The sequence below is a fragment of the Culex pipiens genome, chromosome 2, assembly GCF_016801865.2.
Source record: "Culex pipiens pallens isolate TS chromosome 2, TS_CPP_V2, whole genome shotgun sequence".
In the NCBI taxonomy this organism is placed as follows: Eukaryota; Metazoa; Arthropoda; class Insecta; order Diptera; family Culicidae; genus Culex; species Culex pipiens.
This window is the reverse complement of record NC_068938.1, coordinates 192,333,224-192,405,312: the sequence shown is the minus strand read 5'-3', so window position 1 is coordinate 192,405,312 and position 72,089 is coordinate 192,333,224. Positions and strand designations below refer to the sequence as shown.

Below are 72,089 nucleotides of genomic sequence, written 5' to 3'. Positions count from 1 at the left end.
CGAAACCTTTTGCTAAGATTTGATACTGAAGGTAAACATATTTCAACTGATGAAATTTATTTTCTTGTGAATCACTACCTAATTGCATGTGCTGAGGGACTGCATGAGGAAACCATCACAAGCTGGATTGTGTTAGCTTATCCGCAGCACTACTGGGTTAGAGAGATACTTCTGCTAAACTTGGAGCGATACTTTAAAGAATTGTTAGTAAAAAAGTCGGAATGGAGATTACACCTATCAAAGGTAGAAAATAAATCAATTCTGATTTTGTTGAGTAGCAAACTCGACCAGAAGAAACCAGAAAACTCTCTAACAGTTGAAAAAGTGGACCGAATGTTACGATTGTTATATCTCAGTAACATCAAACCTGAAGCATTGCAAAAGCTAGATCTTCCTGAGTGGTTTTATGTACTAGAGGAGATTTTCTGGACAGAGAAGCTTAAAGAAATCGCTCGTTGGCCGCAAAATAGCCAGAAGTTTAAAGAAGCCTCGTACTATACAGTATCCTTGCTGAACAACTATAGCTTCGAAATGATTGAAAAGCTTTTCGACAAACTTGAACGTCATCATGTAACTGATATCAACATTGTCAATACATTATGGAATGTCTACAATGGAAGGTGCATTCTTACTGAAGAAGACATTGGTACTCTCGATGAAGTCGGGTTTCCTGAATGGTTGAAAAAAATGAAAAATCAAGCTATTGACTATCAAGAACGAGGTATCGCTATTTTAGTGCAACTTATTCTCGAAAACAAACATGCTTCTGAGAATATTTTGAAGAAAATGCCAGAAATTAAAAAGGACATCCAAAAAATTAACAGAGAAAGAGGAATAATAAACAATCTTTTGAAAAAAGACTCAACAAATCTACTGACCAATGTCAAAGGAAAATTTTTCAAAGGATATATGTCACAAACTGTAAAATTTGCTAACAAAAGCACACTCGATAAACTTAGGGATATTGACGATGCCGTTCATGAAAACTTCAACTTTCGATTGAGAAATTCACAGAAACTCACCGTGTTAACACTGCTTAGCAATGACACGAACACGCTTGCCCAAGTGTCCACCGGCGAGGGCAAGTCGTTGATTGTGGTAGCTGTAGCCATCATCAAGGCATCGCAGGGTCAGAAGGTGGACATTATCACCAGCTCGTCGGTGCTGGCCAAGAGAGACGCCGAGCAGAGTAAATCCATCTACGCTAAATTTGGTATCAACGTGTCCCACAACTGCAGCGAAGACATCGAGAAGCGAAAGGAAGCCTACTCGGGGAATCAGGTTGTGTACGGAGATCTTTCCAGCTTTCAGCGGGACTATCTGCTGCACAAGTTTTACCAGAAGAACGTACTGGGTGACCGAGATTTCGTGAACGTCATCGTTGACGAAGTGGACAGTATGCTGCTGGACAGGGGTAATAACATGCTGTATTTGTCGCACGACTTGCCCGCCATGGACAAACTGGAGTCCGTGTACGTGTTCATTTGGCAGTGGGTAAACAACAGTTCAAATGGATTTGACTCCACTTTAATTAGAGATGCAGTTTTGTGGCAAATTTATGGAGTACTAAAGTGCACAGACATCGGTAAGATAGATGCGACGTTGAGCGAGGAAAAGCGAAACTTCATCTGGAACAAGCTTGTCGAGGCCAAGATAATTGACGGTGATGGCAAGTTGATGACAGAAAACATCAAGAATGACGTCCTCGGTGAGTTGCTGGGATCCGAATACTCTGTTTACCTTGATCGTTTGGAGTACCTACTGACGGAGTATATCAACAGAGAGAAGTGCATCCACGTGCCCAATTACTTGCGATCATTTGTGGATTTGCACCTGGAGTCGTGGATCGAAGCTGCCAAGATGGCTCTCGTCATGGAAGCTGGCCACGACTATGTGGTCGATGTTGATCGAAGCGGAAGCAGTGCCGATAGAACGCCCAACATAACGATCCTGGACAGAGACACGGGCACAGATTTGGTGAATAGTCAGTGGGAAGCGGCGCTGCACCAGTTTGTACAGCTGAAGCACGGTTGCAAGACGTACCTGCAGAGCTTGAAGGCAGTGTTCATCTCGAATGTAACGTTCTTCAAGCTGTACGACAAGTTGTACGGTTTATCTGGCACATTGGGATCACACAGGGAGCGGGATTTGTTGGAAGAGATTTACTGTGTAAATTTTGTAAATATTCCCACGGCAAAGTGTAAACTGTTTTACGAGGATGTTCCCATCGTTTGCAAAAGTGCTGCTGAGTGGACCGATGCCATCATCGAATCCACTATCCACATGACCCAGCGAAGGCAGCGTTCTGTTCTGATAATTTGTGAAACATTGAATGACGTGACTGCGCTTTATAAAGCTTTCGAAGGAAAAACGTTGACCCACATCCGCACTTACACTCGCGAGTACGAAGAGTTCGACATAGGAGAACTACCGCCGGGTCAGATAATCATCGCCACTAACCTAGCAGGTCGAGGAACGGACATAAAAATAACTCCCGAATTGAAAAAAGCCGGTGGAGTGCATGTTTGCTTGACCTATCTGCCGAGCAACATCCGCGTTGAGCAGCAAGCATTCGGACGGGCAGCCAGATGTGGTGACCGTGGATCTGGCCAGCTGATTGTGCTGGATCTGACAGAGTCCGCGAACGTAATGCAGCTCAAACGGGAGCGAGATTCGCGTGAACTCTGCCGCATCTCGCTGATCAAGGCGTACTATGAAACTCGTATTGCGAAGGAAGAAACCTGTTTCAAGATGTTTACCGAGCAATATGACGAGCTGAGAAAGCTGCTTTCAACAAGTGCTGTCACTAAAGGCGATGAAAAGCTGATAGAAATTTTGTTGAGTTGCTGCTTGGACAGATGGGTGTATTGGTTGGATAAAAATGGGAAGAACTTGGTGGACAATTCTGAACAGCGCTCACGCATACTGGAAAGATCGCTGATTGATTTTTTGGTGGAGCTAAAATCTTTGAATGCTGCAAGCAACGAATCCCTGCTGGAATGGGTCGATACTAGTATTCCCCGTATGATTAGACTTGGTCAGTACCTTGCAGTGAATAAGCAAAGAGAGCTGGCCCATAAGCTGTTTGACAAGGCAATCGCAATGGAGCCACAATTTTCGGAGGGTGCTTACTACTACAAAGCGTACGCACTGTCTACAGAAATTAACATGACTGCCATCAATGAGCCAGAGATACAAACCTTTTCACAGCTGCTTCGTAAAGCAGCCCACCTTTTCGATGAACGTTGTGTGCATCTGATGACGAATGTGATAGTGGTCGAAAGGATAAAAACCAACTTTAAGAACAACATTCTTCCAATTACTGCTTACAAGGAACAAAAGCAAACGATCTGCAAGTTCTACGGATCACTCACACAATCCATCGATGCCATTCTAGGTCATCCGGTCACTGGAACATCTTTCACGGACGACAGCAACATCAAAAAGGGGTTGTCATTGGAAATATTTTACGCTTTACTTGAACACAAATTTATTCAGCACCCGACAATTAAGGAAAACATTACTGAGGACGAATTGAAAGGGCTTTGCTATGGTTATGGTACATCGGCGGAAAAACTTTTAAACTTTCTTGAAAACTGTCGAAAAAACCAGGAAAAATCGATAGAGATTGAACAGTTTTCACGATTGCTAAAAGAAGAGATGAAGCTACCAAGCAGAGAAGATTTTTGGAAATTTCTCCTAGAGCAGGGCGTCTTGAGAGACGACGAACAGTACATCGTATTGGATAGAAATGTGTTATCATTTGAAGACATGAAATTCTTTGATAAGAAAGTAACACAACACGCGCTGAAGGTAACGAAAGTGACCCCCGACGCAGGAGAGCTTTTGCTGTATCCCGATCAGCTGCTGAATGAAAATGTGTACTCCAAGACGCCACTGAAGACAGCTCTTGGGCCGGTGAAATATGCGATATTCAAAGAAATTGGAGCAATTACGTTTCAAAGAAAAGCACGATTAAATCTAGATGGAACCGATTTGGAGTCTCGAAATATTAATCGCTATGATTCGGTCTGTTTAGAAGACTTTTCCAAGCTTAACATAAATACGAACGATGCGAAACGAATTCTGGTTCTGTTGGTACAGCTTCAAGTTTTGAGCAGACGAGAATTGAACAAAGAAGTCTACGATCTGCGTTGTGATTACTCCAAGATTAAATCAATCCAGCTGGGACCGTACAAGATTTACGAGGAAGACGTTAAAGATTTGTTAAACCAGTGCTTTTGCTACAGGATTGCGTTCCAAAGGGTGTTGAGCTGTGTCAGAGAAAATAAATTCTTTGATATAACGTTGATGTCTAAGCCACATCGAAGATTTGTAGCAGACCTGCTTGCAAGTGGAATCATCGAACCGGCTAAGGTTTCCGCGAATATGAGCGAACATTCTGTTGGCAATGCGTTACATTTTCTGGACGAAAACAGCATTGTAAATGTTGTTCAACGATTGGATAGCTTAAAAGGAACCATGTGCAAACTCAAGTTGGATCAATTTTCAACACATGACCAGTGCGCAAGCATCGAAGAATGGAGTCAATTTTCACTAAATGGAGTCGATTTGCTACTGCAAAAGGACAACATCACCCACGTCAAGATTGCTTTTACATTTCTGTGGGGTGCAACTCAAATAGCGTCTGTGCTTTTATTTAATCCATATCTACGCAAACCTGTACGTATGGCTCAAGATATAAGCAAGTTCACGGCCAGTTGGAAAAACATCTGCAGTGCATTCCGTATGGCTTGCAGCTTGTACGGCAATGATTACTATAAACTGAAATATAACAATTTTTTGAAACGAGTTGCATTTATGGCAGCCCATTACATTGGAGTGGGGCAAGACAGGTTTATGAGATTTGCTACTCATGTTTCTGAACCCGACAAACGAGACACTCAGCACATGAGACGATTAGTTACACCGTTGATCCGTGGATTCGACGTCGTTTCCGACAATTCTAGTGTTATCTTTTTAATTGAGGATCGCCTCCAATTGATATGCGCAAAGTTAAGTGATGAAATACGAACGATAGTAGAAAATGAGGAAACTTTTAAGGATTTTGGAGAATGTTTAGGCAATACTGCACAATTAATGGGTGTCGAAAAAGCTCGACAAAATTTTGATACTATTACGGAAAGTCATTTTAAAAGACAACAATATTTTACAAATTTTGGAAAGATTTTTGAGAAAATTTCGGAAAATATTTTGCATGTCATTTCCAAGTCAACGCAGCGACTCAATATACACAAGTCAGTTGTGTCAATTTTGTCAGACGAAGTAAACGAAGTGACCAAAACATCGATTTCAAGCCACGGTCCAAAACTGATGATGAATGTTGGCCAAATTTTACGAGACTTGTCTGATAAGCTAAAGTTACAGTTTGCCCATGAAGAACCAGTTGAGAATCCACCAGAAATCAACTCTATTGAGGTATTCGCGACAGACGCTTCTAATCGTGTGAAGGAGATTTTGCGTGAAAGGTTGGAAACTATTTTTCAGCAAGTCATCCACAAACCAGTGCTAGAGAAAGGCTCATTTCTGCTGATGAATTACGCTGAACGATGCATTGAACTCAAACTGGGCACCGAAGAAGAAGCCAATGCGAGTGAAGATTTCACCAAAAAGGTGCAAATTGAGAAGCTTAAAAAAGAGGCCGAAAAAAAGCGCCAGGCGCAGGCAATGACTCCGGTCGAGAATCTTCTCGATCAGCAGTTCAACGAGGCATTGGCCAAATGGAAACAGAGTTCTACCGAGCTGGAGCGACTGGCAGTTTGCATTCGCAGAGGAAAACCGATCGACGTTCAATATCTGGAACTTTGTTTGGACGCTGCGCGGTTCGTTCTTTTGCGACGAGCAGTGGTCATTTCCAGTATCTGCGTAAATCTTGCGAATGGCACTGAAGCAAGAAAGACATATTCCTCTCCGCTTAACTTCAAAGGAATCACAAATGACCTCCATCTGATAGACAACAAATTCCGCGTTGGCCAAACTGACAAGACCCCCGGAAAGCCAACCCCCGACAGCAACTGCCTGTACGATTGCCTTCTTGGGAGCATTTTTGAGCTGCGATCGATCCCTTCGAAGCAGTTCGCACTGGAGATCAGCCAACATTTGGTGAAAATGTCCGAAAATAAAACCAACACCAATCCGTGTTTGAAAACCATCCTGGACCTCAGCAAACCGTCGACCATCAGGGAACTTTGCTTTGCACAATTTTGTCAAACCTGCTTCGAGTGTCCTTCCAGGGGAGTCATCGCTTACGGTGACCTGCTGGAGCGTGCTAAAAATAGGAAAAACTATGCCTCAGACTGGCACGGCCGTGGTGGTGCTCATCGCGTTGAAGTTGTTTCATGTTACGGTTCGCAACAGTTTGTGAATGCTGGACTCAGGAGGAACGCTTCGACGGATACGATCTACGGGAAGGCCATGTCCGATTTGAGGGAGGCGTTTTTGGCGGTTTATAATTGAAACTTGAAACTAAGAGATCAAGGGATTCCATCTAGAAATTTGGCAAAAGTAATGTGAGAAATATAAAATAATGATTGGAGGTTGGCCTGGTACTGTCAAAAGTAAATTCAAGCATAAAAATGCATTTACCTAAAAGTTTTAAAAATAAAAAAAAATAAACAAATTGAGTATATCCTAATGAAAATTACACAAAATGATCTACTAACACGAAAAAAAAATTTACATAACTAAAACATAGCTTGTACTTTGTTTAATCTTACATTATCAATCATATAACATAGGAGATAATTTTTAAATGTTATTAATCCAAAAGTTGCAACGTCAATTAAAAAAAAAAACAATATACAAAAACATCGGTTTATGTGATGCATTTCCCACACCGGCATTTTTTTAATTTTATATCTCTATTCTGTAGTTTATATTCAATCATAACAATTAATAAATAATAATTCAGATTCATTACATGCTATTATATATCACTGCCCTTTAAAAATAGTTTAGCACTTTTAAAAAAAAATAAGCAGAGAAAGCGCTTATCCAGGTAAAGAAAAAAGATTGTCTGATTTAATTCAAAACAATAACTTAAACACTTTACAAAAAAAGAACTAATATAATAAAAAATTATATACAATATAAAAAGTTAATAATGTTATGTTCAAAGTGCATAGTTTCAAGTGAAAAATGCAAAGAGAAAAGTAAAATTTTAAGAGCCATTTTGTGTCATTGGTTCACCCATACAAATCTCCATGCAATTTTGGCAGCTGTTTATACATAAATGGTAGGTACCTTAACATTCGAAAATCTATAATTTTTCAAGCAATTTTTTGATTGCTTTGGTGCCTTCGGCAAAGTTGTAGGTATTGATGAGGACTATTCAGAAAAAAAGGTACACGGAAAAAATTGGTGATCTTTTCACAAAAATTTTAAAAGTTCCCAAAATCCGTAATTTTAAATTTTTAATTTTTTATATGTTTTTGGGGACAAAACACAAAGGACAAGACTAACATTTCAAAAGGACGTAATATTGAATGTTTGACCCTTTTCAATCGTTAGTCTTGGTTAAAAAAAATCAAAATATTGTTTTTGAAAAGTTCGGAAAATTTCACGAAGGTTTCATAGTTTAACCATTTTTTTAACTTTTCAAACATAAATATTTTTAGGAATGGACAATCAAGGACACTATTTTAAAAAGTAAAAAAAACAGGAATATATCGAAAAAAATAAAACTTTGAATGGCTTTATTTTGAAAACAAAAAAAATTTAAAATACTTTTCGATTGCAAATTCGATTTTACATTAAAAAGTGGTCAAAAAATGTATGTCAATCCATCCAGCAAGGCAATCTGGCCAAATCAAAAATCCGAACATGGTTTTAGCATGTACCAAAGTGGTACATATGTGTACCTTTAAGGATTTTTGATGTACTTCAAAGGTTCGATAAGTAGCCTTGCCCTGCTGGAAAGATAGCTGTTTTTTAGAAATCGTCACCAAATCAACTTCTTTATTACAGAAAAGTGATGTACCATCGATGTACCTAACGAATCTGTGTTCAGATTTTACCTAAACTTCTTATAAGTAGTACTTCCCTTTATACTTAACTTTTGAAGTACTTTATATATTGATTTTGACAACGGGATCGTGTTCCTTGGAAAATTTTAAGTAAGTTTGAGTATAAAAAGTCCATACTTAAGTTGATTTAGGCCAACTGTGGAACAATTTATCGATTTTTTGAGTATAAAGTACCATGCGCCTCCTTTAAAATGAAATTACACTGAATAATAATAAAACCAACATGTATTACAATAAAAACTAAAAGAGAAAATGTATTTTCTAATGCTTTTGCAAGTACTTGAACAACAATCAATATGCGCATACATACAAATACGTATTTACAAAACAATAAATTTAAAACTTGCAAAAGTTGAAAGAAATATTAAAAATAATCAACAAAACTTAAAAAAAAGATGCCCGCTGTCATCACAGACAATTGTACCAATAGAAAAGTGTGTTTCTGTTGTCTGTGAACAATGTACAACACATGTACCAACTTGTACTTGCATGGAAATAATTATTTTCTAATAAAACAATTCGAATATTTGAGAAATTTGATGAAAATTCAAAATAAATCCAATAAAATCAAATAGCAGCTGCCCGTTGACATCACAGACAATTGTACCAATAGAAAAGTGTGTTTCTGTTGTCTGTGAACAATGTACATCGCATGTACCAACTTGTACTTGCATTGAAATATTTTTTTCTAATAAAACAATTCGAAGATTTGTGAATATTCGATTTTTTTTATTAGAAAATAATTATTTCCATGCAAGTACAAGTTGGTACATGCGATGTACATTGTTCACAGACAACAGAAACACACTTTTCTATTGGTACAATTGTCTGTGATGTCAACGGGCAGCTGCTATTTGAGTTTATTGGATTTATTTTGAATTTTCTTCAAATTTCTCAAATATTCGAATTGTTTTATTAGAAAAAAAAAATATTTCAATGCAAGTACAAGTTGGTACATGCGATATACATTGTTTACAGACAACAGAAACACACTTTTCTATTGGTACAATTGTCTGTGATGTCAACGGGCAGCTGCTATTTGAGTTTATTTCATTTATTTTGAATTTTCATCAAATTTCTCAAATATTTCAATTGTTTTATTAGAAAATAATTATTTCCATGCAAATACAAGTTGGTACATATGTTGTACATTGTTCACAGACAACAGAATCACACTTTTCTATTGGTACAATTGTCTGTGATGTCAACGGGCAGCTGCTATTTGAGTTTATTGGATTTATTTTGAATTTTCATCAAATTTCTCAAATATTCGAATTGTTTTATTAGAAAAAAAAATATTTCAATGCAAGTACTAGTTGGTACATGCGATATACATTGTTCACAGACAACAGAAACACACTTTTCTATTGGTACAATTATCTGTGATGTCAACGGGCAGCTGCAATTTGAGTTTTTTTGATTTATTTTGAATTTTCATGAAATTTCTCAAATATTTCAATTGTTTTATTAGAAAATAATTATTTCCCTGCAAGTACAAGTTGGTACATGTGTTGTACATTGTTCACAGACAACAGAAACACACTTTTCTATTGGTACAATTGTCTGTGATAACAACGGGCAGCTGCTATTTGAGTTTATTTGATTTATTTTGAATTTTCATGAAATTTCTCAAATATTTCAATTGTTTTATTAGAAAATAATTATTTCCATGCAAGTACAAGTTGGTACATGTGTTGTACATTGTTCACAGACAACAGAAACACACTTTTCTATTGATACAATTGTCTGTGATGTCAACGGGCAGCTGCTATTTGAGTTTATTTGATTTATTTTGAATTTTCATCAAATGTCTCAAATATTCGAATTGTTTTATTAGAAAATAATTATTTCCATGCAAGTGCAAGTTGGTACATGTGTTGTACATTGTTCACAGACAACAGAAACACACTTTTCTATTGATACAATTGTCTGTGATGTCAACGGGCAGCTGCCATTTGAGTTTTTTTGATTTATTTTGAATTTTCATGAAATTTCTCAAATATTACAATTGTTTTATTAGAAAATAATTATTTCCATGCAAGTACAAGTTGGTACATGTGTTGTACATTGTTCACAGACAACAGAAACACACTTTTCTTTTGGTACAATTGTCTGTGATGACAGCGGGCAACTTTTATTTTAGTTTTGTTGATTATTTTTAATATTTCTTTCAACTTTTGCAAGTTTTAAATTTATTGTTTTATAAATACGTATTTGTATGTATGCGCATATTGATTGTTGTTCAAGTACTTGCAAAAGCATTAGAAAATACATTTTCTCTTTTAGTTTTTATTGTAATTCATGTTGGTTTTATTATTATTCAGTGTAATTTCATTTTAAAGGAGGCGCATGGTACTTTATACTCAAAAAATCGATAAATTGTTCCACAGTTGGCCTAAATCAACTTAAGTATGGACTTTTTATACTCAAACTTACTTAAAATTTTCCAAGGAACACGATCCCGTTGTTAAAATCAATATATAAAGTACTTCAAAAGTTAAGTATAAAGGGAAGTACTACTTATAAGAAGTTTAGGTAAAATCTGAACACAGATTCGTTAGATACATCGATGGTACATCACTTTTCTGTAATAAAGAAGTTGATTTGGTGACGTTTTCTAAAAAACAGCTATCTTTCCAGCAGGGCAAGGCTACTTATCGAACCTTTGAAGTACATCAAAAATCCTTAAAGGTACACATATGTACCACTTTGGTACATGCTAAAACCATGTTCGGATTTTTGATTTGGCCAGATTGCCCTGCTGGATGGATTGACATAAAAAATGTTAAGCACAATATTCCAATTTTTGTGAATTAAAAAACATTATAACTCGTCGGCAAAATTTTGGTCCATACTTCTGAATGGCTTAAAATATTCGGGGTTTTGTCCCCTAAAACATATAACAAATATTAAAAATACGGATTTTAAGAAAATTATATTTTGTGGAAAAAGTTAATCAAAAAATCATTAAAAAAATCCATGTACCTATTTTTTCTGAAAAGTCTCCATCAATATCTACAACTTTGCTGAAGACACCAAATCAATTAAAAAATTCTTTGAAAAGTTATAGATTTTTAAATATTTACGTATTTTTGTATGAACAGCTGCCAAAATTGTATGGAAATTTGTGTGGGTGAACCAATGACACAAAATGGCTTCTTTGGTGATAGGGAAGGCCCCCACAAAGTTTGAGCCAAACCAAAAAATTTAGGTAAAATCCATTTCTGGGATTGGCGGAGAATTGCTCAACGAATTAATGTATGTTTTGAAAGTATTACGAGAACAAAAAAATAATTAATTTGGGTGTTGCCAAAATCGGGAAAAGTTGAAGACATTGTTGCAAAAATCGGATGTTGCCATAAATGGGACAGCACTGTAGTTTGAATCATTAAAACAATTTCTAAGATCTTCCATTTCCAAATATTTCCTCATGTGTTTTATTAGTTGTATTCAATAAGCTTGTTCTTGCAATTCAATCAGAATTTTTTATCGAGGCATTTGAAGCATCACAACACTTTACTTCAAACCCAACCCTATTCAAAGGTAGGTGACCCGGAAGTCAACGCGTCTAATCACCTAAACCGATTGTTAATCAAGCTTAAAATCCTTCCCAATTTAATTAACTCTAATTGAAAGCTTGTTCAACATGTGTAGCTGAATGCATTATGGGAAAATCCGAATGTTAAAAATTAATCAGATTCCGCAATTTTCGACAAAACTGCGCCACTCCGTTGGTAGTTGGAGTCCAACTTGTGGTGTCACACTGAGGGCTGAGCCGATTGCAATTGAGATCGGTTGTTTTGGGTGGTGGAAACAATTTGCGCTTTTCGTGGGGGTTCAATCGAACGCAGGGAAAAACGCGTGTTCAACGAATTGTTACGATAATTATTTTTCGCATAATTTAACAGTTCGGATCCTGAAATCGAATTAAAGCTCGATAATTAGTTAGTGCGTTTAATTAGTGATTTGGTGGAGAAAGCACTGAAATGGGTGATTATGTGAGTTTATGCGACGAGAGCTAATAAAAGTATCAAAACAAATAATATTTGTTCCTGAAATTGCCTCAATTTCTCAAATTAAAATCTTTCACTTTTCCCAACGATTTCTGTTGATGGCCAATTGCCCGAGTAAGCCAAATATTTTAATTAATGTCGACCCAAATTACAAAACCCTCACTTTCTGATTGCCACCCACCACCAATTGGGTTGGAGCGGTGGAGGTGCTGTGGTAAGTTGATTGAAATTTTCAGCCTCCCCAACCCCCTTCAACAAATTGTTGTATCATGCTGAGGTGCGTCACTTTTTGTGTACTTTGGCGAAATTAATTATGACAGAACAGTTAAACAGTGCGGGTCCAATAATAATCACTCTCCCAGTTTGATGAGTTTTGATTGTTTGAACTCGTCTACTTTATGTGTACATTTTTATGGCAATAAAATTAGGTTTTTTATTTGTTTATATTATCTCAAGAAAATAAAATTTTGAAAAATATTTGAAGAAAAAACTATAAGTAATTTTTTTACTAATTGAAGACAAACATTGCATAAAAAATCATTTTAAGTATTAAACAAAATACAAAAACGTGAAAGAAAAATTAATCTAGAAGTATCACATGAAGTATGAAAGTTTCTTGAATTTCAATTCAGGGAATTCATCAGCAGAAATTCACTTTCCAATAAAATCAGCTGAAAATTAAATTTCCACCGCTATCGGCAATCAAAATGGCACATCACCCTACTGAGTCTCCACCTCGAGTCTCCCATCCAATCCATTGACATCGGTGTTAATTTTTACTCCAGTCAGTACACGTGTTCACACAAAAAAAAACTGTAGTAAACGATGCAATCAATGCGATAAACCTCAATCAACGATTTTCCACACCACCCACACACAATGTGCCAATATTTGGGTGGAATCTGAGGAAAAAGCAAATTGCATTTCCTGCCCCTTGGTCCACGAAGACCACTTTTTGTTAAGATAATAAGGCTGGTCTTCCCCCAAACCCCCCTCCCCCCCCTCCCCCTTTAGAGTTGGCCCGAAAAATCAGGGGGCAAAAAACATATTTTTTCAAATAACTTCAAAATTTCAATGGAAATTGAAACGACAATCAGCTGAAATCAATTAATGCATTCCCCAGCGATTAGCATCATTTTTAACATATTTGGGTTGATTTAAAAATCTTTTGAATTTTTGAAAATTTTCGATGTTTATTATCGCAATTTTTTTTCGCATAAATTTTTGTTTTTGTCAAACCTTACATTTTTTGAAAACTAATGTTTGGAAAACAACTGAACTAGTGTAAAATGCATTTTAAAAAACTTTTTCAATGCAAATGTTGAAACTATGACTTGTTCTTTCAATATTTATATTTTTTTTAATTTTTGACCCTCTTCCCCCTCGACCCCAGCCAGAGAAGAGGGACAAAAACTTTGAAAAATATTTGCATCGGCCTAAATACTAAAATACTAAAAATAGTCGTTGCTCGAAGTGTCGGAAAATTGATCCCTTTCCAAATAATGATAAAGTGAAGGTATATTTTCCGAAAATAATGATCGCATTAAAATTTCGAAATCATAAACCGATCCGGAAATAATGATTGATAATTATTGATCGCCTTAATCGTAATATTCCGGGGCAATCGCTTGTTTTAATAAAAACGAGTTTTCACACGTTTTTGGTTGGCTGACCGTTCTGTGCATTGTCCCAAAGTTTAGTTGAATTCAGTTGCCGGAGTCTCGAGTTACTATCAAACATGTACAGCAGTAGCCGACCATGCACGTGTGACAAATCGTCCTCTGACTCCCTTGGGCAAGTTGTCGTACTTGCAGCGTGTGCCAAGATAGCTCAATCAAATTGTATCCGTCAACTCACACAGCAGTTGTGACCCGACCCCTCTTCGATTTGCATGAAACTTTGTTCTACGGGGTAATTTTTGTCCGAGCTCCATTTTTCGATATCTCGTGGCGGAGGGGCGATACGACCCCTTCCATTTTTGAACATGGGAAAAAGACGTGTTTTTGCAGCCATTTGCAGCCTGAAATGGTGATGGTTTGGACATTTGGTGTCAAAGGGAAAGTATTTAAAATTGGACACCCGATTTGATGATGTACCGTCATCAGGGGTGACATTGGATCAGGGGGGTAAGATTGGGTCATACAAATTTCAGCATTTTTTTATAACCCAATCTCACCCCCCGGGCCCAATGTCACTCCTGATGACGGTACTCAGAATTCCGAAAAAAAAACATATTTTTCATCGAAGAAAAAAATACAAAAATGTTTTCATAAATTCAACCATTTTTCGTTACTTGTCCGTAATCATTTTGAAGAAAATTTGATGTACTTTTCGAATCTTAAAAAACTCAGAAGGGTAATTTTTATTTATATAAATAATCTGCATTTTAAAATTTCGTTTTTTTTTTGTTACTTCGGGTAATTTTTAGAATGAAATTTTCGTGAAAGCTAGTTTTTTTTTAGAAAGAAATGTTTTCCTGACAATACAGTTTTTCTGCAATCCAATATTTTATAACGCTTAATGTTTGAAAAAATGGCTTGACCATAGCATTAAAAGTCAAAAAATTATAAAACATATTCCTGGTGATTATTGCATTCGATCGTTATATTTCGATCGTAATTTCTAGACTCACGATCGAGATTTCTCGATCGTAATTTCGTCGCTTGTGTGCTATCTTGTGACACGTCCTATCTTTTCACAGCAGACGTGTCACAAGATAGCACCCAAGCGACGATTTGTCGATGATAAGTCTTAATTTGTCGATAGTAGATTGAGTTCATTCAATCGTAATTTCTGGATCTACCATCGACAAATTACGACCGACGATCGAGAAAATCTCGATAAGGGTTCAAAGCTTGTTTTCAAAATTGTAATATTTTTAAGTTTCGAAAAATTTAATTTTTTTTATATTTTAAAAAATTCAAAAAAAATAAAAATGAATTGAAAATTATAAATTTTTAAAATCAATCCAAAAACTTTTTAAAATTTTAAAAAAGTATCAATGAAGCAGTTCTCTCAGATTTTGGTCATTCGATTTTTTGTATTTTTTAATCCGACTGAAACTTTTATGGTGCCTTCGGTATGCCAAAAGAAGCCATTTTGCATCATTAGTTTGTCCATATAACTTTCCATACAAATTTGGCAGCAACAATGCATAAAAATTCAAAAATCTGTATCTTTTGAAGGAATTTTTTGATCGATTTGGTGTCTTCGACAAAGTTGTAGGTATGGATATAAACTACACTGAAAAAAATGATACACGGTAAAAAAAAATGGTGATTTTTTATTTAACTTTTTGTCACAAAAACTTGGTTTGCAAAAAAACACTTTTTTTATTTTGTTTTTCATTTTTTGTTATGTTTTAAAGGACATAAAATGCCAACTTTTCAGAAATTTCCAGGTTGTGCAAAAAATCTTTGACCGAGTTATGAATTTTTGAATCAATACTGATTATTAAAAAAAATCGAAATATTGGTCGCATAAATTTTTCAACTTCATTTTTCGATGTTAAATCAAATTTGCAATCAAAAAGTACTGTAGTGAAATTTTCATAAAGTAACTTTTTTGAAAATAGTCGCACTTTTTCATTTTTTTTTTAATTAATGCACATGTTTGCCCACTTTTGAAAAAAATATTTTTGAAAAGCTGAGAAAATTCTCTATATTTTGCTTTTTTGAACTTTGTTGATACGACCCTTAGTTGCTGAGATATTGCCATGCAAGTGTTTAAAAACAGGAAAATTAATGTTTTCTAAGTCTCACTCAAACAACCCACCATTTTCTAATGTCGATATCTCAGCAACTAATGGTCCGATTTACAAAGTTAAAATATGAAACATTCGCGAAATTTTCCGATCTTTTTGAAAAAAATATTTCATTTTTTTTTAACCAACACTAATATTTTAAAAGGGCGTAATATTGAATATTTGGCCCTTTTGAAATGTTAGTTTTGATTCAAATTTTTTGAAAATAAAGGAGAAAAAAGAGTTCCCAAAATCGTGAACAAGCGTTCATGAAAATGGGAACCACGAACAAAGTGTTCAAATGCCATAGTACGTTTTTCAAAATCGTACCATGGGATTTTGAACACTTGTTTCGTGGTTCCCATTTTCATGAACGCTTGTTCACGATTTTGGGAACTCTTTTTTCTCCGTGTAATCAAACCCTTTGATCACCCCTGGATATTACTCGTGCATAAACCACGAGGCCTTCAAATTTGAAATTTTCATGTTTCTTGTAAATTGCATGCAATGCATACTAAATGTGTGCCAGTAGAGATATTTTCGGCAAATATCGAAAACAAGAAAAATTTGTAAGCTATCAGTAAATACGCACACAGGTAATAAACCTTGCGCGGAACGCTTAACCCTGCCGTACCGCTGCACACTAAACTGGCCGGCCGGGCAGGTTTGTTTGGATGGGTATATTCGATCATTACGGAACGCCTAAAGCTACACGTTGTTTTGACTGTGTGAAGTTCGTACGCTAAACAATACGTCATTTATGACCGATCCCTTTTGTGCTAATCGGATTTTTACACTTTATTGACCGAGACGTGCTCAGTACAGACGGAACTGGAGAAACAGGCAGGTAGAATTGCGCAAAATAAGGTTCAATATTTATTTCTAATATTCGATATAGTTTTCCATTAGACGTTAAACCGAACACTTCGCGGCGGTGGCTTGAAGTTGATGTTGATCTGGAAGCCGGAATGGAGTTGAAGCTACTTTAGGTTAGTAATTTTTCCAGTTGAATCGCGAACTTTGCGATTACTTGTTTTATCGCACTTTCATGTCCTGTTATATCTTCTGATAAGATTAAGATTGCCTTCTTCGACGTTGAGTGAAGTGTACTGATTCAGTTATAGTTCAGTTTAAATATAAATTAGTGGCAATTTAATGCTAACGCGTTCATTTTGTTCCAGATTCGAAGATCCTGCCCGAATGAAGATCACTATGGCGAGGATCAACATCATAAAAGATTTTGAGCGTATCTGGGATACGAACAGAACACCACCGTGGTTTAAAGAGTTTCCGGATGTAGTTGCAGACATTTACCAAACAGCAAGGGAAGATGTGATCATTGAAGCAGATCAAACGGAGTCGGAGTTCAACCAACAGATGTTCTATCACTATTATCATTTGGCATCGGTTGACTGTTTGAGAGATGATTTGCACCAAACCAAAAACATCCTGAACAGTTGCCTAGAGCGTTACGACAAGATACCCCAAGCTGACCGCAACTACTCTTTGGACGAATTGAGTATCTTTGTTAAGGAAAAGTTAGCTGAAATAGATGAAGATGTTTCTAAGCACGAGTCGAGGCTGCATGGTTCAAGTTTCAAGGATTATGTTGAAATTTGTCTCACCCTCGGTAACATAGAGAATAATAACGAGTTGCTGCAACAATTGAAAAAATGCTCGAACGAAGACCGGAAGCAGCTTGAACAGCTTCTTTGGTGTAAGCAACTGGTTCGTCTCATCATCACCCTGGAGGAAGAAGCTCTAAACCAGACATTTCATCGGATTTCGATTCCTGCAGAAAACGAGACTTGTCTGGCCAGAGCATACCATCTTGCTAGGCACGGTAATTCAAGTGAAAATCACTCGAAGAGTGTCGGAACAAACCAAACCTCTACCCAAGAGTGTGTGTTTTACGGTGGTGTAAAGGAACGCGTGAGGGAGAAAATTTACGGTGAAGTTGTTTCGAGGAAGCACGGTTTGGAACAGGTAAAATTTATAATCCAACGTGACGCTGGCAAGGAACTCAGTAATACCGATACGGTATTTGTTGAGGATGAATTCAGAGGGCTTTGCCTGGAGCAGTGCTTGGAAGAAATGCAGCATTCGATGAAATCATATCTAACGAGCTATCAGGAAATGGATATAGTGAAGATGTTTAACTTCGTCGAAATTGTTAGCACATGCAATGCTATTCCGCAATTTTTCAAACAATTTCATTATTTTAAAGAGCTTTTAAAGTTTAAGCTAAGTGAGGAAGAGGAAAGCAAACTCGTAGAGCATTTCAAATGCACATTTGTTAGCCAAATAATCAACCATTGCAATGCAGTTCAGAACGAGCTAGGTTTTATTTCGAACTTGACGAGTTATCTGAGTAAAACTCGAAAAGTCAAAGCTGTTGTTAACAAACTGGGTGTAAACGAACAAACACTCAATGTTGATTATGAAAAACTTATGACTCTCAAGGACTCAGAAAATAACGAAGAACTTTTGGAACTGCAGAGCACAGTTAAAAGTATGATGCAACAAGAAACCCAACTAATTATGAAAGACAAACTACGCGAAACCATACTCGGTTTTGCGGAGCCTGTACAAGTCCAGCGAGCTACGGTCGACGATCGAACTGTGGTCAAAGTGCTGGGCAAGCATTTAGTTCTAGGTGAAATTTTAGAGTCTGTAGAGAACGAACTTGCAATCGACATGGACATAACTGAAGTGCAGTTCATCGGTAGTAAAGTGTTTCACATTGACGCCGATCTGGTGAGCGATACTTGGCATGGGAAAAATGTGGCCGTAAGATCAAAGCTCATCCAAGTGCATGGAACTGTTGTGTGGGACGTTTCAGGGAAGAGCTGCAATCGCAAGTATGAACCTGCCCGTTCTGCAACCGTTGAAGGTGCGGACGGATGTGCTGGTGAGGACGGCTATCCTGGTGAAAGTGGTGGCAATGTGTTTATTACGGCGGAGAAAATGATAAATTGTGAAGAATTTACTGTAATTTCTAATGGAGGAGACGGTAGTGATGGTCAGGACGGTGGACACGGGAAAAAAGGTCGAGACGGTGTCGGTATCATGCGAGAAAACATAGAGCAGGAGTTTAATTCACCTGTGAGATTTTTAGCTTTTCATACTACGAGAATGGAGCAAGTTCAAAGAATGATTAGGTCTATTGATCGTAACTTTGTTCATTCCTCCCAACGCTTCATCCAAGATAGTGATACGTTTATTGTAGCAACTGGCCAAGATAGCAAAGGAGTTATATTTTCATACTGCTCACCAAAACTGTTCCAGAACAATAGCCATTGCTATCTTGTTCACAAGGGATCGTTGGGAAAACCTGGGGGTCAAGGGGGTGACTATGGCCGGGGAGGAGAAGGGGGTTTCCCTGGGCAGATCAGTGTAAAAAGTGTAATTGGGGAAATTTTTCAAGTTAACAAATCAACTGTTCGAGGCCAAGATGGCCGTTCGGGAGCAGCTGGGTTGTATGGCGACACTGGTGACAACGGTTGGGATATTGGCTATCTCGATTACCAGACATGGCGTGCGGCGTATTACTACGGAGAAGACTACAAAAGTAAGCTCACTGTCGAGTATCACGACGATTCCAGGAAGGAAAGTGTTTGGTGTTGGCACAAAAACAAATACGCTAGCATAAAAGTGGTCAAATCTGAAAACTCAAGCGTAGAAAAGCACAAAAAACGTCACTTTGGAAAACGTGATCGCAAGCATTCAGCGGTGGCGGTAAAGAAAAAAATGATCATTGAAAGCTCGTTCATTGCCAGCACTGACCAGCACTTTGGTTCCATTGACGAGAACGCCCTTCTAAGTGCCTACACTCGCATTGAACGTATCCGACAACGGGCTTTACAAGGAGTATCTGAAAAGACAGAGCAGCGGAAGAAAGCTAACAAAAGATACAGGATTAATCATATAATTGCTTGTCCAGATATTGAGCATGACATTGACGAGCCTCCTGCTAAAATTTCTAATACAGTCAAGCAGAAAGCAATGAGCTCGAAAGTGTTTGAAAGTATTCTGATTCGGAAAGAATCACTGATAAATTGGAAACAACTAAGATTTTGTCGCATCGAAAATCAAGATTTGCAACGCCTATTTCTTTTACTACACTCAACCGAAAAGGAAAAAACGAAACTATCAGCAAACGATTTTAAGATCATTGAACAAATTTTGGTTGACAAACAAAGGCTGGCCACGTTTGAGGAAATAACAGATAAAATTCATATTAATTATTCTAACACTAACAAATCAGTATTGTCAGCACAATATGCGTCGATATGCCTAGAAGAAGATCCACAACAGTGTGGCATAAACTGTCATAATTACTTGGGCAAATTGGATGATTATTTCTTCAATTTTGATTGCGATGGCCAACAAGAGAAACTCTCGTCGTACTGTAACTTATACAGGAAAAACCTTCCATCATCAGTTGTTGAAGCTTTTTTGTATGAAGCAGTAAGTGCGGACTCTTCCATTCAAGAACATCTTGATCAGTACAAGTTAGTTTCAGAGTTACGGGAATTTGATTCAGCTCGTAACTTGAACCAATTTATGAAGGAATTAATTCCGTCAAAGTTTTCAAATATAATAAATCTATGGTACCTGAACGATGAGAATTCTTCTCTTGCACAAAAACTGATCCACGAAATTGATTATGATTACCGTTTAGGTTCTCTCCGCAAACATTACATGAAGGAACTGAACAAGGAAATCAATTTTAATCAATGTCTACAAAATGATCACTTTTTTGAAACTTATCAAACCTTCATTGTTGAAAAAGGTCCCTTAACCCGGAGCTACAGAGAGCTCTTGGCTTACGCGTTTGGAGTGAATATACAAGTTCATATTAGGGTGCCTAGCGGAAAGTTTTTACTGCGGGACAGTCATAACTCTGAATCGTCCGATATTGTATATTTGCTACTTGAGAACGAATCTTTTGTGAAACTAAGATTAAACGAAAATCTGATGAATTTGGAAAATGATTATCGGATTCTAGCGCGAAGGTATTCTCTGATAACTGACCGCTTGATGTCATTCAAGGACAAACAATCGTTTGATGAGTATGTATCAAATGGTCTGTATTTATACTGTGACTTTGTCTCCATGAATGATGTACGTTATTTATGCAACACCGAACTTTTGAACGAGTTAGTCCAGCACTTTTCATTTGGGGAAAGACATGTCATAGAGGCTATGTTCACTCGAAGTGATGTTTCAAGCTTTGTTTATAGTAAGCTATTACGTAACCTCTGTTTGAGGTTTGCTGCCGAGGGGAAACATATTTCTACAGATGAAGTTCAATTTCTGGTAAACCGTTATCTGGTTGCCAGTAGCGTAGGAAGGCATGAAGAAGAGATTGTTAGCTGGATTGTTTTGGCATTTCCTCAGGCCAGCTGGGTCAGTGAGATCCTTCTTCTAGACTTGGAGCGATACTATAAAGAAAGGCTTGCGAGGAAATCTGAATGGAGGATTCTTCTGAAGAAAGTAGAAAACAAAGCACTTATGATATTGTTCAGTGCTAAACTTCAGTTAAGCCTGGCAGGAACCGTTGAGCCGATTGACAAAATGGAAAGAATATTAAAAATGATGAGTATGGCCAAACACCAAACGACTACGTTGCTAAAGCTGAATCTTTCCGAGTGGTATTATGTACTGGAGGAGCATTACTGGGTTGAAAAGCTGAAGCCTTTAACAAGTTGGAACGATAATCAAACATTGCAGGAAGCATCATATTATGCGGTGGTCCTGCTGAATAATTATAGCCTCGAAATAATGGAGAAATTCTTCAATACAATAAAAGGTAAAAATGTCTCGGAAAATCATATTATCGACGTACTCTGCAGTGTCTACAATGGAAGATGGAACTTGACAGAAGAAAATATTGCAAATCTGGAAAAGATTAAACTGGAACAGTGGGTCAATCATATGGATTCTAACATGTCAAAACAGCAAGAACGAGATATTAATGTTGTGGTTCAGTTTATAAAAGACAATAAATGGGCCTCTTTTAGTATATTGTCCAAATTACAACCGATAACAAAGCAAGTTCAGTTCATCAAAGAAGAAATCGATAAAAGGAATCGAGTTTTTAGGAATTTAGTACCGTATTTATACAACAGATTACGAGAAAGATTTCCTGGAGCTGAAAACTCGAACAGTACATGTTTCTCTGATAAACGTGTGGAGCAACAACTTTTAGATATTGACGATGCAATTTATGAAGAGTTCAAGTTCCGATTGAGAGACACGCAAAAGTTTGTGGTGCTGACCTTGTTGGAAAATAACAAAAACACCCTTGCCCAAGTGTCCACCGGCGAGGGCAAGTCGTTGATTGTGGTAGCTGTAGCCATCATCAAGGCATCGCAGGGCCAGAAGGTGGACATCATCACCAGCTCGTCGGTGCTGGCCAGGAGAGACGCCGAGCTGAGCAAATCCATCTACGCTAAATTTGGTATCAACGTGTCCCACAACTGCAGCGAAGACATCGAGAAGCGGAAGGAAGCCTACTCGGGGAATCAGGTTGTGTACGGAGATCTTTCCAGCTTTCAGCGGGACTATCTGCTGCACAAGTTTTACCAGAACAACGTGATTGGCGATCGGAACTTTGAGAATGTCATCGTTGACGAAGTGGACAGTATGCTGCTGGACAGGGGTAATAACATGCTGTATTTGTCACATGACTTGCCCGACATGGACAAACTGGAGTCCGTGTACGTGTTCATCTGGGAATGGGTCAACAACATTTCAAAAGTATATGACACTGCTGCCATTAGAGATGCAGTTTTGTGGCAACTATATGGAGTACTAAAGTGCACAGACATCGGCAAGATAGATGCGACGTTGAGCGAGGAAAAGCGAAACTTCATCTGGAACAAGCTGGTCGAGGCCAAGATAATTGACGGTGATGGCAAGTTGATGACAGAAAACATCAAGAATGACGTCCTCGGTGAGTTGCTGGGATCCGAATACTCTGTTTACCTTGATCGTTTGGAGTACCTACTGACGGAGTATATCAACAGAGAGAAGTGCATCCACGTGCCCAATTACTTGCGATCATTTGTGGATTTGCACCTGGAGTCGTGGATCGAAGCTGCCAAGATGGCTCTCGTCATGGAAGCTGGCCACGACTATGTGGTCGATGTTGATCGGAGCGGAAGCAGTGCCGATAGAACGCCCAACATAACGATCCTGGACAGAGACACGGGCACAGATTTGGTGAATAGTCAGTGGGAAGCGGCGCTGCACCAGTTTGTACAGCTGAAACACGGTTGCAAGACGTACCTGCAGAGCTTGAAGGCAGTGTTCATCTCGAATGTAACGTTCTTCAAGCTGTACGACAAGTTGTACGGTTTATCTGGCACATTGGGATCACAGAGGGAACGGGATTTGCTGGAGGAGATTTATGCGGTAGACTTTGTGAACGTTCCAACGGCAAAGTGCAAACTGTTTTACGAATATGTTCCCATCGTTTGCAAAAGTGCTGCTGATTGGATCGATACTATCAATGAGTCGGCTAAAAGGCTGACTGAGACTGATGGTAGGTCCGTTTTGATAATATGTGAAACGTTGAATGAAGTTGCCGAGCTGTACAAAGAGTTCGGTGGAAAAAATGCAACCAACGTTCGAACCTACACTCGAGAATACGAAGAGTTTGACACCGGAGAGTTATCTCCAGGTCAGATCATCATTGCCACAAATCTGGCAGGTCGAGGAACGGACATCAAATTAACTCAAACGCTGAAAGGTGCGGGTGGGGTACACGTTTGCTTGACCTATCTGCCGAGCAACATCCGCGTTGAGCAGCAAGCTTTCGGACGGGCTGCCAGATGTGGTGACCGTGGATCTGGCCAGCTGATTGTACTGGACCAGAAGGAGATTTTGAATATTATGCTGCTCAAACGACTACGTGACACACGTGAGCTTGCTCGAATATCGCTGATCAAGAAACATTACGAAACCCGAGTGGTACTAGAAGAAAACTGTTTTAGGCAGTTCACTCACCAGTTCGATGAGCTGAGAAACTTGCTTGCTAGTAAAATCACTAATGGGAAAGAAGAGTTGAGCGATATTTTGCTGGGCAGCTGCTTGGATAGATGGGTGTTTTGGTTGGATAATAACGGGAAGAACTTGGTTTCCAACGCAAAACATCATTCACGAAAGACGCTCGATATTTCATTGGCGAACTTTTTGAGTCACTTGAAGTCGTTGAAAGTCACAAACTTTGAGTCCCTGCTGGATTGGGTTGACATCAGCACTCCTCGGATGATAAAACTTGGTCGGTACTTTATCGAGAATAAGCAAGCAGCGTTAGCACACACTCTTTTTGAAAAAGTTATTGCTGCAGAACCCCAATTTTGTGAAGCTGCTCTCTACTACAAGGCATACGCATTATCTACGAAAATCACCTGGAATGTAGTCAATTCGCCAGAAGTAAAAACATTCTCGCATAACCTGCGTTCTGCGGCAGATATGTTCGAGGAACGCGTTCAAAATCTGATGATCAATGTTTCTCGGGTCGACAAGATAAAAACAAACTTTAAGCACAACATACTGCCAATAACAGCCTATAAAGAGCAAAAACAGATCATCTGTAAGTTCTACGGGGCACTGACGCAATCCGTTAACGACATTCTAGGACACCCGGTATCTGCAACTTCCTTCGAGGTTGGAGACACCATTGACAAATCGAGGTCGATTGAAATATTTAACGCATTGCATGCGAAGAAAATTGTCCAAAATCCCATTATTAAAGATAACATCAGTGAGAAAGAGTTACGTGACATAAGTTACAACTATGGAACGTCTGCTGCAAAGCTACTAAACTTTTTAGAAAAGTGCCGCACAACTCAGGGAAGATCTGTACAACTAGAGAAATTTGTACGGTTGTTGAAGCAGCAAGTAATATTACCAAGTCGAGAAGGATTCTGGCGGCATCTGGTGGAACAGGAGATTTTGAGTAAAAAGGAGGAGGAAAAGTATATCCTTGTGGACAAAACAAAGTTGTCAGTTAAAGATATAGAATACTTCGATTCCATGTTGTCGCTACCGGGACTTGAAGCGAAAGTGACGATCAAAGAAGGAGAGTTGTTACTTTATCCAGATCAACTGCTTGATGGAGATGCTTATAATAAAGATTCCTTTAAAAAAGCTATTGACCCCGCGAAATATGCGGCTTTCAAGGAACTGGGAGCAATTTCATTTCAAAGAAAGACAAAATTTAATCTTGACCAGCTGAAAACTAAGCAAGTAAATTTTAACCATTATGATTCAATTTCATTGGAAGACTTCGCAATGGTTAATATAAGTCAGAACGATGCCAACGGAATATTGGATTTACTTGTGAGGGGCAAAGTGCTGCAAAAGCAAGATGGCAACAAAGAGTTGTACAAATTGCATACTGATGGCAGTAGAATAAATGGCATTCAACTAGGCGAATACAAGATCTACGAGGATGCCGTGAGAGGTTTGCTTAATTTGTGCTTTTGCTATAGAATAGCATATCAAAGCATTACGCGTTGTGCGAATAATGGGAGAGCTCAAGATTTCCCGTTGATATCAAAACCGCATCGAAGAATTCTGGCGGATTTGCTTCATGCACGGATCCTTGAGCCAGCCGTTTCCAAATTCATTGTAGACATTGTAGATCTACGTAAGGCTTTGTCTGGAATGAGGCTGGAGGAAGATAGCTTAGTTAAAGTTGCTCAACGGTTGAAAAGCTTGAAAGGTTCAATGGACAGTCTTCGAATGGTTCCATTTTCTGAGTATGACCGGTATACAAACGTCGAAGAGTGGAACCTATTTTCTCTCAATGGCAACGAATTGCTGTTGAAGTTGAGAGGCGCGAGTTTCATGAAAATAGTTGGAACATTTTTATGGGGAGCCCTACTAATCAGAGCTGCGCTGGTACAAAACATTAAAATGCGTAGAACAGAGCTGTCTCGACAGGATTTGAGCAAATATTCAACTGGTTGGCAGTACATTTGCAGCGCAATACGAATGGCCTTCGATGTTTACGGTACGGATTACTACAAACTTCAATATAACAAGTTTATCAAACGAGTAGCCCTCATTGAAGCGACAAATTTTGGGTTTTTCGGAGATAGGTTGAATAAATTTGCTTTTGAAGTGACTCAACCTGCCACCTCCAAACCCGACATAAAATATGTAAGAAAGTTGGCTGTTCCGCTGATCCGTGGATTTGATCTTGTCTCGAGAACTGCAAACGTACAGCTTTTAATTGACGATCGCCTTAAGCTTATGTGCACAGAACGAAGTGATTGTTTGCTTTCATCAATCGATAAGAATGCAGCCTTTTCCGCATTTGAAGAATGCTTGAAGAAATTGTTCCGTTTTATGGATGTTGATGAAGCTAGAAAAAAGCTAATTAAGCTGACTGAAATGCATTTGCAGAGACAACAATATTTTAAAAATGTAGAAGCCATTCTAGTTAAGGTTGCGGATACTGTTCTGCAGGCACTTTCAAGAGCCACTAAAAGACCAAACGTACACATCACGGTTTCCACAATTTTGTCCGTTGACATCAACGATGCGTGGGTAACCGCACTTAAAGACAACGAACGCAACCTTGCGATGATTGTTACCAATATTGTACAAGAATTGACAGGTAAGCTTAATTTACTGATTGCTGAAAACTCGGTTGAAGATCAAACAGCAATCACCGGTTTTGAAGGCTTCGTCGAGGAGGCCATTATGAAGCTTAAGGCACAGCTACATGAAAAGCTAGATGTTCTTCTGAAACAGACCATCCACAGGCCGGTTCAAGAAAGAGGTCGCTTCCTGTTGCTAAATTACGCCGAAGGACAAATTGAACTTCAAACAGACTCGAACGATGGTCCCAATCCGGGAGAAGATATTGCCAAAAAAATCCGCATTGGTCAGCTCAAGAAAGAGTCCGACAAAAGGCGCCAAGCGCTGGCAATGACTCCGGTCGAGAATCTTCTCGATCAGCAGTTCAACGAGGCATTGGCCAAATGGGAACGAACTGCTACCGAGCTGGAGCGACTGGCAGTTTGCATTCGCAAAGGAGAACCAGTTGACGGTCAGTATCTGGACATTTGTTTGGAGGCCGTGCGGTTCGTACTCCTGCGACGAGCAGTGGTCGTTTCCAATATCTGCGTAAATCTAATAACAGACGGTAAAACTCGGAACAAAATTTCATCACCAAGGAATTCTAACGGAATCGCAATGGACCTGCAGCTGATGGACAACAAATTCCTAGTAGGAAAAACGCAAAAACCGTCAGGAAAGTTAATTCGCAACAGTAACTGCCTGTACGACTGCCTTCTTACAAGCATCTTCGAGCTGCGATCGATTTCCTCGAAACAATTCGCGCTAGAGATCAGCCAACATTTGGTAAAAGTGTTGGAAAATCAGTCAAACCCAGAGCCCACTTTGAGACAATTCTTGGATTTTAACAAACCGTCAACCTTTAAGGAGCTGTGTTTCGCACAATTTTTGAGTGCTTGTCTCGAAAGTCCTGCCAGGGGAGTTGTTGCATTCGGTGACCTGATGGAGCGAGCTAAAAACGGCCCACTAGACTGGCACGGAACTGGATGCGGTCACGTTCACGCGGTTACGATCCACTATTCGAAACGTTTTGTAGAAGCAGGATTCACGAAGAACGCCACAACTGACACAATATTTGGGAGGGTTATGTCCGATTTGAGGGAGGCGTTCTTCAAAGTTTATCAATAAAAATGGAGAAAAATTAATGATTTTTTTAATGGGATCAACTAAAACAATATAACCATGCATTATGATAAAGCCTACATTTATTAGATCTAAAAATATCATGTCTTCATAATCTTATTTTTTTAACCCTAGGTTTATTTTATCGAACAATAAAAATTTTAATTCTGGTAAAGAAAAACAACGAAAATATAATGTTAACGAATAAATTGAATAAAACGTGTTTTTTACTACAACCGTCCAAACTGGTGTTTTGCGCAGTGATCCCATGCACCGCGTGTCAAACGCGTTCTCTGTTTTCTGTACTCGATCAAACACCAGCACCGTGTATGCACGCGTACAAGCAAACCTATACTCAACCGTGAACCGTCCAAATCTGGGCTACCTCATGGAATCGATGATTAACCCATAACTACACACAAAAAAATATTTCCTAATGTTACATCATTTATGATGTAACACTTTTGCACGTCATTAAACATTTAAATTTAAATTCAATTTGATGTAAATTTGCAACAAATTATACGTAAAAACATGATTTTACGTGTGATTCAACCGTTTACATCGAATCTCAAGTTTACATCAACTGAGTTTACATGTGATTCATATTTTCCGTGTCGAGTAAATTCACATATTTTTTTCTGTGTAGGCTAAATTCCAAATTTAAGAGCGAGTTTTTCACCAATGTGTAACAGGTCGTATCGAGGTGCTCCGATTTGGATGAAACTTTCAGCGTTTGTCATGGGATGAACTCTTGCCAAATATGAGCCCTCTACGACAAAGGGAAGTGGGGTAAAACGGGTTTTGAAGTTTGAGGTCGAAAAAACATAAAAAAATCTTAAAATTGCTCCCATTTGCGTAAAACTTCATCAATTCCAACTCTCTTATATGCATTCGAAAGGTCTTTTGAAGCACTTCAAAATGTGCTATAGACATCCAGGATTGGTTTGTCTTTTTCTCATAGCTTTGCAAATTACTGTTAAAAATTGATTTTTTTTAAAACCTTAATATCTTTTTGCAACAGTCTCCAACACCCAAACTCTCGTAGGTCAAAAGATAGGTAATTACATGGACTATAAGCCTACGGAAATAACTTTTTGGCCAATCGCAGTTTTTCTCATAGTTTTTAAATTTTTCTAGATCAAACATTTTAAAACGTTAGTTTTTGCCCTGTAGGCCGCCATAGCGGCAATTTTTGGTCTCAATTTAGTCATATTCGGAATCCTCGGATAATTTCACGTAAGTTAGAAGTATTGGAGTTGTAATTTTGATTGGAAAAAATGCCATTTAGAATAAATTAAAATATTTTTTAACATTTTGTCGGATTAGGGGTAAAACAGATATTCGCCTACTTGATACAGCATTTGACGTATTGATCACAGGGTAAATAAGATCTATTTCTTTTTTAAAAAATGTTTTATTCAATTATTTTTTAAATCAAATTTGCAACTCCAATACTTCTAACTTACGTGAAATTGTCCGAGGATTCCGAATATGACAAAATTGATACCAAAAGTGCCGTCTTCTTGGCCTACAGGGCAAAAACCAACGTCGTAAAATGTTTGTTCTAGAAAAATTTAAAAACTATGAGAAAAACTGCGATTGGCCAAAAAGTTAATGCCATAGGCTTATAGTCCATGAAATTAACTATCTTTTGACCTATAGGAGTATGGGTGTTGGAGGCTGTTGCAAAAAGATATTAGGGTTTTTAAAAAAATCAATTTTTAACAGTAATTTGCAAAAGCTATGAGAAAAAGTCAAACAAATCCTCGATGTCTATGGCACATTTTGAAGTGCTTCAAAAGACCTTTCGAATGCAACTAAGAGAATTAGAATTGATCAAGTTTTACGCAAATGGGAGCAATTTCAAGATTTTTTATGTTTTTTCGACCTCAAACTTCAAAGCCCGTTTTACCCCACTTCCCTTTGTCGTAGAGGGCTCATATTTGGCATGAGTTCGTCTCATGTATAAACAAACAAACGCTGAAAGTTTCATCCAAATCGGAGCACCTCGATACGACCTCTAGAACAAACCGAGCAATATTTACAAATACTGCCTCTTAAGCTCATTCTGACCACGGCAACCCCTCTAACTAAGTCCTTGAAGTTTGAATGGGAAAAATTCGTAAAATATATGGAGAAAAGCAACTGGTTCAGTATTTTACCTCCGGAAGGTGCAATAACTTTTCAATTCGTACCAATTCTCGGAACTAAGATCGTCAATCAATTTGGAATAACTTTCCTGAAGACACCATAGTTTAAGGATTTATTTTTTAAAAACTTATTTGATAATAATAAACAAGTTCCATAATCCACCTTAAGAGGCAGTTTTTGTAGATTTTGCTCGGTTTGTTCTAGAGGTCCAAAAATTTCCGTCTTGTTGGCCTACAGGACAAAAGTTAACGGTGTAAAAAGTTTGTTATACAGAAAAAGATTTTAAGGTTTTAACAAAATCCATGTTTAACAGTAATTTGCAAAAGTTATGAGAAAAAGTCAAACCAATTTTGGCACGTTTTGTGCTGTTTTGAAATTTTGAGATGTTTCATGATTTTTGGACCTCAAACTTCAATGCCCGTTTTACCCCACTTCCCATTGTTGTAGAGGGCTCATATTTGGCATGAGTTCATCGCATGCAAACGCTGAAATTTTCATCCAAATCGGAGCACCTCGACACGACCAGTTACACATTGGCGAAAAACTTGCTCTTAAGGTGTCTGAGCAATTTTCTGAGATTCGATTTTTATTTTATTTTTTAATCCAGCTAAAACTGTCAAATTTCTAGACAGCTGTCCATACAAAAATGATATATGGGTCATTCCATCTGAAGCGGAACAGCATTTGAAAATTACCCTCTCCGATCCTGCTCAAATTTGGCAGTGCTGTTGATACTATCAAAACATTTAAGAATCCCGAATTTCATCCAAATCGGACCACCCCCTCCATTTTTGTACCTCCCCAAAACATCGACTTTTTGGCGATTTTTGAGCGAAACCCCTATCTTCAAACGACGATAACTCAGGAACCACAAATCTTAGAGGGTCGGTCTTAGACTCAATTTTGAAGGAAATTGGACGTAGAATCCATTTCCGTGATCAAAATTTTGATTAATTTATTTTTTCTACCTGTATTGCGCAATTGAAAACTTTAAACGGCCGTATCTCAAAACACCCCATCTTATTTTTTTGATTTGACCTCACCATCGTATTCCCCGTCCAATTTTACATAAGAATCACTTATCGACAGAAATGAATATGTTTCGTTCCAGAGATATCGAATTTTAAAGTTTTGAGTAGTTGAGATTACCTACATCAGCTTCATTCGCCGCATCTGCTAGAAGCACACAGGCGGGCTGATTAAAAACTGCTACCTGGTGTTCTGAGAGATGATTAATTTTATTTTTATAATTTTACGCAAATATTTTTTCAAATAGTTAATACCTTGATCAATCTTTTTTGAGTAAGGAATATTTATTGGGTTATTTTGAATGCACCGTTTTTTACGTGTTGCTAACCGTTTTAGAGTACTCCCGAGGCCATGACTAGGGCCTTTGTCATGGGCGGTAGCAAAATAGTGCTATTTCGTCAGCTGTGTGCTATCTTGTGACATAGGCCATTTTGGTCGAAACTGAGTTAATGAAGACGTTTTGCTATACTTAACAAACACTACAAGATGCTTTAACCCGATTTTGGGAACTCGCTTCCGTTTCCCGGATATCGTAATGCACACTTGTGACATAGACCAATTTATCATCAAAATGATCGTGCACACTTGTGACACGTCATATATGTTGTTGGAAAATGTGGAAAATTTCTCTTGTTTTTCACAAATTTATGTTGATACACATTTTCTAAAGGCAATGCATTGTTTTGTTTTTGAAAATATACTGATTAAGTCGGTTAAACTATTGATTTAAGCTTATTTTAGTTTGTATGGGAATACTGTGCACACTTGTGACACGTAGTACAATTTTACTTTCAAAACACACTTGTGACACGTGCTTTTCAGATTTTTGTTTACATAATGTATTGTATCTTTTAACTGGTTTAACCAAACTTGGAGCGATTGTTTAGCGATAGTATACGAACCGATTGCTACAAAAAGTTTGACTCTATCATTCATAATTTTGAAAATATTTATCGTCAAACTTTTAAATCGATTTTCTCGAATAGTACTAAATGGTCGTTGTCACAAGATAGCACACAACTGACGATTTAGCAAAAAACCCAAAATCTGATTTATGGATTAAAAGTTTGATCATATTAAATCGATTTTTATATTGTGAGCCAGCTCCATTTGATTAAAAGATGATTTTGGTCACGGTACATTTAATTAACAAAATATTTATACGTGTGGACAGCAGCCGTATTGTGTTCCAAGAATCCAAGAATGATAGAAGAAAAAAAAAACATTGTTGTTCTGATGGTGTCGAAGTCATCGCAACTTTATTTGCGGAATTAGCCGCTACGCAGCAGATCAAACTTTGTAATTTTCTAACATTTTTCATTTTTATACTTTCCAGAAATCCTTTTCCTACTCCTTGTGATCGTCCTTCACTAGAATACAACGTATCAACAAATTTTATTAATTTTAATTCATATTTTTTTACTCAATAATGTATCGTGCACTTATTGTTCAGTGTTACTTACAAGATCAATTGCATTTTCCTGCACGCTCCGTCGTAATCCAATTCTGCCCTTTACTGTGTGTCGTTATTGCTCTGTCGTGTGAGTTAGCACAGAAATTCACTTAATTTTTTTTGAGCAGATAAACATTTGCGATTAAACTCCTGTTTCCTACAGTTATACAGTTAATTTTTGCTCAAAGTGATATAGATTATTTATGATGAATTATTATTTCAATAAATGATCAGGTAGCAGTTATTGATCAGCCCGCCTGTGTGCTTCCAGCAGATGCGGCGAATGAAGCTGATGTAGGTAATCTCAAAAAATCAAAACATTAAAATTCGATATCTCTGGAACGAAACATATTCATTTCTGTCGATAAGTGATTCTTATGTAAAATTGGACGGGGAATACGATGGTGAGGTCAAATCAAAAAAATAAAATGGGGTGTTTTGAGATACGGCCGTTTAAAGTTTTCAATTGCGCAATGCAGGTAGAAAAAATAAATTAATCAAAATTTTGATCACGGAAATGGATTCTACGTCCAATTTCCTTCAAAATTGAGTCTAAGACCTACCTTCTAAGATTTGTGGTTCCTGAGCTATCGCCGTTTGAAAATAGGGGTTTTGCTCAAAAATCGCCAAAAAGTCGATGTTTTGGGGAGTTACAAAAATGGAGGGGGTGGTCCGATTTGGATGAAATTCGGGATTCTTGCATGTTTCGATAGTATCAACAGCCCTGCCAAATTTGAGCAGGATCGGAGAGGGTAATTTTCAAATTTGCACTTTTTCGTGCACAGTTGAGATGGAATGACCCATATGAAGAATTAAAAAAAACTGTATCTTTTGAAGGAATTTTTTGATCGATTTGGTCTCTTCGGCAAAGTTGTAGGTATGGATAAGGACTACACTTAAAATAAATGATACACGATTTTGGTGATTTTTAATTTGTAATTTGTTGTTTTGTTGGGTACGATAACTTGTTAGTTAAACTATGTATCAAGTCAAGGAGGGAATTTTACTGTTTGTCACCAAAACTTGATTTGCAAAGAAAAAACACTATTTTTTTTATTTTCTGATATGTTTTAGGGGACATCAAATGCCATTTTTTCAGAAATTTCCAGAATGAGCAAAACATCTTTGACCGAGTTATGAATTTTTGAATCAATACTGATTTTTCCAAAAATTGAAAAAAACATTTTTCAACTTCATTTTTAGATGTAAAATCAAATTTACAATCAAAAAATATTCCAGTTAAATTTAGATAAAGTGCACCGTTTTGCCTTCCTCACTGCGGTAAGGCTATAATCCTGCTGTAAAAATGAACTTTTTATTAAAAGCTCAAAGACCCACCTTCATGTATACATAACGACTCAGAATCGAAAACTGAACAAATGTCTGTGTGTGTGTATGTGTGTGTATGTGTAAACGGTGTCCGGATCCATCATCCGACCCATCGTTCGTTAGGTAATCGAGAGACCTTTCCAACGAGTCCACAACATTGAAGATTTGGCAACCCTGTCTCGAGTTATGGCCACTTAAGTTATAGCTGTGTACTTATTTTTCTGGATCTAAAAAAATAGCTGGCAAACCACTTATATTAAAAATGAGGAAGGCATCAACCACATAGGTGGATTAAGTTAGTTTTTAAGTTAAATACATTTTGAGGTAATTTTTTTGAAAATGGTCGCGGTTATTCATTTTTTTAAATGTGGCCCATGTTTGCCCACATTAAAAAAAATATATATTTGAAAACTGAGAAAATTCTCTACATTTTGCTTATTTGAACTTTGTCGATACGACCCTTAGTTGCTGAGATATTGCCATGCAAAGATTAAAAAACAGGAAAATTGATGTTTTCTAAGTCTCACCCAAACAACCCACCATTTTTTAATGTCGATATCTCAGCAACTAATGGTCAGATTTTCAATGTAAAATATGAATCATTTGTGAAATTTTCCGATCCGATTTATTTTTTTTTAAATCAAGACTAACATTTCAAAAGGGCCAAACATTCAATATTACGATCGAATGCGACCAAAACGGTCAAAATCCGTTCAGTCAGTCTGTAGATAATCCAGTGTCAATTTTTCGATTAACATCCCTACACACACATACATTTTCTCAGAACATGATTCTGAGTCGATAAGTATACGTGAAGGTGGGTCCAAAACGTCTAATTAAGAAGACAAGCAAAACAATGTAAATGGGCCAAAGTCGAAGTGTAAACAAACAGTCTGTCCTGCTTACGTCAGTGGATGTGTTTATATTAGAAACGAGCAGGACATACTCTTTTTTTACACTTCGACTTTGGCCCATTTTCATTGTTTTGCTTGAAGTTAATTTTTCGAGTGATTTTATAGGCTTTTTGGAAGGCAAAAATTATTTAAATTTATGATAGCCAACACTTCAATGCAAAAAACCAGGAGTTACGTCATGACTTTCAAAATGTTTAGCTTTATAACCCAAGATGTGTACTTCCTGTCCGATATTCTGTAATCTTTTGAAATGCAACCCACACAAGATAACGTCAAATTTGTTTGCTAGCCTTCGACACATTTCCACCCGACAATTAGAGGCAGGATGGAGCTGCAGCCAGCATGCAACCCAATGCAAAGCCTCCTTTGTGATGCAAAACTTTTGCTTCCCCCGCTTCAGAGTTTGAATTTCGTAAGAAACTTGCCTGATGATTTGGGCAAGTTTCCACGTGGGCAACCCTTATTTTCCACAAAACTTCCTGCCGAGCGTAACGACGAGAAGGGCAAATAAAATTTGATGCGGAAATTGAATCGTTTCAGGGGGTGGGACAAATAGTTTGCTAGCCCGGATAAAAAGATCTACCTGAAAAACGCAAGAAACTTGCTTCCTTCTTCCTAACGTTGGAGAAAGTTTGGGTTTGTTCACACAAATATGGGCACGCCTCGAAAGTGTTACTGAAACGACGAACTCAAGCAACTAACTGCAGCTCAGGGGATGGTAATTGGGTGAACAATTGGACACGTGTGCGAAATGGAGAAACTTTTGTTTGTTTTTTGGGTTGTTTGACCGTAGTTTAGTGCGGGCACGTGGGATTGTTGAATCTTCTTTTAAGGACATTTCTCTGGATTCAAGAATTAAAAAGATCTTTTTTAAAATGCTCAAAAAATATTTATTGCTTCATCAGGTGGAAAATTTTAAGCCAAAGTTCCGCCACGCGCACATTTGCCAGAAGAAACTTTCGCAAATTTACCAGCATTTCAGCCTTTAAAAATAAGCTTCATACGCTTCCGGACATACGCGCGCGCAGCGAAACTTAAACGAAATTCTTCCAAATTTTAGTCAACACTGATAACGGTCGGATTTGGACTCATTCTAAGCACTCGACTTCCGGAGACGACCTTCCCGATGATCCACGCGTCATGCTCCGACACTGTCCGGTACTCTGCGCAGAACTTTTCCGCATTCTCCGCCGGCAAACTGACCAGCAGCCCTCCGGAAGTCTCGACCGCCTTGCCGGCCATCAACTTCGGCGTTCGACCGAGGATTTCCGCGATTTTGACCACGTTCCGAATGATGGGCAGCGTGTCGAGCTCGAAGTCAACGTCGGCCTTCTGGAACTTGAGCAGATTCTCGGCGTGCCCAAACAGACCGAACCCGGTCACGTCGGTGGCCGCGTGGGCGCCAAATTTGTGCATCAGCTCCGCGCCGGACCGATTCAGCCGGGACATGGACTCGACGGCGATGGCGTACGATCGCTCGACTTCCGCCGGAGTCAAATGGGCCGCGAGTTTGGTCCAGTTTTCTGCCTCCTCGGTCATCCAGATGAAGGCGTTCGTGGCCAGCTGGGTCCCCAGCGGTTTCGTAAGGACCAGGGCGTCTCCCGGCTGGGCGGTGTACGGCATGATGAGCTCGGATTTGTGACAAACGGCCGTCGCAATGCCCCCAATTATGCACCACGGATTCAACGCGATGCTGCCGATCTTGGCCGGACACTTAGCCTCGGCCGCCGCTTCCTGAAACCCTCGAATGATCATCGGGACCACAATGTCCCGCTCCGCCTCCGAAAACTCCGTCGGGGCCGAACACACCAGCTTGATCTCGTCGATTGCCAGCGCGCCCACGGCGTAAACATCGCTCACGACATTGGCCAGTGCGGTTCGTACTCCTGCGACGAGCAGTGGTCGTTTCCAATATCTGCGTAAATCTAATGACAGACGGTAAAACTCGGAACAAAATTTCATCACCAAGGAATTCTAACGGAATCGCAATGGACCTGCATCTGATGGACAACAAATTCCTAGTCGGAAAAACGCAAAAACCGTCAGGAAAGTTAATTCGCAACAGTAACTGCCTGTACGACTGCCTTCTTACAAGCATCTTCGAGCTGCGATCGATTTCCTCGAAACAATTCGCGCTAGAGATCAGCCAACATTTGGTAAAAGTTTTGGAAAATCAGTCAAACCCAGAGCCCACTTTGAGACAATTCTTGGATTTTAACAAACCGTCAACCTTTAAGGAGCTGTGTTTCGCACAATTTTTGAGTGCTTGTCTCGAAAGTCCTGCCAGGGGAGTCGTTGCATTCGGTGACCTGATGGAGCGAGCTAAAATCGGCCCACTAGACTGGCACGGAACTGGATGCGGTCACGTCCAAGCGGTTACGATCCACAATTCGAAACGTTTTGTAGAAGCTGGATTCACGAAGAACGCCACAACTGACACAGTATTTGGGAGGGTTATGTCCGATTTGAGGGAGGCGTTTTTCAAAGTTTTTCAATGAAAATGGAGAAAAATTAATGATTTTTTTAATGGGATCAACTAAAACAATATAACCATGCATTATGATAAAGCCTACATTTATTAGATCTAAAAATATCATGTCTTCATAATCTTATTTTTTTAACCCTAGGTTTATTTTATCGAACAATAAAAATTTTAATTCTGGTAAAGAAAAACAACGAAAATATAATGTTAACGAATAAATTGAATAAAACGTGTTTTTTACTACAACCGTCCAAACTGGTGTTTTGCGCAGTGATCCCATGCACCGCGTGTCAAACGCGTTCTCTGTTTTCTGTACTCGATCAAACACCAGCACCGTGTATGCACGCGTACAAGCAAACCTATACTCAACCGTGAACCGTCCAAATCTGGGCTACCTCATGGAATCGATGATTAACCCATAACTACACACAAAAAAATATTTCCTAATGTTACATCATTTATGATGTAACACTTTTGCACGTCATTAAACATTTAAATTTAAATTCAATTTGATGTAAATTTGCAACAAATTATACGTAAAAACATGATTTTACGTGTGATTCAACCGTTTACATCGAATCTCAAGTTTACATCAACTGAGTTTACATGTGATTCATTTTTTCCGTGTCGAGTAAATTCACATATTTTTTTCTGTGTAGGCTAAATTCCAAATTTAAGAGCGAGTTTTTCACCAATGTGTAACAGGTCGTATCGAGGTGCTCCGATTTGGATGAAACTTTCAGCGTTTGTTTGTCTATACATGGGATGAACTCTTGCCAAATATGAGCCCTCTACGACAAAGGGAAGTGGGGTAAAACGGGTTTTGAAGTTTGAGGTCGAAAAAACATAAAAAATCTTAAAATTGCTCCCATTTGCGTAAAACTTCATCAATTCCAACTCTCTTATATGCATTCGAAAGGTCTTTTGAAGCACTTTAAAATGTGCTATAGACATCCAGGATTGGTTTGTCTTTTTCTCATAGCTTTGCAAATTACTGTTAAAAATTGATTTTTTTTAAAACCTTAATATCTTTTTGCAACAGCCTCCAACACCCAAACTCTCGTAGGTCAAAAGATAGGTAATTACATGGACTATAAGCCTACGGAAATAACTTTTTGGCCAATCGCAGTTTTTCTCATAGTTTTTAAATTTTTCTAGATCAAACATTTTAAAACGTTAGTTTTTGCCCTGTAGGCCGCCATAGCGGCAATTTTTGGTCTCAATTTAGTCATATTCGGAATCCTCGGATAATTTCACGTAAGTTAGAAGTATTGGAGTTGTAATTTTGATTGGAAAAAATGCCATTTAGAATAAATTAAAATATTTTTTAACATTTTGTCGGATTAGGGGTAAAACAGATATTCGCCTACTTGATACAGCATTTGACGTATTGATCACAGGGTAAATAAGATCTATTTCTTTTTTAAAAAATGTTTTATTCAATTATTTTTTAAATCAAATTTGCAACTCCAATACTTCTAACTTACGTGAAATTGTCCGAGGATTCCGAATATGACAAAATTGATACCAAAAGTGCCGTCTTCTTGGCCTACAGGGCAAAAACCAACGTCGTAAAATGTTTGTTCTAGAAAAATTTAAAAACTATGAGAAAAACTGCGATTGGCCAAAAAGTTAATGCCATAGGCTTATAGTCCATGAAATTAACTATCTTTTGACCTATAGGAGTATGGGTGTTGGAGGCTGTTGCAAAAAGATATTAGGGTTTTTAAAAAAATCAATTTTTAACAGTAATTTGCAAAAGCTATGAGAAAAAGTCAAACAAATCCTCGATGTCTATGGCACATTTTGAAGTGCTTCAAAAGACCTTTCGAATGCAACTAAGAGAATTAGAATTGATCAAGTTTTACGCAAATGGGAGCAATTTCAAGATTTTTTATGTTTTTTCGACCTCAAACTTCAAAGCCCGTTTTACCCCACTTCCCTTTGTCGTAGAGGGCTCATATTTGGCATGAGTTCGTCTCATGTATAAACAAACAAACGCTGAAAGTTTCATCCAAATCGGAGCACCTCGATACGACCTCTAGAACAAACCGAGCAATATTTACAAATACTGCCTCTTAAGCTCATTCTGACCACGGCAACCCCTCTAACTAAGTCCTTGAAGTTTGAATGGGAAAAATTCGTAAAATATATGGAGAAAAGCAACTGGTTCAGTATTTTACCTCCGGAAGGTGCAATAACTTTTCAATTCGTACCAATTCTCGGAACTAAGATCGTCAATCAATTTGGAATAACTTTCCTGAAGACACCATAGTTTAAGGATTTATTTTTTAAAAACTTATTTGATAATAATAAACAAGTTCCATAATCCACCTTAAGAGGCAGTTTTTGTAGATTTTGCTCGGTTTGTTCTAGAGGTCCAAAAATTTCCGTCTTGTTGGCCTACAGGACAAAAGTTAACGGTGTAAAAAGTTTGTTATACAGAAAAAGATTTTAAGGTTTTAACAAAATCCATGTTTAACAGTAATTTGCAAAAGTTATGAGAAAAAGTCAAACCAATTTTGGCACGTTTTGTGCTGTTTTGAAATTTTGAGATGTTTCATGATTTTTGGACCTCAAACTTCAATGCCCGTTTTACCCCACTTCCCATTGTTGTAGAGGGCTCATATTTGGCATGAGTTCATCGCATGCAAACGCTGAAATTTTCATCCAAATCGGAGCACCTCGACACGACCAGTTACACATTGGCGAAAAACTTGCTCTTAAGGTGTCTGAGCAATTTTCTGAGATTCGATTTTTATTTTATTTTTTAATCCAGCTAAAACTGTCAAATTTCTAGACAGCTGTCCATACAAAAATGATATATGAAGAATTAAAAAAAAACTGTATCTTTTGAAGGAATTTTTTGATCGATTTGGTCTCTTCGGCAAAGTTGTAGGTATGGATAAGGACTACACTTAAAATAAATGATACACGATTTTGGTGATTTTTAATTTGTAATTTGTTGTTTTGTTGGGTACGATAACTTGTTAGTTAAACTATGTATCAAGTCAAGGAGGGAATTTTACTGTTTGTCACCAAAACTTGATTTGCAAAGAAAAAACACTATTTTTTTTATTTTCTGATATGTTTTAGGGGACATCAAATGCCATTTTTTCAGAAATTTCCAGAATGAGCAAAACATCTTTGACCGAGTTATGAATTTTTGAATCAATACTGATTTTTCCAAAAATTGAAAAAAACATTTTTCAACTTCATTTTTAGATGTAAAATCAAATTTACAATCAAAAAATATTCCAGTTAAATTTAGATAAAGTGCACCGTTTTGCCTTCCTCACTGCGGTAAGGCTATAATCCTGCTGTAAAAATGAACTTTTTATTAAAAGCTCAAAGACCCACCTTCATGTATACATAACGACTCAGAATCGAAAACTGAACAAATGTCTGTGTGTGTGTATGTGTGTGTATGTGTAAACGGTGTCCGGATCCATCATCCGACCCATCGTTCGTTAGGTAATCGAGAGACCTTTCCAACGAGTCCACAACATTGAAGATTTGGCAACCCTGTCTCGAGTTATGGCCACTTAAGTTATAGCTGTGTACTTATTTTTCTGGATCTAAAAAAATAGCTGGCAAACCACTTATATTAAAAATGAGGAAGGCATCAACCACATAGGTGGATTAAGTTAGTTTTTAAGTTAAATACATTTTGAGGTAATTTTTTTGAAAATGGTCGCGGTTATTCATTTTTTTAAATGTGGCCCATGTTTGCCCACATTAAAAAAAATATATATTTGAAAACTGAGAAAATTCTCTACATTTTGCTTATTTGAACTTTGTCGATACGACCCTTAGTTGCTGAGATATTGCCATGCAAAGATTAAAAAACAGGAAAATTGATGTTTTCTAAGTCTCACCCAAACAACCCACCATTTTTTAATGTCGATATCTCAGCAACTAATGGTCAGATTTTCAATGTAAAATATGAATCATTTGTGAAATTTTCCGATCCGATTTATTTTTTTTTAAATCAAGACTAACATTTCAAAAGGGCCAAACATTCAATATTACGATCGAATGCGACCAAAACGGTCAAAATCCGTTCAGTCAGTCTGTAGATAATCCAGTGTCAATTTTTCGATTAACATCCCTACACACACATACATTTTCTCAGAACATGATTCTGAGTCGATAAGTATACGTGAAGGTGGGTCCAAAACGTCTAATTAAGAAGACAAGCAAAACAATGTAAATGGGCCAAAGTCGAAGTGTAAACAAACAGTCTGTCCTGCTTACGTCAGTGGATGTGTTTATATTAGAAACGAGCAGGACATACTCTTTTTTTACACTTCGACTTTGGCCCATTTTCATTGTTTTGCTTGAAGTTAATTTTTCGAGTGATTTTATAGGCTTTTTGGAAGGCAAAAATTATTTAAATTTATGATAGCCAACACTTCAATGCAAAAAACCAGGAGTTACGTCATGACTTTCAAAATGTTTAGCTTTATAACCCAAGATGTGTACTTCCTGTCCGATATTCTGTAATCTTTTGAAATGCAACCCACACAAGATAACGTCAAATTTGTTTGCTAGCCTTCGACACATTTCCACCCGACAATTAGAGGCAGGATGGAGCTGCAGCCAGCATGCAACCCAATGCAAAGCCTCCTTTGTGATGCAAAACTTTTGCTTCCCCCGCTTCAGAGTTTGAATTTCGTAAGAAACTTGCCTGATGATTTGGGCAAGTTTCCACGTGGGCAACCCTTATTTTCCACAAAACTTCCTGCCGAGCGTAACGACGAGAAGGGCAAATAAAATTTGATGCGGAAATTGAATCGTTTCAGGGGGTGGGACAAATAGTTTGCTAGCCCGGATAAAAAGATCTACCTGAAAAACGCAAGAAACTTGCTTCCTTCTTCCTAACGTTGGAGAAAGTTTGGGTTTGTTCACACAAATATGGGCACGCCTCGAAAGTGTTACTGAAACGACGAACTCAAGCAACTAACTGCAGCTCAGGGGATGGTAATTTGGTGAACAATTGGACACGTGTGCGAAATGGAGAAACTTTTGTTTGTTTTTTGGGTTGTTTGACCGTAGTTTAGTGCGGGCACGTGGGATTGTTGAATCTTCTTTTAAGGACATTTCTCTGGATTCAAGAATTAAAAAGATCTTTTTTAAAATGCTCAAAAAATATTTATTGCTTCATCAGGTGGAACATTTTAAGCCAAAGTTCCGCCACGCGCACATTTGCCAGAAGAAACTTTCGCAAATTTACCAGCATTTCAGCCTTTAAAAATAAGCTTCATACGCTTCCGGACATACGCGCGCGCAGCGAAACTTAAACGAAATTCTTCCAAATATTAGTCAACACTGATAACGGTCGGATTTGGACTCATTCTAAGCACTCGACTGCCGGGGACGACCTTCCCGATGATCCACGCGTCATGCTCGGACACTGTCCGGTACTCTGCGCAGAACTTTTCCGCATTCTCCGCCGGCAAACTGACCAGCAGCCCTCCGGAAGTCTCGACCGCCTTGCCGGCCATCAACTTCGGCGTTCGACCGAGGATTTCCGCGATTTTGACCACGTTCCGGATGATGGGCAGCGTGTCGAGCTCGAAGTCAACGTCGGCCTTCTGGAACTTGAGCAGATTCTCGGCGTGCCCAAACAGACCGAACCCGGTCACGTCGGTGGCCGCGTGGGCGCCAAATTTGTGCATCAGCTCCGCGCCGGATCGATTCAGCCGGGACATGGACTCGACGGCGATGGCGTACGATCGCTCGACTTCCGCCGGAGTCAAATGGGCCGCGAGTTTGGTCCAGTTTTCCGCCTCCTCGGTCATCCAGATGAAGGCGTTCGTGGCCAGCTGGGTCCCCAGCGGTTTCGTAAGAACCAGGGCATCTCCCGGTTGGGCGTTGTACGGCATAATGAGCTCAGATTTGTGACAAACGGCAGTCGCAATACCCCCAATTATGCACCACGGATTCAACGCGATGCTGCCGATCTTGGCCGGACACTTGGCCTCGACCGCCGCTTCCTGAAACCCTCGAATGATCATCGGGACCACAATGTCCCGCTCCGCTTCGGAAAACTCCGTCGGGGCCGAACACACCAGCTTGATCTCGTCGATTGCCAGCGCGCCCACGGCGTAAACATCGCTCACGACATTGGCCAACGCAATCCGCCCGAGCATGTGCGGATCGTCGATCAACGGGTAGAAAAAGTCCACCGTTTGAACCAGCTGCAAGTCATTCTTCAACGGAATCACCGAAGAATCCAATCCAATGCCTAAAAATGACGATAACGAAAGCGGTCAATATTTGAACAACCTGTTTCGAACCGTAAGCTTACCAACTCCCTCGTTATCAGTGCTGCTTTTACCCTCCTTATCTACTAAACTTTGGGAAGGTTCTCCCCCTCCGCCGAGGTACTGGTCGGCGTAAACTCCTCGCAGAAGCCGGTCAAGGACATCCTGAGGAATCTTGGACCCTCACCCGCGCAGTGTCGAGAACCGGGTCAACCGGAAGGCACGGTCCAGGCCGTGCTGCTCCGGTTTGAACATTTTTTTGTCTGCCGTCGCTTCTGTGAAAATTATTTAAATTATGAAAATTAAGGTTTCTTAAAAAGCACGCAATTTCTTACCTGAGCGAGTGCTGAATGACGAATGAGATTTTATTTTTGGTTTCGAGTGCAAGAACAACAACAACAACAAACGCAGGAGGAACTCACCCACCTGTTGCTGGGTGGGTGACGTTAGCCCGTGTGAGTTCCTTCGTCAGGGGGTGCGCTAGGGATGTCCTGACTCTTCAAAATGGCTCGGAATAGAAAAAAAAACGCAAAATTAATATTTTTATTACTGACGTTTGTTTAAGGTCCAATAAAACAAAATTTCACCCTTACCAAAAATCATGATTTTCAGAGTTCCAAATCCCACTTTTCATATGAATTTTTCAGTTCAACCCATATAACCATTTTTATGGTTGTAGTACCTGAACTCAAAAAATCGTATGAAAAGTGGGATATGGAACTCAAAAAATCATGATTTTTGGTAAGGGTGTTGTCATAAGTCAAAGGTTTCCCAAAAGGCAAAAAATTAAAAAAAAATATTGGACCTTTTGCAAAATTAACTCCAAATTGTTTGCACAATTGGGTCCAAAGCCCTGTGTTAATTTCAGCACACAGTATACAGCCATAACTGAGGCCATAACCCAGTCACGAAATATTCTAGCAGAGCTGGTTCTGCCAGAATCCTGCTAGAACGGTGGAACATTTCTGCTATAATGCTGTAAGAATATCCAGCTCTGTAAGAACTCTGCTAGAATCCTTCTAGAACGTCGTTACTGGGAAATGGAACGCCAGAGAACAATTCTGGAGTTTTTTTTTTAAAAAAAGGTCCAATAAACAAAATTTCTGGTTTTTGCTTTTTGCAACCGCCTTGAGTCAGGGGTATTAAAAACACCCAAAAATCAAAGAATTTGAATTTTCCTTTTTGAATGCGATTTATAATTATAAACGTTTCAATAATTTTGTATTCGACATAGGTGATAATATTAAAAATCTCCGCCGAATTTCAAATCGCAGAATTTTGCAATGGACAGATTTAGTTTTTTGGTTGAATGGAGTAAAAAATAGAAGTTGTCTTTATAGCTGTCGGCCATCGGTTGGCCATCTAGTTAATGCTAGTACCAACCAGCAACCTCTGGATTAAGATTCCCCTGCGCTGTCCACAGTGAATGAAGTAAACCAGAGTGAAAATAAACTTGACAATAATCATAGAAATATCTATTTTCTGACTGAAAATCATATCGAGGTTTTTAAGCGAAGATGGCGTTCGAATGGTGAACGCCCGAAATGTAAAAATCACGCAGTGGTACCAACATTACGGAAAAAGTGTGCCATGGCATGACAGCCACATTTTTTTCTAATGTTGGTGCTACTGCGCGATTTTGACATTTCGGGCGTTCACCATTCGAACGCAATCTTCGCTTAAAACCTGGATAATTGAAATTTAAAAATTCTACAATACAATAATAATAATGAAAATTTTGAAAATATGGAAAAACAAAATTCAGAAATTTCAAATAACTAAGAAAAATAATAAAAGAAATTTCAACATTATTTAATTTCTGTGTTTGTTGAAATATGCAAAATTTAATAATAATGTTAATGTTGAAGTATTTATCAATTCAATGGCTCAAAAATTTTTAAATTCAAAACCTGAAAAATTTAAAAAATTCAGTCAAAATTTAAAAAGTTTTAAAAATTATAGAAATTCAAAAATACAGATTTACAAATTCTCGAAATTCTAACAATCAAAAATTTATGTTTTTTCCAAAATTCGAACTTAAGAATTTAAGAATTAAGGAATAAAAAAACATAAAATTTAAAAATTCCATAGATTCATAACTTTGAATTTTTATAATTTAAAATTGTTTGTGTTTCGAGTTTTAGAATTTAAAAATTTCTAATTTTCTGGTTTTTTTAGTTGAGAAATTTAACATTATTGATTTCTTAATTTTGTTGATGATGTTGATGCTAATAATTAGGGTTAGTGAAATTTCACGATTTCACGGACAGCGTGAAATCCGCGAAATTTGGCTTTTTCCGCGAAATCCCGTGAAATTTTATGTTTGTATGAAAATGTAACGATTTTTCTCAAAATAATTTATTAAACCCAAAAAGGAATAAAAATAATCTAATAAACTACTGTAGAATTAAGCGAGTGAATATCCTGGTTTAATTACTAATATAGGGTTAGTGATTTTTGACGATTTCGTGGACGGCGTGAAATTCGTGAAATTTATCAATTTTCTCAAATCATTTTTTTCAAATAACAACTTAATAAATATTTCATCCAAAAAGACTATTTAACTAAATGTTATTAGTTTTCAATTAAAAAGCTTGAATATATATGTATGTAAAGTTGATATGAACCATTTGAAGAAATGTTCAGAGTTTTGAGCTTTTTTAGAAACTAACCAAATTTAGCTATATTTTCATTCGCTGTATTAAAAAGTTCACTGCTATTTCATTTAAAATGTATAGTTTTGAAAGAATTTAAAAGAATCAAGCTTTGATTTATTCAAAATAAAATGAAGAGTATTGTTTATCTTTGGAATCACATTTTAAAAACATGTAATTTTTTTGGGCCTATTTAATTATAATTATATGTGTTTATTTGGGTGGATGATTCCCGTGAAAGTTAAAAAATACTACTTTTTTGTTATCTTTTCACATTAAGAATAATAATTTTGATTTTGTTAAAAAATATATTATTTTTGCAAATTGATTTTAAATTTAGTTATTGAAAAGTGAGCTAAAACCCTTAAAAAATATGTTTAATGGACTAAATGTCGCAGAAAAATCAATTTATTTTACTCATTTTGACTGGACAAGATTGTTAATAAATGTAAAATTGTCAATAAAATGTAAATTGATATAATTGAAACCATTTTAGCTTTATAAGTCAAAAATTATAAGAGCAGTTCAGTAAATGAGAATACGCGTGCCCTACATTTTGTTTCAAAATATATATGGCCCATCCATAAACCAGGAGGATTTTTTTGTGTCGCATTCAAATTTAGTGAAGATTTTTTTTTAGTTTATTGAAGAATATAATAATGAAGCATAAAAAGTAGTTTCTGTGATTTAAACATAGGATTTTTAGAGTTATTACACTCAAACCCCGATGGTTTGACACCAACTGTTGTCAAACGAACGGGGTCACGTTTTAGTTTGACACCCCTTTTACACGGAGTTCACACACACTACTAAACGTTTGTTTTGATAGTGTGCGTGAGCGCCGTGTAAAAAGTGACAGTTCGTCACTTTTTAGTTTGACTTTGACCAACCAACGGGATACAAACTAAAAAAGTGTCAAACGAAAAAGTGACCAACCACCGGGGGTTGAGTGTATAACATTTTTTCAAGTTCCGCGAAATTTGCGTTAAATTTGGTGTTTTGAAATTGAGGTCCCCGTGAAATTTGCAATTTTCGAGCGTGAAAAATCACTAAGCCTACTGATAATTGTTGTTAAAAGTTTTTAGTCTTTTAACTTAATTTTTGTTTTTAATATTTGGAATCTTTTTATTTCCCCCCATAGAACCTCAAGCGCGCACACCGTCAAACGCGCTCATACCAAACTGTCAACTTTTCTTAAGGGGGGGTCACGAAAAGAACACGCAACATTTCTTGACCGCGTTCCTTCTGATCCGGATACCGTACTTATGGGAGAACTGTCATTTAAACCACTCGAATCGGGTGCTCCATTCAAAACTATAATTTTAAATTTGTTCAATTGGGTCCTAAAATGAAGCTTAGATTGCTGATATTATTATTCACAGCGATAAAGCTTATTTTTCTGAGTATAATGAACCTTTGTACGACCATAAAGAGCTTAAAATGGATTTTTAAATCAATTTTGAAAAATTAACCTCGTGGTCCTTCTTGACAGAAAAGCTCCTACTTGACAGGTCGTTCCAAGGGGACCATAGTTGATCCATCGAAAAAATGTTGTCTTGTCAAAAAAAAAAAAATTTGCATTAAAATGAAAAAAAGTGATCAGAAATGGTTTTTAATCGTGTTTTTTACCGTTGTACATAAAAATTGGCGTAGGGCTTTAGTACCCAAAAGAGTTATTTACGTGCGCATGTATTGCGTATACATACACGAAAAAAAGTGAGGTTAAATTTTGTCCGGCCAGCAAAATCAAATGGTGCGCTAGTGTGTGTACGCGAAACGTCATAAAGCTCTATTCAGGAAATTCAAAAAAACCTGAAGTCAAACAAAAACAAAATAGCGTGTCTGAATCACCCTATTCAAACTACGGCACTCACCGCCAGGTGTCTCCCCGGTCTCCCCCCCTAACTTCATCCAAGACCACAACCAGTGCGCCGAATCAGCCCTTTCCAGCTAAGTGGTGTGCGTGAGAATAAAGTTGGGTTTTTTCACCCAACTTTATGGTACGTTCGTTTGAAAAGTAGTTCCGCACTGAGTGCCGCACTCAGAGCTGTCAAAGTGTTTCTTTGAAGAAACTCGCGCTAGTTCCGCACGAGTTTCGCCGCCATCTTGGAACTGAAACTCTAGTGCCGCACTCGATATTTTTTCAGTTTCATGCGAGTTCCATGCACACTGAAAAAGAATGTTCGTTTGAACCAAAACTGGCCCCAACGAGTGCGGCACTCAGTGCCGCACTGGCTGTTCAAACGAACGTACCATTATTCTCACTCACACAGTCACACATTCCGAGGCGACATATAGATGGCGCTGGCATCGCGGGTCGCAGAAGTGCACGGCTAAACTGGATGGGGTATTGAATAACTTAAAAAAATCCTATGAAAAGTGTGATATTGAACTCAGAAAATACATGATTTTTCGTAAGGGTGCAGCTGTCACTCTGCCGTGTCACCACAAACATCGTCGTCGGTCGTTCGGTCGGTCGCGAGTGAAAAAAAGTACTTTTCACTGGAAAATGTGTAAATTTTCTCGCTTTTCGTGATAAATTTCGCGTGAAAACTCGTTTTCAGGTGGTTTACGCTGCTTCCGGGAGTGTGCCGGTGCCGGAGAAGGTGGGTTTTCCGTGTTTTAGTGGGGCATTTTGGGTGAATCATTGCAAAACCTGAGTAGGCTCGGACGTTCCAGCCCTAATTTGTTGATTTTGGTGGATTCAAGTGGGGAAAGTGAAAAAATGACTGAAAGTTGATTGGACGTCGAATTTGTGATGAAATTTCGATGGAAACGGTGATAAATTTACAATATTTGCTGGAAAATTGAGGAAAACACACTCGGCAAAAGTGGTGACGTAAATTTTCTTTTTTCCGTCCTCCACCGCGCCTCCATCAAACTCTTTCTCAGCCAGCTGGAACTCAGTGACCGGGAACGGGTTTTTCGTCTGCAAGAGAGAAGGCCTCCTTCGATGTAAATAATGTCGGGTCTAGTCGTTTTAAGGTGAAGCCGTTGATCATTTTCGAACAAATTTAATCATTACTCTAAAGTGCTCTATATCTCATTTAATTTAACGTTTTTCTGCACCAAAATGAATCAGCATGTACCGGTTGTTGCCTTCTTGATGCCATTGAAGGAATTATTGATCTAAATCAATTGTGCTTCAAAATTTATATAATTTTGTAGTACAGTCATTGACGTCATAGTTGGCAATCATTGATTAATGACGATTTCCATAACTTCGCAAGGAATGGGATAATCGTTACCAAAAAGAATCAGCATGTGTAGGGCACTATTCTAAACAACTTGTAGAAGGAATTTTGTCAAAAAATTTATAGCGACGCAATATTTATATCTTTGAACGAAAAATCATGGCAATGATGGAAGTCTTCACGTTAATTAGTCTTGTTTTTATTTGCATTTTATTTTCAGATTAAATAACTCGAGGATTTCGTGCTCGAACCAGGTTAATTGATAAGCAATGTCGTCGTCGGCGATTTTTATCTTGGACGCCAAAGGGAAGGTGAGTTGGATGATCGTGAGTTTAGAATGTTTTGAGTTAAATTGAACTTAATCTTCCAGGTCCTCATCTCGCGCAACTATCGCGGCCACATCGACATGGGCGTAATCGACAAGTTCATGCCGCTGTTGATGGAAAAGGAAGAGGAGGGCCTCATCACGCCGATTCTCCAAACGCCGGAGTGCACCTTCGCGTACGTCAAGACCAACAATCTGTACCTGGTGTCGGTCACGCGGAGCAACGCCAACATTGCGCTGGTTTTCGTGTTTCTCCACAAGGTCGTGCAGGTCTTCACGGAGTACTTCAAGGAGCTGGAGGAGGAGAGCATCCGGGACAACTTTGTGGTCATTTACGAGCTGCTCGATGAGTTGATCGACTTTGGCTACCCGCAGACGACGGACAGCAAGATTCTGCAGGAGTACATCACCCAGGAGGGCCACAAGCTGGAGATCCAACCGCGCATTCCGATGGCCGTGACGAACGCGGTCTCGTGGCGTTCCGAGGGAATCAAGTACCGCAAGAACGAGGTCTTTCTGGACGTAATCGAGAGCGTCAATTTGTTGGCCAACGCGAACGGAAACGTCCTGCGAAGCGAAATTGTCGGCGCCATCAAGATGCGCGTCTACTTGTCCGGAATGCCCGAACTCCGGCTCGGTCTCAACGACAAAGTCCTCTTCGAGAGCACCGGCCGCGGCAAGTCCAAATCGGTCGAGCTGGAGGACGTCAAGTTCCACCAGTGCGTGCGCCTCTCGCGCTTCGAAAACGACCGGACCATTTCGTTCATTCCACCGGACGGCGAGTTCGAGCTGATGTCGTACCGGCTCAACACCCACGTCAAGCCGCTCATCTGGATCGAGTCGGTGATCGAGCGGCACGCGCACAGCCGCGTCGAGTACATGATCAAGGCCAAGTCGCAGTTCAAGCGCCGCTCGACCGCCAACAACGTCGAGATTGTCATTCCGGTGCCGGCGGACGCCGACTCGCCCAAGTTCAAGACCACCATCGGCAGCGTCAAGTACGCGCCCGAGCAGAACGCCATCACCTGGACGATCAAGTCGTTCCCGGTAAGCTCTTGGTAGTCTTTAAATAACACCTTTTAATAACACCTTTATTTTTTGCTCAACCAGGGCGGCAAGGAGTATCTGATGCGGGCCCACTTTGGGCTGCCCAGCGTCGAGTGCGAGGACTCGGAGGGCAAGCCGCCGATACAGGTCAAGTTCGAGATACCGTACTTTACCACGTCCGGCATTCAGGTGAGTCTGTGTGGGAGAGAGAGAAATCGAACCCCGGTCTTTCGCGTGACATGCTGACCACCACAATGAGTGAACTTGCGTTTTGGTTTTTGCTATTCTCCGCGAAATTTAATTTGTTTTTTTTTATGACTTTTCTGAATTTTTTTAGGGACTTCCCAATTACTAGGGTTAGTGAATTTTCACGATTTCGCGGACAGCGTGAAATTCGTGAAATTTGAAGATTTCCGCGAAATCCCATGAAATTTATGAATTTTCTCAAATCAATTCTTTAAAATAATAACAAAATCAATTTTTCATTCATAAAAGACTTTTTAAGTAAATTTTATTAGTTTTCAATTGAAAAATGTGATTTGGAACATTGGAAAAATTGTTAGCAAAACCTACATTAACATGGAATTGATAGAACATTTACTAAGAAAATGTTGCGAAAACTCAAATGATGTCAACAAAAATCAGTCAAAGAAAAAAAATTCTAGTAATTGTTTTATAAACTCTGTCTTTTTCAACCGAAACTTGTTAAATTTGATTGAACAAGTATATTGTGATATTTTTTTAAAGTCAAAGATTTAACGGAGTAGCAAAAAAAATAGATTCAAAAATTGAAATTCATCAGAGTAAAGAAAAATATTGAGAAAATAGATTGCTATTTACTTGATATTTAAATAGTAGTTTATGCAACAAGTTGCAAAAAGAGGATTTTTTCAGCACGAGTCGTACATTTATCCAACGAGGTTCACCGAGTTGGATAAATACAAAGAGTGCTGAAAAAATCAAGTTTTGCAACGAGTTCCATAAAACATTTTTTGCAATTCCAAAAAACACACTGTGTGAAATTTTATGTCAAATTTTTATGTATTTTGTCAATAAATCGTTTAAATCAAAAAAATGTTGAAAAGTGTTACTTTTCGAAACAAGTGCTGAAAAGTTCAACTTTTTAGCACCCATTTGAGTGCTGAAAAGTAGATCTTTTCAGCATTTATTTGAAAAGTGTTGCTATTCGATTCTGTTATTTTTGGTACAGAAAAGTAGGCTATTTCGTCGTTCAAGAATGACAGGAAAAGTAAGTAGTTTCACGACGGAAGTGCAAAAAAAATATTTTATCAATTTTATTTAGGAACCTAACTTATTAAGCAATATTTTCATTAGCCGTAATAACAATTGAATCATTATTTAATTTGAGATTTGAAACATATTATTTTAAAAGAAATTAAAAGATTCATGCTTGGTTTATTCAACATTAAATTAATATTTATTAAGTTTTTTTCGATTTATTTTTTTATCTTTAAAGTCACCTTTTAAGAAAATTTCACCTGTTTAATTTTCACGATATTCAATTATTTGGGTGAATGGCTCCCGCAGAAATAAAAAAAAATGTTCGTTTTCTGTTTGGATTTTGAATACAATTTTGAAGATTTCGTTACAGATTAAATTATTTTTGCCTTTAGATTTTAAATTTAGTTTTTGAAAAGTGAGATGAAAACTCTAAAAATATTTTCTACTGGGCAAAATGTCGCAAAAAAAGTTATTTAAATTGTTAGATTGTTTTGTTGAATTTGGCTTTGATATGAAATTCAATAAAATGTAAAGGATAAAATAGTAGCAAATTAGCGAAAACCTAGGCGAAAACTGTTTAGCTATATCGAACGTTAATAAAGTAGCTCAATAAATGACATTACGCATGCATGCCCTACATTTCAAAATAGATCCCCCTCAACAGAGCCCATCCATAAACCAAGAGGATTTTTTGAAATTACTAAAAGTTTTTTTTAGTGTCACGTTAAACGTTGAAAGTTAAGATTTTTTTTAAGTTTATTGAAAACAATATATAATAAAGCAAAAAAGTGGTTTCTGTAAGTTTAACATAAGATTTTGATAGTTATTTTAATATTTTTCATGTTTCGTGAAATTTCCGTGAAATTTGGTGTTTTGAAATTAAGGTCCCCGTGAAATTTGCAATTTTTGAGCGTGAAAAATCACTAAGCCTACCAATTACCAAAGAAGGCCATTCAAGTCTTAGAGAAGCATGGACGTTTCATTTAACAATTTTTTTTTGAAAATTAATATTTTTTTTCAAAAATATTTTTAAAAAGCCTTAACAAATTTACAAAACTATTTTTTAGCGCTAAATAATATTTGCAATTTGAAACTACTTTTGATTTTTACGATTAAATGAACCATTTTGAAGCTAATGTCATTTGAGGGTTGATTGCACTTAAAAAATATATATTTTTGATTGACTCTGAAAAAAATGTAGAATAAACATTTCGATTACAAAGCACTTTTAATGTTGTGAACTATTTTTGATTACAAAATAAAAAGACAATTTAAATATTTCATGAATAATAATTCTCTTGAAATATTTAGGCCGTTTCAAATATTTTACAAAGTTTATGTCGCCGTCGTGTAATTTGTTGTACAAACTTTCTTTAAATTTTGTTTTGGTCTGATTGTATTCTAAATATATTTCGATCGATTTTGCAAGTTTTTTTCAACGAAATATTATTTATTTGATCATTATTTATTGTAAGAATGTTGCATATTTAAAAAAAAATTGTCAATGATTAAAAAAATAATAATGGTCAATGAACAAAATCTAAACTGCTATCAAAAAGTACTAAAGTGAAATTTTGGTAAGATTAACCGTTTTCAATCAATTTGTATTTAAAGCAGGGGTGACCAAAGTATGGCCCGCGAGGTGATTTTTTGTGGCCCGCGGACCCATTTCGAAAGATCATGTAAAATGGCCCTTTGACCCATCTGTAAATTGATTTTATAATTCTTAAAAAATGTAGTTTTAGTTTAAGCTTTTTCCATGCTTTGATCCGAAAGTTTAAATGTTCCGGACCAATCTCTTAGTGGCTGGGTCAAAAACTTATTTTGCACTTAGAAAATTTTCACCTCGGGATACGAACTCATGAAATTAGGATTAATGGAAATGAAATGGGCTAATTGAACAAAGTCTTATTCAGGCAGACAAAACAAATATTTATATTTTATTGAAATCACAGAAATACTTGTTGAAAAATCTTTTCGCAACGATTTATCATTATAGTTGCACCTTGTTTAAAATAAAATGAAACAATTTATACAAACCCCTTCTTGAAATATTTTATTTCAGATTTCAATGTTTATTGTGCCCTGGGCTTTGTCAAATGAGTGTCATAGGTTTGATGCTTGTTTGGCAAAGAGTATGATTTGATTCGATGTGGAATTAAAATCGAAGTATTCAGTATATTGCTGAAGCTTCCATTTTTACACATGGACACCACTTCATGCTGCGAGAACCCACTTTGGCGTAGTCTCAGGGCTTAATCGATGGCCGGTAAGCTGTCATCGAGACAAGGAGGTTCTCTGATAGTGGAAATATCACATTTGTACAATGAACCGCTACATATGTGATTTTTCCCTATCTTAATGTGGGTGTCAGGTTAGGATGCGGGTTTAAAAAAATAGTGTTTGTAGAATTTAGGATTTTAACTATAAATATCAACTTTTTATACTTTGCCTTTAGTTATTTAGGGACAAAATTAGTAACAGTGAATTTAGTAATTCTATCAGAATCGGTGATTTTCATTCAAGTAGCATAAAAACCATTCTGATTTGTCAAAATTTCCATAGAGTCTCGATCAATCAATAGTGAAATGATATCGGACTAAATTCGTTGATCTGTTGAACTAACGGTTGTCGGATTATGATTGTATCGACCATTGTTGCGAATCGAGGATCTACTGGAATTCTGACGAACAAATGGTCGTCTCTTTTTCAATTCACGACTTGTAAAATATCAACTTTTATTTTTTTTTTGTTTTTTAAAAGAACACACAACAGACAGGTTTTAAAAGAAACGTTTTTTTTTTGGTTAATAATTAAAATGTCGGGGATTTGAGATAAGAGTAGCTTTCGGATAGGTTGCTTTAAATCTTGTATTCAATTCAAGTTAGGTAGTTATCCGCAAATGAAAATTTGGACTTATATGAATAATTGAACATTTTGGACTTATGAATAACACACAACTGTGCATTTATTCTAGAGTCAGATCCATACAGCGTCAGTGTTTATTTGGTCGAAGTGTACTAATTCATTGGCAGATCTGGTTCTAGTTGTAATGTACGACAAGACTACTGACGGACGTGACAGGACGAGGGCCCAGTTTAGAGGTTTCGACATCAACGATGTGCGGCTGGATCACCCTCCAAAAAAAAAAAAAAAAAAAAAAAAAAAAAAAAGATTTCAATGTTTATTGTGGCATGCCAATTGCAATGCAAATCTTATGGATATTTTGTGTTGGCCATTTATTGGTTTTATTGATTTTAATTAACATTCCAACGCCCAAGGCTCCAAAAAAGTTGGAACGGTAACTTCAACTCAATGGTACTCGGGCATAACTCAACCAATCAAGATGATTCTTCTTTCCAGTGATTTGTTAGGATGTCTAGATGATTCTAGAACTTTGCAGAACTTATTTTGATCAAATTTGTAATTTTTGCGATCAAAAACATCGTTCCAACTTTTTTTTTCGCGTGTAAAAAATATTTCGGCTAAAAATCCGCGGAGGCAGTCGTTTTAAAAAAAGGTGGAACGATGTTTTCGGTCGCAGAGATTACAGATTTATTCAAATCAAGTTCTGCAAAATTTCAGGATCATCTAGACATTCTTACAAATCACTGGAAATAAGAACGGTCCCGATTGGTTGAGTAATGTCTGAGAACCAGCGAGTTGAAGTTACCGTTCCACCTTTTTTCCGTGTAAGTTGGACATGCGTTGGGCGTTCCAGTGTTAATTTGAACCAATTTATTCGAAGCTTTTTTGAACAAAACTTCTGGAAAAATATATTTTTTGTCCTCAAAAACGTTGTAAAACACATAAAATTAAAAAAAAAAAATCAGCTGATGAATCACGGGTTAGTTTTCATAAGGTCCTAAGCGCCAAGTGTAAACAAAGCCGTTTTTCGATCGATTCTCGATCAATTTACGAATTACCAAATTCAATAATATTTTGAATTGTTCATCTGCACGTCCTTTTAATGCTCTTTACTGAAAAATGTGATATTTTGATTTGTTTCGAACAAAAAAAAAAATTAAGTGTCGGAGGCCACGATGGTTCTTAAGACGTATTGCAAACTAACCAGAAAAAAATGTACTTTTCAAATAAGGCCGTTGCAAGTATTTTTTGAAGTTTTTGTCCAAAGTCCAAAGTCGAGGGGGGGGGGGCATGGTGTCAACATTTTAATGAAAAAAGTGTTTTAAAATGCATTATCACCTGTCCAGTTGTTTTGCCATCATTAGTTTCCAAAATATCTAATGATTGACAAAAAATTATTTTTTTGCGAAAAATAAAAATTTTGCGGTGCTGTACAATGCAATTTCATAAAAATTCAAAACATTTTCAAACAAGCCCAAACATGCTAAATATGATTATCATTGCAGAAAAATGCATTTTAGATTGTTTTCAGTTTATTAGACTTCAATTTTCATGGAAATTTTGAAGTTTTTTGGAAAAATATTTTTTTGCCCCCTGATTTTTCAGACCAATTTTGAAGGGGGAGGGGGGGGCGACATAAGCTCTGAAAAATATTTGCAACGGCCTAAACAATTTTTCACATTTGCCCGCAAGCTCATGTGAGTTCCAATTTGGCCCGCCATTCAAAAACTTTGAGCACCCCTGCATTAGTTGCTGAGATTTCGACATTAGAAAATGGTGTGTTGTTAGGGTGAGACTTAGAAAACTTCAATTTTCCTGTTTTTAAATCTTTGCATGGCAATATCTCAGCAACTAAGGGTCGTATGAACAAAGTTAAAAAAAGCAAAATATAGAGAATTTTCTCAGCTTTTCAAAAATATTTTTTTCAAAAGTGGGCAAACATGGCCATTAATTTGAAAACATGAATAACTGCGACTATTTTCAAAAAAGTTACCTAAAAATGGCTTTAACTTGAAAACGGTGCACTTTATCAAAATTTCACTAAAGTAGGGGAAGGTGGGGCAAGACGACCATATGGGGCAAGAGGAACAATCGCTCGTAAGGCCGTAATTTTTACAATTTTGATTATTTCCAGTATGAGGAATTGTTGCTAGCAATGTAATTAGCTGATTGTACTACCACATAACCGCCAAAACGACGTAAACGCCACGGGGCATAAGATTGAATGAAGTTTTTTTTTGTTTCCTTATAATATTTGGAAAGTACAAAATAAGGCTTAGGGTTCGTTTTAAGGCTCATTTTATCAAAATTCTATTTTTCCTAGATCAGTAGTGTCCCTACCAATGACTTGCACGTATTATAAAATATGATTTATGTTTTGGTTATTTTTGTAGAGAGCTTTTAAAAAATCTTGTTTTGGTAGGGTAAGTGTACCATATGGATTTTTAGTATGGAAAAAAAAATACGAATTGCTGCAGTAACATATTTTATTGTGAAAAAAATACATAAAAGTTCTTAAAAACTGATAAACAATTGTTTAAAAAATTGTCCATACACGATATAATAATATCATGAAAATTTACTATTTATCATCTAAGTAATATTTTTTTTCGTAAAAACGGTCAAATTTTTAGTAAAATATTATTTTTTAATCTAAAAATGAAAGAAACTTTTCAAATACATCCTAATCTGATGTATCAAAGTGATAATAGTTCAATTGTTAGTAAATTAGCATGTTTTTTCATACATTGTTCGTCTTGCCCCACTAGTTTAGTAGACCGTACGAAAAATCAAAAATTTTAAAATAATTTTTTTACATAAAAAAACAGAATTTTTTAAAAACTTGTTCTATTAAAGTCTCAGTCTAGACCTGGAATAAGATGATTCTAAAAAATCCGACAGATTTTTTAACGTTTTTAATGGGTTATAACGAGCAGTTCCTTAGCTTGTTACACTTGCCCCACTTTCCCCTATTTTTTATTAAAAATTCGATTTTACATCGAAAAATGAAGTTGAAAATTTTTTGCGACAAATATTTCAATTTTATGAAAAAAAACAGTATTCATTCATAAATTCATTACTCGGTCAACGATTTTTTGCCCGTTCTGGAAATTTCTGAAAAGTTGGCATTTGATGTCCCCTAAAACATATCAGAAAAAATAGTGTTTTTTTTTTGCAAATCAAGTTTTAGTGACAAAAAGTGAAACTAAAAATCACCAGAATTTTTTTTTACCGTGTATCTTTTTTTAAGTGTAGTCCTAATCCATACCTACAACTTTGCCGAAAACATCAAATTGATCAAAAAATTCCTTCAGATTTTTGAATTTTCATAAATCATTTGTGTATGGGCATTTGCCAAATTTGTATGGAAAATTATATGGACAAACTAATGATGCAAAATGGCTTCTTTGGGCATACCGAAGGCACCAAAACAGTTTAAGCCGGATTAAAAAATACAAAAATTAAAATTGAAGAAAAAAGACCGATTTCGTAGAGAGTTGCTCATTATCAATAATTTTAGTATTTAAATTTCTGCCAACCCCACCTAACTCTAATGTTTCCCCCCTCAACTCCACCAACAGGTCCGCTACCTGAAGATCATCGAGAAGAGCGGCTACCAGGCCCTGCCGTGGGTTCGCTACATCACCCAGAACGGGGACTACCAGCTGCGAACAAACTAGAAGCAAAAATGGTAGAGGATGAAAATGAAAGAAATCACAGAAGGAGAAACACATTCTACTTACAAATATTTCCACAACCCCTTCGGTTCAGACCCCATTATTAGGAAAAACATAACAGTTTAGAATTGTGCAGCATTTTTAAGAAGGAAAAGACGATTGCAGCGAGTCATGTTTAGAAGCGAAATCCTCCCATTAGTTATTCTTTTTGTGTCTGTAAGATGTCATGCATGCGGCAGAATTGTTTAAGCAAAAGTCCTTTAAAAGTAGTGAGAAAATCATGGAAAAAAAATAACCAACAGTTAGCGTTGAAGTGCAGATGAAAGTATTACGAATCAAAAGCAAAAGAGAAAAAGAAAAGCTTATCATTATTTTATTTTATTTGTGTTTAATTGATAGACTTGGTTTATAGATATATTTCACAAGCGACACACAAAAGTCGTTTCTGTTTGCATTGTTTAATTTAGAACGCAAACGAAACTTGCTCCCTCGTGTTCGATTTTGAAGCAGAAATAGAAGAAAACTGTGTCAATCGTCCAACTCTTGTACAGAAACAAAACAAAACAACTTTCCTTTACACAAAGCGAGCGAATTCACCACGCTGGAAGGAAAACTTTTGAACCTCCCGATCCGACGAAAAAGGGGTTGGGCGGAAAAATTCCATCAAAGTTTGTTTTATCGCTTCCGCGCACGGTTCACAGTTCCAATTCCCACGCACACAGGTGAGAAAGCGAGGGAGGGAGGGAGGATTGGCCAACCCAACCTGGGCAGGAATATAAAAGTTTACAATTTTCCGATGTCTGTTCGGGGGGAAACTGCTGGAGAAATCCACTCTCCATCGTGTTGGTCGTTTGGTTTCCGAGGGAGAGGGAATCAATGTCGAAGGATTTGGGTTGTGAGCTGAAAGATTGTTTTGTTTATTGGTGAATGAAAATGGTGAGTATTGAGGAGAAAAGCATGGGAAAGTTATTTCAAGAATTTGGTCTCTATATCGGTGATGAAGATTCTGAAAAAATGTGTTTGATTTGTTTAAAATAATTCCTGGTCCACAAAATTCATAAAATATTAAATAAAAATTTTATTGAGTAACGCACAAATTTGGATATTTGGACAAGAAAAAGAATTATGGGGCATAACACGGCCTTCGACCCCCTCCTCTCTCAACTACGTTACGTAATAAAATAACGCTCCCTTAGGCTAATCATATCCAGAAAACTTCCACAAAGTTTCAAAAGTTTTGAAAAGGTTTGTCGTCGTTAATCTTGGCCGTTTCCGAGCCAAAAACTCAGAAATTGATTGATGATTTTTTGAATCAATACAATTTTTTTCCAAAAAATCGAAGCATTGGTCGCAAAAATTATTCAGCTTCATTTTTCGAAAAAAAAAGAATTTGCAATCAAAACGTATGTAAGTTAAATTTTGATAAAGTGCGCCGTTTTCAAGTTATAGCCATTTTCAGGTAACTTTTTTCGAAATTTTTTGCAGTTTTTCATTTTTAAAAATAGTGCACATGTTTGCCCACCTTCGAAAAGCTGAGAAAATTCTCTATATTTTGCTTTTCTGAATTTTGATGATCCGATATCTCAGCAACTAATGGTCCGATTCACAAAGTTTAAATATGAAACATTTGTGAAATTTTTCGATCTTATCGAAAACAATATTTTCAAAATTTTAAAATCAAGACTAACATTTCAAAAGGGTCAAACATTCAATATTACGCTCTTTTGAAATGTGAGTCTTGATTTGAAAATTTTGAAAATATTGTTTCCGAAAAGATCGGAAAATTTCATGAATGTTTTATATTTCAATTTTGTAAATCGGACCATTAGTTGCTGATATATCGACGTTAGAAAATGGTGGGTTGTTTGGTTGAGACTTAGAAAACATAAATTTTCCTGTTTTTAAACCTTTGCATGGCAATAACTCAGCAACTAAGGGTCGTATCAACAAAGTTCAAAAAAGCAAAATATAGAGAATTTGCTCAGCTTTGAAAAAAAATATAGGTAGGCAAACATGTGCACTAATCTAAAAAATTAAAAACTGGGACTTTTTTCAAAAAGTTACCTAAAAATGGCTATAACTTGAAAACGGTGCACTTAATCAAAATTTCACTAAAGTACTTTTTAATTGCAAATTTGATTTTACATCGAAAAATTAAGTTGAAAAAATTTTGGCAATCAATATTTCGATTTTTCGATACTGATTGTATTGATTCAAAAATTCATAACTCGGTCAAAGATTTTTTGCTCAAAGTTGGCATTTGATGTTCCCAAAAATATATAACAAAATAAAAAAATAAAAATAGTGTTTATTTGCAAATCAAGTTTTAGTGACAAAAAGTTAGATTAAAAATCGCCATTTTTTTACCGTGTATCTTTTTTTACAGTGTGTTCCATATCCATATCTACAACTTTGCAGATGACACCTAATCGATCCAAAAATTCCTTCAAAAGATACAGATTTTTGAATTTTAATTAATCATTTTTGTATGGACAGCAGCCAAATTTGTATGGAATATCGACAAACTAATGATGCAAAATGGCTTCTTTGGGTAAAAAATGGGTTAAAAATTAAAAAAATAAATCGATTTCGTAGAGAATTGCCATGAATATTTTTTTACATTTTAAAAATTCCAAATTAATAAATTTCCGATTAATATGCTTTTTTTTTTTTAATTTTTCTGCGAAAGATTTTTGATTTGATTCGTTTTAATATTTGCGTAAGTTTATTTACTATTCAGGTTTCTTCCACGCTGAAAAAAATTTCTATTTTCAGATATGAGCAATGTATTTAAGTTTATATCTGTTTGCGAATACATCCAATTGAAAAGCTGTCAAACGCAAACTTATGGGAAATTGGACGAGCTTTCCGGTAAAAATATTTACGAGACTGAAAAATCAAGTCTGTCATATAGAAATTGCCAAAAACCACAAAAAAATATGAAGACTTTTATGTAAAATTGTCTGGCAAATCGACTTTTATCGGCTTTTGGAAATTTGGACGTTTAAACCACTTAAAAAAACAGTTTTAGTAAATGATTTTTGTATTTTTTTAGGGGAGACATACCATCCTGCTTTTTCGTCAGTCTTTTTGTAACATCTTAGGCTATTTCCTCAATAATTTTGAAGGAAAAAAAAATCGTGACATCACCCTGAAATTTAACTTTTAAACTTAAAAATCAAAAAATCTCATAGAAATGGCGTGTATTTTTGTTTCAGTGTATTTTTACCAGAAAGCCCGTCTAATTTCCTACAAGTTTGTCTTTGACCACTTTTTGATAAGATGATACAGTTATTTTTAAATTGCAAAATACAAAAATATTTAAATAACTTACGCCCTTCTCAAATGTTATTTTCGAGTAAAATTGACTCCATATACACAAAAATGGCATATATATTGGCCTAGAATAACATGTCTCACAAGTTTCATTGAAATCGGAGAGGGTCGGGTACAAAAGTACCAAAAAAATCCTGATTTGAGCTGAAATTACCCATATGTATTTCTAGATTTTTTTTTTCAAAGGTCCTATAAACTATTGTCTTTCATATGTTTATAGGACCTCTAGATTTGAAAATTCGCAATTCGCAATTCGCAATTTTCAGTGTAAGAACGGGCCTTGACCGATCTTATGCACCAGGTTCCCGACGAACACGCACTGCCCTTACACCTACATCTCACCCTTGCTCTGAGTCAGTACGAGCAGCACGCTAGAACACGCTTTGAGTTTTCGTGCCAGGCATGCACACCTTCTTTTCCGGTTACGCATTTTAACTCGGCCGGGGGTGGTACATTACGTAGGGTTTGATGTAAGTATAAGTGCCTAACCATTTATAGTGTGCCTATCAACTTTCAATAAAGCAAAAACTGTTATATTTTTAGTTTGAATTCAAAAACTAATTGCTATTTACTGTGTATTGTTTTCTCCTGAAATCTTCCCTATTGTTGAGTCGTGTTTATCTGTTGCTATTTCTTTTGTCGCATTTTAGAAAAGTTTTTCAAAAGTACAATAGTAATATTTGTGTTAATCCTTTAATCATTCCATAAATTGAGTAAGGGCTCGAACCTCACTTGCTTAAGAAAATGGTGAAGTTTCAAAACAATGGACAGTGAAGGAAATGTACTATGTAAAGAATAAATAGTAAAAGAAAGATAGTAGTTAATAAATAGTAGTTAAATAGTTAATAAATAGAGGTAACAAACAAGCTTAGATTGTATTGAGGGCAATTTACAGGAAAGATGAGAAATTATTCAAATAGATAAATAAAGAAAAGGCACATGATAAACAAAATTGACATCGCTGCCAAATTAAGGGAAAGCAGACAGTTTGTTACAGCAGCATCAATTGGTAAAATAGAGTGGAAAAGCGTTGATAAATAAGAGAACCAAATAAGTAAAATAGAAATCAAATGGAGGATAGTAAACAGAAGCCGTTTTAGAAAATCAGTGAAACAAAATAAACAGAAGATAGCTGTTAGCAGAAATGGAAAGGAGAGAAACCCCGTTCTGCGACGTTCAGGTACATCCACAGCAATTGACTCAACATACTGCGAATCAAAACAATACCGTCTACAATCACAAATTACTTCCCTTTCCCACATTGTCGCGCCCCTTTCTTCTAGCCGTCTCGACTCTGACCCGCGGTGGTCAAAGGTTTACGATCCGTTTCCACAGGCCACCAGCTAGGTCATCATGAAAACCAAGCCAACGTGGAGGTAAGAAAATAGGACACTTGCAAGGAACCAGAGCTATACTGTCCTGATCAAGAATGATCTAACAGGACTACAGACGTAGTCAGTGACGCTCCTTCCAGGATGTTCCTCGCCTAAGCGTCAACTGAAGAAGAGGTATTATCAGTATCATTCGCGCTTGGCTTGCATTTGGTTTCTGTCTTGATTATATATTTATTTAAGGTAGCGTTCTTTTTTTACGTAACGCAAAAATTGGGATTTTTGGACCCCCTCCCCCTTGTGACAAAATTTTCATACAAATTACAAAAAAAAAAATCATGGAGCGCAACACGGCCTTAGACCCCCTCCTCCCCCCAACTACGTTACGTAATAAAAGAACGCTCCTTTAGGCCATTATCAAATCTGTTTAAAAATCAGTAGGTAAAATAGGGTAAATATTCCCGAAAAACATTCACAAAGTTTCAAAAGTCTTGAAAAGGATAGTCTTCGATAATCATGGCCGTTCCCGATTCAAAAAAAAATCTAAAACTCAGAAATTAAAAAAAAATCAATAAATTGTAGATTCCTAAAAAGGAAATTCAAATAAAACAAAATTATGTTTTTAATTATATTTTTATAAATTCTTAAATGCAATTATTGATTTGAAGAGCAATTCTCTGAGATTTCTGTCATTCAATTGCTGAAACTTTTTGGTGCCTTCGGTATGCCCAAAGAAGCCATTTTGCATCATTAGTTTGTCCATATAATTTTCGATACAAATTTGGCAGCTGTCCATACAAAAATAATGTATGAAAATTCAAAAATCTGTATCGTTTGAAGGAATTTTTTGATCGATTTGGTGTCTTCGGCAAAGTTGTAGATATGGATAAGGACTATACTGAAATAAATGATACACGGTAAAAAAATTCTGGTGATTTTTAATTTCACTTTTTGCCACTAAAACTCAATTTGGAAAAAACACTATTTTGAATTTTTTTTCTGATATGTTTCAGGGGACATCAAGTGCCAACTTTACAGAAATTTCCAGAATAGGCAAATATAGAATTTTTGTCTTTAGAGGAGAATAGAATAAAAAATTTACTACTTTTTGAAAAAAATAGATAATAACTAATAAATACGGCATGCAATTCGATAGATTTTTTTTCAAGCTCAACATTATTTTAACTTTAACTTTTTTACGTCATAATGAGATCTTGAGAGTTCGCGTTCGTCGCAGTGTGTTTTTCGTTTTTTTTTCTTTCGAGTGCGTGTGTGTGTGAAGGTGTGGCTGGCTCTGGCTCTGGTGCAAAATTGAATGTTGGGTCCTTTTAAAATGTTAGCCTTGATTAAAAAAAAATGAAAATATTTTTTTCGAAAAGATCGGACATTGCGACCAATATTCAGATTTTTTTTTTAAAATCAGTATTAATTCAGAAATTAATTTTTCTTTCTTTTTTTTTGACCGTGTATCATTTTTTCAGTATAGTCCTTAATCATACCTACAATTTTACAGAAGACACCAAATCGATCAAAAAGTTCTTTCAAAAGATACTGATTTTTGAGTTTTCATAAATCATTTTTGTATGGGCAGCTGCCAAATTTGTATGGAAAATTATATGGCCAAACTAATGATGCAAAATGACTTCTTTGGGCATACGGAAAGCACCAACAAAGTTTCTGTCAGATTAAAAAATACAAAAATTAAAATTAAAGAAAAAATACCGATTTCGTATTGCTTTGAAGCCTGAGTCTTGAGATTTCAAAGAAGTGTCTTCGTGGTTTATGGACGGTCCTTTTTTTTTATTTATTTTTTATTTTTCCGATTTTTTTTTGAATTTTTAGGTATTTGATCTTTGAATTTTAGAATTTGATTAAGAATATATTTTTATAAAATTTCTAAATTTACATTTTCAAATTTCTAATTTTTGTATTTGTCTTTGCAAATACTTTTTCAAGTTTATGTTGCCTTGAAAGGGAGTTCAAAAAATCAAGAGGCAAATTCTTTAAAAAAAAAAGCAATTTTAATTGTAATAGAAGTTTAATCAACTGAAAACAATTTAAAATGCATTTTCTTGCGTTCATAATACGGCATGCTCAAGCCCTTTGAAAAATATTTTCATTTAAAAAAAAAAAAACTTCCGATTTACAGAACCGCTAAAATAAAACATTTTTTATGCCACATTTCTTCGACTTTGGTCAAGAGACATTAACTTCAAAAAATATTCGAAAAAAATTGATATTTTAAAATTAATAAATTGTTTTACGTTTAATTTTTTGTATTTTGGAATGTTTGAATTTTAATTTTTTTGCAATTCTGAAATTATAAACTTGTTTTTTTATTTTTAAAAATTTTTGTTTTTTTATGTTTGTGTTTAGTTTTAGAAATCCTCAATTTTGGAAATTTTAAAATCAAAATTTTTGATGTTTTATATATTTTTACTTTGAATTCTAGAATTTTTAATTTCTTTAAACTTTTGACTCTGCGTTTTGATATTCGTTTTAGATTGCGTTTTGATATTTATTTAGATTTTTTGAATAGGTTTTTTTTCATCAAAACAATTTTTTTTATTAATTTTTCGCAATTTTCAGGCAATTTGCTTGCCCTTTTTTTATTTGGATTATATTTAAAATGCTAGCGAACAGTTTTTCATGTTATTTAATTGCATTTAACACTGAAACAACCTATGCATATAAATCTTACACGGACGCCCAAGCCTTCCAAAAAAGTTGGAACGGTTACTTCAATTCGTTGGTTCTCAGGCAATACTCAATCAATTGGGACGATTTTTTTTCCAGTGATTTGTAAGGTTGTTTCTCATAATCCTAAGATTTTGCAGAACAGAAGATTTTTTTCAACTTTTTTGAGGGGTTGTGAGTTGGAATCCCGAGCAGACGGAAATAACTTGGGAAGGTCAGTTTTTGATATTGTGAGAAGATCGAAATATGTTATTGGGATGATCGGATTAGTTGTTAAAATAACAAAAATCAATAACAAAGATTTGTTCGAAGAATAACTTAAACTGTTATTATGTTGTTATTGCAATAACAAACCAATAACACTGAAGGAATCATGAAGGAATAACAAGATTTGTTATTTTGTTCGGAGAGGTGGAGCAGCATAATAACAAAAAATGTTATTGAACTGGTATGTATCCATAACAAAAGAGTTATTGTTTTAGTTTATTTGTAATTTGCAAATAAACCTGCAGTTGCCATAACTCCTCTGTATTAGTCAGGGCTGCAGAGTCGGGAACCTCCAAGCGACTTTGAATCCATACTTTGAAGACAACTCCGACTCTGGATGCAGGATATAACGCCAACGACGACTTCAGCTCTCCAAAAATACCCGACTTCACAATTCCGACTCCAAGTAAAAGTTGCTGAAAATCAAGGCTGTATATCATAGGTACTCGCGATCTTGCTTTGCATTAGTGTGAGTGCATGGGTCCGTGCCACTAAAACCAAAACAATAACAAACGAACAATGGACCGTGCCAGGAAAACCAAAACATAAACAATGTCAGTGTCAGTGGAGTGAGAGAGTCAGAGATAACGATTTTGACAACCGCACTACTACACACTCAATCGCGGGTACCTTTTAGGTAGAAAGCCATGGCTGAAAATGAGATGAATCCGATGCAGTCTCCAAGGTCTCACTCCAGCTCGAACTTCAACGTCAGCTCCGACTTCCTGGCTCTGTGAAAATAATAACAGTGTTTGTTATTCACACATCAAAAATTCTCAGTAATTAAATCAATTCCGTTAGGGAATATAACAAAATTAAAAAAAATTAACTCTCAAAAGTTGATTTTATCGGATTAATTTTAGCTTGAAACCCCATTTCATAGTGAAATAAATGACCCCGATAAAATTGGTCAAAACTATTTCATAGTTATAGCCAATTTTAGTAAAATCCCTTAGGGGGTATATCAAATAATTAAGGGGGATCGCAGTAAGCTATGGTCGCGTCCGGTTTGTTTGATTTTTCGCTCCGCGTTTTTTTTCGTTCTCTGAGGATTTCCGTCAAATTCTTATTGGCTAGTTCTAGACGAACTTGTGAGTGGCAGTGGACAAGGTGGAGATATCCGAGATTCGCGTTGCGTTGCTGCATGCCCGGGAAGACATCGCTGACCTGGGATAGAGCCTCAATCGCGCAGATGACGAGGAAATCTTGGCTGATTTGATGCGGCCGGATTGGCGGCTCCTAAGAACTTAGGAGCTGCAGGTTGGGACACAAACTGGCTGTGTCCTTCGAAGATTTTAAGATTTGCTGATTCTTGGTGAGAGCTTTCCATCATTATTTGCTAAATGATTATATTCCCTTATATTATTTTACTATAAATTCAATAGCCCTCCTACCCCTTCCTCACTTTCCCATTCCTTAATCCCATTTTGCCCAATTCCACTTCCTCCCTAAAAATATAATTATCTGCCAAATTTACACTAACACACCACACCTAACTGATCCGGAGCGTTTGGTACGGTATGTCCACGCATCCTTCCTCCCCTGTAGATTCTGTGGAATGTGATCCGTTCACAGAATCCTCTCTGCGGTAAACACAACGCAGTAGGGCTGGCCGCTTTAATTTTTGTATTACATTTTCGGGTGATCTCGGATGTATTGCAATTATTAATATTGACAAGAAAAGTGCTTGGGGCGTAATCTAATCACAAGACTTTCCAGCATGCTTTCATCGGACTGGCTGCGTTTGTGTTAGATTAGATTAGATTAGATTAGGGGGTATATCAAATAATTAAAAAAATCAACTTTCAAAATTTCAACTTTTTAGAATAATTTTAACTTAAGGACCCCATTTCATGGCCAAAATAATGACCCCGACGAAATTGGTCAAAATTATCCCATAGTTCTAGTCAATTTTATTAAAGTCCCTTAGGGGGTATATCAAATAATTAAAAAATTCAAGTTACAAAATTTCAACTTTTTAGAATAATTTTAGCTTAAGGACCCCATTTCATAGCCAAAATAATGACCCTGACAAAATTGGTCAAAATTATCCCTAACTAATTAAAACAAAGTCCTTTAGGGGGTATATCAAATAATTAAAAAAATCAACTTTCAAAATTTCAACTTTTTAGAATAATTTTAGCTTAAGGACCCCATTTCATGGCCAAAATAATGACCCCGACGAAATTAGACAAAATTATCCCAAAGATCTAAACATATTTAACAAAAGAAAAAATAATAACAGATTTTGGTATGGACACTTAGAAACTTTTCCATTTGTGCAATTTATGGTAATTTTATTTCTAAGTCAGTCTACCGAACGAATAACAAATTTTGTTATTAGGAGAGTTTTTGAAATGTATAACATTTCCTCTTATTAGCGTGATATTAAACATTTTCAATATAATATCACTTCAATGCCAAATTCTGTTATTTTATCAGAAACTGTTATTATCTTTTCTTCTTGAAGTTGAAGTTCAGGATAAAATAATAACACATTTTGTTATTTTAACTGGATTTGTTATTGAAATATTATTAATTTTGTTATTACCGTCTGCCCGGGATGTCAAATAATTTAACAATATTTAAAAAAAATCACCTTCTTTTCTATGTTTTTCTATAACCTTTATATTTTTTTTACGAAGCAGTTTCTTAAATTTCATGTCTTAAAAACATAAGATCAAAATCTTAGAAAATACATTCACCTCTACCTATATTTTTGTGGTTACGCTGTCCGCTTTGTAAGCGGATGATTCTGGGTTCGATTCCCATCTGCTGCAACCTTCCATCGGATGAGGAAGTAAAATGTCGGTCCCAGCCTTGGTTGTTAGGCCGTTAAGTCATTCCAGGTGTAGGAGTTGTCTCCATGCCATAAGTACAAAGAACACACCAAACCAAGCCCACTCCGGTGGAATCGCTGGCGGCGATTGGACTCGCAATCCAAAGGTCGTCAGTTCAAACACTGGGGTGGAAGGTTCCTTGGAGTAAAAAGAGGTTTGGGTGTTCTCCCCATTCAAGCCTTCGGACTCCAAGGTTCGAGCAGAAACTTGCAATAGAGACCACAAAAGACCCGGGGGTCGTTAATGTGGATGGTTTGATTTTTGATATTTTTGTCAATAATTTAAATTTTAATTTCAGTTTACAGTTCAAATTAACAAAAAAGAGTTTAAAATAGTACTTGCTAAGTAAATTGATAAACACCAAAAGGCGATAATGAGCAAATTTGTGGTTGAATGGACTCATCAAATATTTGTAAATTAAAACCACCGATTTACAACAAACACACAATGTATGATTCCATAATCCGCAAAGTACAAATTGACAGCAGCTGCACCTTGTGCCAACACAGTGCATTATTTTAATTCGCAAAACCACCAAGTGGCTCCACCAGCTAAAAACCGCGCTCGTCGTTTAATCCACCACGTGTCACCGCCAATTAAAATATTCCACCAGTGCAAAAAGGTCACACCTCAAAAATCGAAACGCGTAACTCATTTTCACACGGTAATTAGCGTGATCACGTCGTCGTTGGTTTTTTTTTTGTGCTGAAGCTTTTCCGCGAAATTTAATTTATATTAAAATATGAGTTTGCATTACATGTTTAAACAAAAAACCGTGTCCCCGACACGGTGAATATGCGTGATGATGAGGCCAATGATTTGGTGGAGGTCAGCCACGTGGGAACGTGGGAATAAAGGTTAAAGGATATTTATATTAATAAATCAAAGAGAAATAGAAGTTGACTTTAGACTTCTGAATTGTGTGGTTTTTTTTAATTCAGCTAAATAAGTTGAAACTTCCGCATTGCTTCATCTGAGATTGATTGAAAGAAAATTATATTGAAATTCAACAAAAAGCTAAAAAAAAAATCAGCAAATCTCCTTATCTGTGACTTCAATAAACACGTCGCGAATTCAGCCTCGTGACACGTGTGATAAAATTGCACCCGCTCGCGCGTTATTTATGTTTAGTTAAGTAATTTGTTTCATCGTGTGATTAATTATTTCAGCGTGTCCTCCTCCCTCTTTTGTTGAGCTTTTCCACCCCAAAAAGTTCGATTATGTTTTCAGCAAGCTCCATAATTTGTGATTTCGCCTGTTCCGTGTCGTGGTACAAATGAGCCAATTGGTCCGGGGGATCGGAGCGGGCGAGGTGTCCCCAGGTGACATCGGAAAATGGAGCTAATTTCCGGTTCTGGAAATTGGTTGAAACACACACATACTGACACACATAGTTTGTTAAACTGGTGCGTCACTTTTAAGCACTCTGATCAGAGACCAGAGTGTGAGGGGGTGGGATGGGGAGTTGAAACATGACATTATTAAATATATTGAGCAAACAAATTGGAATGAAAATCAAACCACATCCATCGACCGGTCAGGCGAGTTGTTATGTTGAAGGATAAAAAAATGTGGAAAATTAGTGTTGTCTGTGACTAACATTCAGAAAAATTAGTTACACTCTCCGAGTGCAGTATTTTGAGACTAAAAACTAAAAACTAAAAACTAAAAACTAAAAACTAAAAACTAAAAACTAAAAACTAAAAACTAAAAACTAAAAACTAAAAACTAAAAACTAAAAACTAAAGTGCAGTTCTCTACGAAATCATTTTTTTTTTTTTAAATTTTGATTTTTGTATTTTTAATCCGGCTGAAACTTTTTTGGTGCCTTCGGTATGCCCAAAGAAGCCATTTTGCATCATTAGTTTGTCCATATAATTTTCCATATAAATTTAGCAGCTGTCCATACAAAAATTAAACACAAAAATTCAAAAATCTGTATCATTTGAAGGAATTTTTTGATCGATTTGATGTCTTCGGCAAAGTTGTAGGTATGGATAAGGGATACACTGAAAAAAATGATACGTGGTAATTTTTTTTGGTGATTTTTGTTTCACTTTTTGTCATGAAAACTTGATTTGCAAAAAACCCTTTTTTTATGGTTTTTCATTTAATTGAAATATCGGTCCCAAAAAATTTTCAGCTTCATTTTTCTAATCTAATCTAATCTAATCTAATCGAACACAAGCGCAGCCAGTCCGAAGAAAGCATCCGGGAAGAACTTATGGTTAGATTACGCCTCAAGTTCTTTCTTGTCATTATTAATGATTGCAGTACTTTCGAGAACCCCCGAAATGTAATACACTTAGGGACCTACATAGGGAAATGAAATGTTCTGGGAGAAATTTCAAACACTTAAAGTCATTCAAATTTAAGGTTGAAAAACTTGTAGTTTTTCTTTGGAGCTGGCACTTTTCTTGTACCGAACAAGCACAAACATAACAAAAACTATCAGATTATCATTAACAATAGTTTTACAATACTTTTGATTGTTATAAGTCTCGTTTTTTTGCCAAAATGATTTTAAATTGATTCCGACCTTGTTCTTACACGACCTTGTTGCTCGATTGGAACCCCGATTTGACAGTTCGATTGGAACCCTGAGAGTGACATTTCGCCTCTCCATATAGGCTCTCTAATTACACTCACTAAAGCGGCCCGGCCTACTGCGTTGCATTAACCGCAAGAGACAGATTCTATGAACGGAACCCACATTTCATGGAATCATCAGGGGAAGAAGAAGAAGTGAGGACATACCGTACCAACCACTTCGAGTTATTTATAGAATATGGTGTGTAGTGTGTGTAGGGGAATCGTTCACGCAGAAATATGTTTTGTAGAATCAGCCTGTACGAGATTTAAATCAACAAATTTTTTGTTGAATATAATCAACAAAAAAATGCTTTGGAACAAACCTTGATTTTCTGAATTCCACAAAAGTCTTTTGTTGTTTTGAAAAAGCTGCTTTGACGTTTAGCGTTGATTCAACAAAATTCTTAATTTTCGAATCAACAAAACGTTTTGTTGATTCAAATATGCCTTATTTTTCTGCGTGTTGGGAAAGGGATTGTTGTATTATATAGTAAATGACCTTGTGACATTATTTCACTACTACGGATTAATTCACTTACGGGGTGTCAACCCCTAAGTGGCCGAGTGGCTAGAGCATCTGACTACCAATCCAAAGGTGTGAGTTCGAATCCCACCTGATTCCATGCGTTTTTTGTTCATATTTAAAGTTAAATTATAGTCGAATAATTTCAAGGAGACCGGTCGGGAATCGAACCTGGAACCTTCCGCTTATGAGGCGGGAGCCGTAGCCATTAAGCCACGGACCGGTCTATTTTCATTTAATTGAAATATCGGTCCCAAAAATTTTTCAACTTCATTTTTCTGTGTAAAATCACAAATTTCAATAAAAATTACTTTAGTGAAATTTTCCGATCTTTCGAAACAA

At 36.8% G+C, this 72,089-nt stretch overlaps 5 protein-coding genes across 5 annotated transcripts in view; 3 read left to right on the top strand and 2 right to left on the bottom strand.

Annotated features, from left to right (window-relative positions):
- LOC120426094 (uncharacterized) overlaps positions 1 to 6,932 on the top strand; it is an 11,434-nt gene extending 4,502 nt beyond the window's left edge. The window contains exon 3 of the mRNA XM_039590797.2: positions 1 to 6,932. This exon is cut by the window's left edge and continues 4,085 nt beyond it. Within this exon, the coding sequence (XP_039446731.2) occupies positions 1 to 6,477 (6,477 nt within the window). The 3' untranslated portion in view covers positions 6,478 to 6,932.
- A 9,649-nt stretch (positions 6,933 to 16,581) lies between these two features.
- LOC120426097 (uncharacterized) lies at positions 16,582 to 28,196 on the top strand. Its single transcript, XM_052707895.1, has 3 exons — positions 16,582 to 16,647; positions 16,699 to 16,789; positions 16,982 to 28,196. Exon 3 carries the CDS (start codon positions 17,001 to 17,003, stop codon positions 27,528 to 27,530), a length of 10,530 nt encoding a protein of 3,509 aa, XP_052563855.1. The 5' UTR covers positions 16,582 to 16,647; positions 16,699 to 16,789; positions 16,982 to 17,000; the 3' UTR covers positions 27,531 to 28,196.
- A 7,073-nt stretch (positions 28,197 to 35,269) lies between these two features.
- On the bottom strand, positions 35,270 to 36,383 carry LOC120426096 (selenide, water dikinase 2-like). The gene has a single exon (XM_039590799.2). The coding sequence runs from the start codon at positions 36,363 to 36,365 to the stop codon at positions 35,460 to 35,462; it is 906 nt and encodes a 301-aa protein (XP_039446733.1). The 5' UTR covers positions 36,366 to 36,383; the 3' UTR covers positions 35,270 to 35,459.
- Positions 36,384 to 42,023: 5,640 nt separating this feature from the next.
- Positions 42,024 to 43,621, bottom strand: LOC120426095 (selenide, water dikinase 2-like). Its single transcript, XM_039590798.2, has 3 exons — positions 43,490 to 43,621; positions 43,199 to 43,429; positions 42,024 to 43,135 (listed from the first exon to the last, which is right to left on the bottom strand). Exons 2-3 carry the CDS (start codon positions 43,407 to 43,409, stop codon positions 42,207 to 42,209), a joined length of 1,140 nt encoding a protein of 379 aa, XP_039446732.1. The 5' UTR covers positions 43,410 to 43,429; positions 43,490 to 43,621; the 3' UTR covers positions 42,024 to 42,206.
- A 4,622-nt stretch (positions 43,622 to 48,243) lies between these two features.
- LOC120426100 (AP-1 complex subunit mu-1) lies at positions 48,244 to 58,599 on the top strand. Its single transcript, XM_039590803.1, has 5 exons — positions 48,244 to 48,414; positions 49,223 to 49,313; positions 49,373 to 50,374; positions 50,438 to 50,563; positions 58,066 to 58,599. Exons 2-5 carry the CDS (start codon positions 49,272 to 49,274, stop codon positions 58,162 to 58,164), a joined length of 1,269 nt encoding a protein of 422 aa, XP_039446737.1. The 5' UTR covers positions 48,244 to 48,414; positions 49,223 to 49,271; the 3' UTR covers positions 58,165 to 58,599.
- The last annotated feature ends 13,490 nt before the right edge of the window (positions 58,600 to 72,089 follow it).

Bases quoted from the DNA above. Each gene is read 5' to 3' on its own strand.
- LOC120426097 (XM_052707895.1), top strand. From the start codon at position 17,001: ATGAAGATCACTATGGCGAGGATCAACATCATAAAAGATTTTGAGCGT.
- LOC120426096 (XM_039590799.2), bottom strand. From the start codon at position 36,365: ATGAAATTTTGTTCCGAGTTTTACCGTCTGTCATTAGATTTACGCAGA.
- LOC120426100 (XM_039590803.1), top strand. From the start codon at position 49,272: ATGTCGTCGTCGGCGATTTTTATCTTGGACGCCAAAGGGAAG. The intron at 49,314-49,372 runs GTGAGTTGGATG...TTAATCTTCCAG, and splicing joins TCTTGGACGCCAAAGGGAAG to GTCCTCATCTCGCGCAACTA. The intron at 50,564-58,065 runs GTGAGTCTGTGT...CTCCACCAACAG, and splicing joins TTACCACGTCCGGCATTCAG to GTCCGCTACCTGAAGATCAT.